This window comes from Taudactylus pleione, unplaced genomic scaffold (genome assembly GCF_031769625.1).
Source record: "Taudactylus pleione unplaced genomic scaffold, aTauple2 ptg000329l, whole genome shotgun sequence".
Lineage (NCBI taxonomy): Eukaryota > Metazoa > Chordata > Amphibia > Anura > Myobatrachidae > Taudactylus > Taudactylus pleione.
In genome coordinates this window covers 4,979,712-5,051,800 of record NW_028284730.1, presented here as the reverse complement: position 1 = coordinate 5,051,800, position 72,089 = coordinate 4,979,712, and the positions used below count along the sequence as shown (strand labels likewise).

The window sequence follows — 72,089 nt, the reverse complement described above, 5'->3', positions numbered from 1 at the left end:
AGGTAATAAAAATAAAAATGCAGGGCCTTCCACACGCGGAATATATTCACTAACGAGGGGTGGGGGGGGTGGGTGAGGTGATGAAAATGCAGGGCCTATGCACAGACTACATTCAATAAGGGGGGGAAGAGGTAAAACAAAAAAAGGAATGGCGCACAGACTGCATTCAATAACGGAGGGGGGGCGGGGGGGCCCTGCCTATTCTTTCAGTCCCGGGCCCCACAATTTCTGATGGCAGCCCTGGCTGTGGGTGGTAACCCACAGCAATGCGAGCGGCCAGGAGGCCGCTCCATAAAAAAAAAAAACGCCAAGTCAGAGCGAACGCTCTGTCAGAGCGTCCGGCTCTGAATCAGGACCTTGGTGTGTTAGAGAGAGCAGATAAATTCACATCACTCTGTGGCCTTCATTCAGAGGCGGCCGTACGGTCTACGACCACATGGCCGCCTCGATGTTTGTCAAGTGCGCATGCGCACGAGGGAGCCGGCTCCTTCGTGTGCATGCATGAGACCCGCTACGACCAACAGCGCCGGTCGTAGCGGGTCTCTTTCCAAAGGGGGCGAGCTGTCGATGTTGATTGACAGCTCGCCCCGTTTGGAAGGCGGGCCGGGGGGGTGGCAGCCCAAATGGAGGCGTTCCCATGGGAACGCCTACGTTTGGGGGAGGCCCCACTGACATCACTAGTGATGTCAGTGGAGAGCTTCTGGCTCTGACAGAGCCAGAAGCTCTCCGGGGCTTACGACAAGTGAAACCCTACTCTAGGGTCTCATCGTAAGCCCCGATGGTCGCGATGGTCTCTGACCATCGCGACCATCACCCTAGCGGTCGTTAGAGCTGTGGGTGTAAACCCACAGCCTAACGACCGAAACAGAGGCGGGCGGTCAGGATGCAAGGGGCCGCCCAGTTTCTGAGCGACCGCTTGCATCCTCCGACCGCCTCTGAATGAGGCCCTGTGTCCTGGACTCCTCTCTGTTAAACACCTGAACCCACCACTTCTCCAGGAAATCCTCCAGAACATGGACGTAACTACCATAGGTGCAGGGGGTGCAGCAGCAATGGGGCCCAGAGATAAGGGGGGTGGGCCGGCATCTTCCTTGTCAATATTACATATGTTATATACACTTTCAAGCATTGGGTGGCACATAGGGGTCCTTAAAAACTTTTGCTATGGGGCCTTTAAATACCCAGTTAAGCCCCTGCTACAGATAGTTAATAATTTTTTTTTATGGCAGGTCCACAGTTCTATTATTATTATATATGCGCTTTCTTCCATTTCTAACTATTTTTATTTACATGCCAAAATTTAGGACGCCAAGATAGCAGTATCATCCTTCAAAAACTTTCCCTAACATCTATATTTGAAGTTTGGAGCTTTGCCTCCTATGGCAGAGATGTGTTTTTGGTCTCACTGTCACAGTGCACCGGACACTATTAGTATACCTGGTCCAGCAGCACTGGAACTTCCATCAGCGGCGGGCAGCGGGCGGAGAGTCCACGACTCCCGCTGCCGTCACGTCAGCTCTGGGTGCCCCTCACAAGTGCAGGCGGCCGCGCATCTCCTAGAAGTGTGCGCACCGACCTGCAGGAAATTTAAAGGGACAGGCATGCCAAACGTGAAGTCACGTTTGGCGCGAGATTTGGACTTCTCCCTATAAGAGGGAGTCTCTGGCACCAGGCAGGTGCCAGAGTATAGGCTCCATACCATACTCCAGCGTTCCAGAACTTACCTGTTATCCTGATCTTGACCTTGGCTTGTTTGTGACTCCGATTTCGTCTGACCCCTTGTACTGCTCCTGATATCTGGTTCTGACCTCGGCTACTCTCTGTGACACTGCTGTCGTGATGTCTGCTCCCTGGTACCGATTCGTCTGTTTGGTATTGACCCTGCCTGTTGACTACATTATTCTTCTGCGCTACATCCAGTACTCACCAGCACCTGTATAGGGGAAACTAACCTGAGGGCCACGACCTGTGTCGGGCACAGCCAAGTCCATTCCTTCTTGCGAGGGTCCCTGGTGAATACCGCCGGCACATTAGACTCTGCGCCTCAGGCATAGGTCTAGCCAATTCCCTAAATACCTCCCGTGTTGGCTTTGTCCCTCTGGCTTGCTTTGCCAATGTTGGCTTACAGGTAGACTAATGTTCCTCCACGTTATTATTCTCAAAGGAGGATTGGTCAATTCTCTCCAACTAACTGGCAGCTGTTGTCTTTCCCATATTAAACCTCAAAAACTCCTGTGGGCATCCACTCTCAATGGGGTAAACCCAACCATGACTGGTTAAATTAAACAAACGTGAGCATGGCGAACCTCACACTCCATTCTACAGTAGGTACTGAGAACTTTAGGATGAATTCTAACCAATTCAGGATAATTTATACCAAATTGGCCTATGGTCATGGTGTCTGTTGATCTCCGACCAAGCTAACTGATCAAAATGTGATTTTTATGGCTCATCTGGTTGGCCAATGAGCACACTCTACATAAATATCATTCTGGTTATATAGGACTGGAAATGTGCAATTTGGCTCACCATCTGTTTGGCCAATCAGTGATCAGGAAAGTTAACTGGGCCTGACCCTATGTAACCAAACTTTTAAAGAAAATTTTGTCAAGACTGATAAAATTTTATCATGAAGCCAACAAAGGGTAATTCATATACAGTATATTCATATTCCCTGGAAATGATTTGATTACACTGCAAGGAGGAAGTCTTCATTAACATTATAAGGGACTTACTAAGCATTGTTTTAGTACTGGTGCCATTTAGGCAGCCATTATGCTACTCTTATTTTCTATAGTAGACGTGACGGGATGAAGTGATGGAGGTTGGGGTAGATGAAGGTGGGTAATATGGGGTATAGATATGGTCTAGCAAGTATGTGGCTGAGTGGGACACCTGGTATACATATGGTCTGGCAAGTATGTGGATGAGTGGGTCACTCACACACATATTCAACCAAGGTTGCTAAATGGTAGTAAATATATTGGTACTAAAATGATGCAAAGTCTTCACTGGTCGGTAAGAAACTAATAAGGGTTGTTAAACATTTGACATCGTCCTTCATTACACACTACATCCAACTGGTCAATTCACATGGTCTTGGAACCAAACAGGTTTGTGAACACCTTCCATACAATCACTGAACCACTTCCTCCTCTAGTACCTATTATTATTTTGCACCAGTGTGGGTGATGGCAAAGGTTGGAGGAACGGAGATGTGCTTCTGATGCACAGAGGTTTATCTAGGGGTCCGATCGCCCCTGGCAAAGTAAGGGACTGGTGCTCTCCCCATTGGCAGTTAGTAAACCTTGGTGGCTGTACGGGCTGCAAACGCCCCTCCACCCCTCCCCTCCCCTTCATCGTCTTCTGGCGCTGTTTCTTCTGACTGAGAGATCAGCCGCTGCACAGACTTTTGGCAGACAGAACAGACTGCGGGTGGCACTGCCAGACGGCGATGGTGCCCCCCCCACCAGCCAGCACCCCTGGCGAGTGCCATCCTTAGCCAATAGGAAGATACGCCCCTGCTGATGCACTCATTAACCACAATAAGTCATGTCTCATAAGCTTGTAGATTCTCGAAAGATAAGAGATATTGTGACACTGGTTGCTAACGCCTGTAAATATTATATAAGACATGTGTGCTGCATATAGTAGCTTTACATTGAATCGATGGCTGACCCCACATCAGTGGCGTAACTAGGGTATTTGGAGCCCAGGGCAAATTTGAAAAGGGAGCCCCCCCCACCCCCCAACATCCCGAGATGTGCGCGCGCCGAAAAAAATGGGCGTGGTCACTTAAAAATGGGGCGTGTCAACATGACACACCCCTTTGTTTTCACGCTGAACATTCCTATCCATATGCACCTTAACCCCAGTAGTACCCCTTATACAGTACCCCCAGTATGCAGTTGTGGTCCCTCTTATGCAGGCCCATAGTAGTGCCCCTTATACAGTATCCCCAGTAGTGGTCCCCCTTATACAGCCCCCAATTAGTTCCCCTTACTCAGTACCCCCAGTAGTGGCCCCCCCAAATGCAGTGCCCCACGTAGTGTTCCCCCTTATGCAGTGCCCCCAGTAGCAGTCCCCACAATGCAGTGCGCCCAGTAGCGGTATCCCCTTATGCAGTGCCCTTTATATGGTGCCCCCAGTAGTAGTCCCCCCCCTCTGCAGTGCCCTTTATATAGTGCCCCCAGCAGTAGTCCCCCCCATGCAGTTTTCCCAGTAGTGGTCCCCTTATGCAGGCACCCTGTAGTGATCCCCCCTATCCAGTGCCCCCTGTAGTGGCCCTTCTTATTATTGCCCCCAGTAGTGGTCCCCCGAGTGCAGTGCCTCTAGTAGTAGGCCCCTTTTATAATGCCCCCAGTGGTAGTTCCCCCCCAAGTAGTAGTCCCCAGTAGAGTAGGTCCTCCCAATGGCGCCCCCAGTAGTAGCCACCCCCCTCCCCCGTTGTGCAGATAATTTAAAAAAAATATATATATATATAAAAATATACTTACCTGAATCTCTGCTCCTGGTCCTGCTCGCGACGCCGCTCCCGCCCGGGCTGGCGCGCTCAGCATTATGGGACAGACGTCATGACGTCAGTCCCATTACCCACTGCAGGAGCCGGACGGAAGTCCGGCTCTTGCAGTGGTTGCTGCAGCAGTCAATGAGAGTCTATCTGACTCTCATTGGCTGCTGTTTAACACACGCATCGCTGCCAGCGCTGGCGGCGATGCGTGTGTTATGCACAGCTTGAGCCCGCCTCCTGGCGCTATTGGGCAAGCGCTCAGGGGGAGGGAACGGGCTCAGGCGTGCAGCACAGGACCGGCGTTGGAAGCCTAGCGCCGGTCCTGTGTAAATGTGTAGCGCTGACCGCACTCATTGCGGTCGGTGCTACACTGGCTAACTAGGGCAGGCGGGCCGGTACCGTGGTCGGCGGCGCACCCCCGCGCCGCCGGTCCAACGGCGCCCGGGGCACGCACCCCGCTCGCCCTGCCCTAGTTATGCCACTGCCCCACATGTCCGGTAATGATCATAGGGCCCGATTTAGACCCACTCGCCAGGAAGCGTTTGCACACAGCCAGACCATTTTTATGCATTCTGCAAATGCATATGCATCGCAGTGCGCGTGCACGAACCAGTCCGAGTGATCGGGAAGCGTTAATTTGCCGTGCATAGATAGCGAGACTGATTGAGTGACAGGAGAAGCCGTTTGTGGGTGGTGACAGGGGGAGTGGAGGTGCGAATGCAGGCGTGCCTGAGCGTCTCAATGCCGTTTCAGAGGCGGGCATAATTAAGAGGCAGCGTCATTGTACACGTCACCTGGTTGTATTTCACATTGAAGCACTCACAGTGCTTGCGGTAGGATATGGTCAGTCTCAAGCGCTGCGATCGCATCCGATGGTACCCAATGTATCGATGGTTGCATACACTTCCTGGAGATGATGTGCGCAATTGGGCGTCTTAAGACAGGCTGGTGGGCATCTGCATACACAGAGCAATCGCACGCCAAGACATAGTGGGCGTGCTTATGCCTTGGCGTGCGATCGCTTACCTTGTCGAAATTTGCATATGCATCTAGCGTGCAAACACATCTAGTGAGCGGGTCTGAATCGAGCCCATAGTGCACAGTGAGCCTGATTCAGCATGGATCGCGATTGCAGCTCCGATCACACACTCAGGTCTGTTGCAAAAATATGCTAATGACTGCAATCGCTATTATATAGACGCCCAAAGCCAGCACAGAGATGCCCACTACCGCTTTCGCACATCCATAATACCTTACAGTCCTGCGTATACATCGGCAACATAGAGTAACATTGGCACCTCCTGCACAATTACAGCAGGTCTGACCTTACTCAGAAATTGCTAACCTCGTCGCACGCAGTGAGTACTCATGCTGCGTATGCCGTCGCAGTGGGTAATTTATGCACGCCCAAGTAACGGCATTCAAATGGACAGGCACGCTTGTGTTTCTCCAACCACTCCTCGTCACCACCCCCAAACGCTGACCTGACGTCACTCACTCTGCGACGGCTTTGTATCTGCGTGGGTGATTGCAGTGCGGTGCAGGCGCAGTACGCAACAATTGGCCGTCTGCGTACGCTATCGCAATAGCAGTCCATGCTGAATCAGGCCCAGTGATTGCATGGTACTATTTGGTGTAAAGCAAGTCCCATGGTACTCAGGGCCTGATTCAGCAAGGAACGCACAGGAGAGAACGCACACGCTTGGCCAATGTTTCCGAACTGCGCATGCTTATGCATTGCACTGCACATGCGCGAACTAGCCAGTGTGATCGGGTAAGTGTACGCAGACTACACGCAACGTGTATGCAGACCCCTCCCGATATTGACAGGAAGTGCTGTTTGTGGGTGGTGGCGGGGGGTGGTCGGGAGAACGCAGGTGTGCCTGTGCGTTGGGACGCCGTCTTACGGTCGCCAATAATTAAGCGATTGTGGCGACGAACGCAGTGATGAGACTCCGTGCACACAGGAAGTTGCCAATATCCTGCGCGAGGTCTGGTCAACCACTATTATGCAAATGTGGTCGATGGTTCTCGATGTTACCGATGTTTACGCTATCTTGCGTACTCAGCAGGCTTTCAGTAAAGGGTGATGGGCGGTTTAATATAGGGCTGGGTGTCTGCATCCTGTTGTGCGGTCTCCGTGCTTATGCATTGATTAGCATATTCTCGCAGCGGCTGGGTGCGTGCGTCTGCTAGCGTGCGTTCCTTGCTGAATCAGGCCCTCAGTACTGGAGATTAAATATAGACGTATTATATATTTTTTTAATTGAAAACTTTTAGTACTCTTTAAAGTTTGTATTCAGCCTCAGCCTATAAATAAAAGAGTACGAGCTCACTACACACACTGTAGGCAGCCATGCTGTGTGTTCAACAAACATTTAAGTGAATGAAGTCTATAAATTCACTAGGAACTAGTGTAGTTGGCAGGTGCACTTAGTGACCTGGTCAATGCAAATATGGGAAAGTGATTTCTTTCATGCCTCATAAACTTTCACCAAAGATATCTACACTGTATATAATTATGTACTATTAGATAAGGGAATTGACTATTAACTTTAAAAGTGGGCAGTGTATCCTTTCTAAATGATATTTTTCAGATAGACGTTCCCTAGTCCATTGGTACATACAGTATGACATTGAATGTTACTGAATAGTCCTATATCGGATATACAGTGTGCATGTGGTCATTGGGTTTGATTCAGAGTTGGATGGAAATTGTGCGCATGTAGTCATACATTGCATGTATAGAAGGGTTGTACGCATCTTGCCTGCAGCTGCCCCCCATCAATTTACATGCTTTCCTACTCGTTATCATTATCAGGGCACGCTTGCACCCAGCGGCGTAACAGGGCATCAGTGCGCCTGGTGCCGGCCGTGCGCACAGACCACATGATGTCTCACAGTGGGGGCTAGACTGCCAGCACCGGGAAGTGCAGCATTGCCCGCAGCGACCTGAGGACGCTCCGAGCGGCTGTAAAGTCTGCAGGACGGCTCCTGGAGCTTCCAAATAACGCTCTGGACGACACTGCAACACCAATACTGACTGCAGGATGCTAGCCAGAATCAAGGGCTGCCCACAGGGCCCAACGATCTGTGCGATGGTACCGCTCACACATCCCTACTTACAGGCACTGCTTGCATCCACTTATTCTTGGGCAAACTGATACACCTGTAGACAGGCATGGTACACTGGGCCTGATTCAGAGCCGCTCGTAAGCGGCCGCTTGTTCGCTCCGAGCGATGTTCGCACATCTGCGCATGCGTATGGGTCGTAATGCGCATGCGCCAACCAGTCAGTGTGGTCGGAAATCGAGCGCTCGCAAAATAGTGAGTGCCTGCTAATTTGAGTGACAGGATGAGGCGTTTGTGGGTGGTAACAGGGGAAGGTGCTTGAAAACGGGGAGTGGAGATCCGAACGCAGGCGTGCCAAACGGTCAAAACAGGCGTTTTAAGGGTGTGCATAATTAACAAAGCAGCGCCATCGACCACGTCACTTGGTTGTTTCTTAGCCTGAACTGTTCGCATGATTGCGGTAGGAAAATCCTACCACAAGCACTGCGAGCAGTTCAGACGCCTTTCGATGTACTCGATTAATCAAATAAATAGCGGAGATGACGTAGGATGCGAGCTGCCAGGGGGTGTCTTTACAAAATAGCGAGCGCATGTTTCGTTCGCTGGCTCAGACATAGAGGCGTCAACAGACCGCAAAGAGCGAGGGCTCAATTTAAATAACCGGCCCCTTTTTTGAACGAGCGAGCGCAAATAGCATCCGGCTCTGAATCAGGCCCACAATGTGCTGACAGCCCCTCACTGAACTTTGGCTATGTGAGGATGCCCCATTACTACCCAATTATTCCTCTACAGTCGTAAGTGTAGATGTGATTGAACTGTGTAAGGCACTGCAATGCCCATACCTACGTACGCTTGGTTTCAGAGTATGTGCAGTGTGAAAACCAGGGCCAGTTCTTCGCTGCGGACCAGATTGGTCGAACTGGGGCACAACCCAGTCCTCTTGACCGTCCTGATTTCAGTGGGACAGTGCGTTTTTTGGGGGCACTGTCTTGCTGTTCCACCCATGGGCCGAAGCATCCCACGAGTGGTCGGGAGGTTGGGGACACGCACCGGCGCACCTCTGCCTCGCTAAGCAGAGCACGGCGGTGCCGGTCGTCCATTCAGTGCAGGGATAGAACATGTGGACAGCCCAGCTACCCCAGCATAACGTAAAACGGGAAGCGTGCCATACGAGCATGCCCCCAAATAATGCCATATAAGGGCATTGCCTATGTAATTTAGACCCTGCCCCTTTTCTGGCATGCGTGGCGAAGTTGATGCTGGCACAGGGCGCTGCTCCACCTGGAGTTGGCCATGGTGAAAACATGCAAGATACACTTAGCAAACATATTTATGTTTAACTCAGGCACATTGTGTCTATGATAAGTAGTGACACTACCATCACTCACCATCCCAGTGATACATGGAAGCTTTATACCCTACAATGGCGCAATACGCCATCCCAGTCCATATGCATCGCCTCTCTAGTTCTGCAGTTTAAGTAACGGACATGTTAAAAATGAAACTCAACCCCAAATATTTTGGAATGAAAAATAATGAAACATATTAAATCTGTGTAAGTTATACGTGTTACAAAGAGGACATGGGCAGATTCAATTAGCCTGGAGGTTCCACCTGAACTAAGGGGCCTGATTCAGAGTTGTACGCTATGCCATTGCCGCTGCTGCAGCGCAGGTGTACGCAGTGGCTATGCGGAAATATACAGATGTCACAGCCGCTGCGAGATGTATTGAGACGCCCACCTGTGGCTTTGCAAATCCGGGCATCTGCGTAAAATGTTATAGCATCTGCGTACACAGACACAGCATTGGTCGCAGATCATCGATTGTTACAGTCCTGAGTGAGTTTATGGTCCCGCAGAATGGCCATGGTTAATGGGCACGCCTGAGCCATATTCCGTGCGTATGGGGTCGCAGTCGTAGAGTATGACAGTCCCCAAAACGGTCGCAACATGCCTGCCTTCTTTGCCGCCACTCCGCGTTATCTTCCCAAATGCTCCCTGACTGTCAATCACACTACGAGTAAATAGTCGCTGCAAGCAATTACGGCAATGTACCCTGACACATGCGCTGTGCGATTAGGACGCATGTGCTGATTAATGCTCAACTGGGAAAACATCAAGCCCTATGCACGCTATTACTATGCGGGTTATCCGGGCAGTGAAACCTTGCTGGAGGTGCACGCAAATAATAAGCCATAGTCAGTCGCCATGCGCGCAGCAGCACACCGTCAGAACCTCGCACTTTATTGTATCTGCCCCATAGTGTTTCTGTGGATTCTCTCTAAATACGGACCAACTGCTTTGTATATAAACTTTGGCAGGGAGGCGGTGTATGCGTGAATAACTTACACTCAGGGGTCCTGCACATTCTCCCAATTATGTTAACCCATTAAAGATTGCACAGATGTGTGCGCCATTACAATTCTTCGAGAGTGGACTGATGGGGGGGAGGGAGGGGGGCTCCTAAACCAATGATTAATTGTCTGAACTCAGAGGTCTCCTGTTTTTTTTCTTTCCCTTCCAGGGATTTTTAAGAAAGAAACATTGTTTTCTGTCACTTTCCTTCCAGCCTTGGATAAGACACTGACAGATCTGGGTGGCCCCTCCCATGTAGCTTGGCTTTAAGGATGTAGAGTAAGGGGTGAGAATGGGAGGAGGTGATAGAAAGTGGGGTAGACTAGAGAGAGACCCCCTCCTGAGTTCTTAGTATGGGAAGTCATGTGGCCAGAACTCTGCAGCAGATTTGCAGCAGTGTTAGCTTATTCCTAGGTACCACTGTCACGTAAATTTACTAGAGACAAGAACAATATGCAGTATCTGCAACTGAAGGGTGAAACTGAGGTCCATAAAAATTTTGGAGCCTATTCATTATTGCGTTTTAGACTTCATTATTATTATAAATGTTTTAATTGCTGCTTATTGCAGCAATAAGACTTTGGAGCTCATTCAGACCCATTCGCAAGCGGCCGCTTGCTCGTACGCGTCCAATGTTAAGCGACCGCGCATGCGCACGCTTTGTTCTGCGCGTGTGCGAACTACTCGGAGCGATCGCAATCCACTCGCTCAGCAAAGACAGCCCAGTGTAATGAGTGACAGGAGAGGCCCTTTGTGAGTGGTAACAGGGGCAGGACACTAATAACGGGGGAGTGGAGGAGCGAACGCAGGCGTGCCAGGGTGTTTCAACTCCGTTTCATGGGCGTGCATAATTAACAGCCATCGTCATAGTACACGTCACCTGCCTGTTGTTTACACAGAAGTCCTCGCAGTGCTTGCGGTAAGGTAAGGCAACCACAAGCGCTGCGATCCCTTCGATGGTCCTCGATGTACCAATGTTTTAATACACTTCCTGGAGATGACGTGCGCTAGTGGGCGTCTCTACATACGCTAATGGGCGTCTATAGACACAAAGTGGTCGCTCGCCAAGTAAAAGTGGGTGTGCTTATGCCTTTCCGAGTGAGCGCCTGCCATGCCGTCACTTAGCCGAATTTGCATACGCTGGGGGAGAGCGATCGGCTTTGAATGAGCTCCTTCATTCATAGCCGGAATGAATCCGTGTACCCCACAAATATTCTTTGATAAACAGGCCCCTTTACATGATCCTCTTGACATGATAACACTATACACAGGAGAACAACCATAAAATGAGCAGGTTTGCGAGCCACTTAAATACAATCACCAAACCCATATCTCAAGCCTTTATTATCACATGATTTAGGATAAATGGTCTATAGATTGTAAGTTTGCAAAGCATTATCTCTTATCCTTCTGTCTGTTTGTCAATAACCAGCCTTATTTTATTACTGTGTTTGTACCCCATTGTAAAGCGCTGTAGAATATGCTAGCTCTATATAAATGAGTGGCAATTATCATAACAATATAATGATTGCATCATTTGTTGCTCGGTCCTTAGAACATTTTTCTGCTCTACACAATATTTTAAAGAAGACACCACTGGTTTATTTTATACAGGCCCACGAATTAACCAGTCTGCAGTAACAAGATAATATGGAATGTCTGCGGACAGCGCCTCTCTCCTACGACATTTACGAAGCACAAAACATCTGTTGCGCAGTATCCGATGGGGTTCTGCCATGCGGCAAAGAGCATAAGTTTATGGAGCAAGATCACTGAGTAGATGGAGGTGGCGAAGTTTGCACAGCACGATGAGGAGGATCTGGACATAGTAAGGACGCACTTTGTAAAGCACATCTCAGACGCACAGCTGGGCCTAGCTTTGAGGTGCATGCTGGAATTAGATTTACTTTTGTGGAGCAATATTATCAAAATGAGATAAAGCATTTTCATAGCGCAAGTTTTATACCAGTTCATAACTATACTTTTTAATGGGACCCATTATGTGCCTCCTTGTTGCAATTCGGTGGAATTGTGCCCTGTACATCTCTCTATAGAGCACCCTGAGTTTCTCTCTCCGTCTACCTGTAATTTGTCCATGCTTCCTTCAGCGGGTGTTATCACTGAAGGCGTAAGATGAGAACATCTCATGATTTTATAGACAATCTATACTACATACTGTATATATCAGTACAGTCCAACAATCAACAGTGTTTTTAGTTCTTAAACATCCTGAGCTTCATACATACAGTACATTCACACGTAAACAAAAATAAGACAAAAATCTGTACACGACTTCTCCTTACTCTTTTAGTAATCATGATATATACATATAAATCAGACCTCCAACGCACTGTGGGCCTGATTCAGAGCCGCTCGTAAGCGGCAGCTCGTACGCTCCGAGCGATGTTCGCACATCTGCGCATGCGTATGGGTCATAATGCGCATGCGCCAACCAGTCAGTGTGGTTGGAAATCGAGCGCTCACAAAATAGCGAGGGCCTGCTAATTTGAGTGACAGGATGAGGCGTTTGTGGGTGGTAACAGGGGAAGGTGCTTGAAAACGGGGAGTGGAGATCCGAACGCAGGCGTGCCAAACGGTCAAAACGGGCGTTTTAAGGGTGTGCATAATTAACAAAGCAGCGTCATCGACCACGTCACTTGGTTGTCTCTTAGCCTGAACTGTTCGCATGATTGCGGTAGGAAAATCCTACCACAAGCACTGCGAGCAGTTCAGACGCCTTTCGATGTACTCGATTAATCTAATAAATAGCAGAGATGACGTAGGATGCGAGCGGCCAGGGGGCGTCTTTACAAAATAGCGAGCGCATGTTTCGTTCGCTCGCTCACACATAGAAGCGTCAACAGACCGCAAAGAGCGAGCGCTCAATTTAAATAGCCGGCCCCTTTTTCTGAACGAGCGAGCGCAAATAGGGTCCGGCTCTGAATCAGGCCCTGTGTACATAATGGGACTGATTCATAGTCGCAAGTGACTTGGCCGCGCATTGCATGCTCAAAAATGAATGCAGATCTCCGCCTGTTTTCACAGTTGTACGAAGCCTCATCGCCCCTATGCATCTGCTTGTCAAAGTAGCCATCATCACTGTTAGCATACAATTACACCAGCCTTGATATCCTTTGAATAGCCCGCAATTCAGTTTAAACGCCAACGACATACCCCCAGGTCACTTATCCTGCTTGTGAAAGCCCTGATGCCACGCAGTTAGTTACACTCACTCAGCCGACAGTGGAGATGTGCCTGAGATGCCTACAACTCTGAATACGCCGTGGTTGCGCCTAGATGCGTACACTCGGTTACGAAGCATGCGCCGTGCGAAAAATAGCCAGATCCCTAAAACGTAGTTGCATGCAACTCTGACTCACAATGAATCAGACATATTTTGGTGCTTCATTGAATTTACAACGTATTTTTTCTTGTTGGCTGGGACTTGGGGAAAAAGAGTGACTTGCCCAACAATGGGAATTCTTATTTATTATTACCAGTTATTTATATAGCGCACACATATTCCGCAGCGCTTTACAGAGCATATTTGGCCAATTGGTGCCTCCATAAATTCACTGCAAGTCCCAGATTCTCAAGTCGGGAATCATGGGAGCTATGAGGTCACTGTTATCCAGTACTGTCAACACTTGAGCAACTCATTCACACATAACCTAGATAATGAAATCAATGTGACAAAGCCCAGCACCAATGCAAAGCAAAAGACTCCACACAAAAAATCACTTCAGGTTTTTCATGGGAAGTTTGTTGCCCTGAACAAATTAGATGTTGTACAGTGGTGACTGAAGAGGAACTTGGGGGTCATCAAACTACAGTGCTCCTGACCTGTCAGGCTAGCAATTTGAACTCTGCGGATAAATCTGATTTGCAAAACAAGTAGTCTGCCTAGTAAGGGGTAAATTTACTAAGATGGGAGTTCTATTAAGAAGTGATGTTGCCCATAGCAACCAATCAGATTCTACTTCTCATATCTAGCACCTTCTAGAAGATAATATCTGGAATCTGATTGGTTGCTATGGGCAACATCACTTCTTAATAGAACTGCCATCTTAGTAAATTTACCCCTAAGAATCTGTGGATGATTTGAGGACGATCTTACCGGCTAACACATTTCTTAGGTACCTGGAGACTTACAGAAATAATAAAGAACTGTACATTATACAATTATTTAAGTGTAGAAAATAAATGTTTGGAATATAGTAAATGTTAATACACAAATACAGCACTCAGCACTGGGTCATGTAGACAGAATGTGCAAGTTAGAAGTTTGCTTAAATCAGCTATCATGCTGCTAAAGGGTATGCAGTGGCAACAAGGGAGTTAATTGGTGCAAACCCCCCCCACTCAAGAAGCAGAAGAGTTAATCTTGGCCTCATTCCCTCAATTGTCCATTGAGCAGTTCTTTTTTAAATAAGTGTCAGTTTGCATGCAGAGACTCCTCCCATGTATTCTGGCTGGGGATCCTGCTCTTGCAAGTCCGCATTAGAGTTTACCCAGAGAAAGGAGCAGGATCTCAAACAGATCCTACAGGCGGGGGTATGTTCTCCCCCTCCCCTCACCTAAAAGGAAAAAAAAAAGGCAAGAAGACCCTGATAAGAAGACTGGAGCTGGCTGGGGGGAAGCTGTTCCTCTCTCATATTGGACATCTCTCACTTCTGGAGCTGTGATTTCGTGTTTTTTTTGTTATTGCAACTTTCAAGGAACTTCGCAGTCTCCCTGGATTGTAAAGGGGGGTGTCAGAGAACAGGGGGAGGGGACCTTGTTTGCATCTTTTTTAGGGTGCTACTTGTTGCATTGGCTGGGTAGGGGCTTTTTGTTTTTGGATTTATTGCACCAGTTTTCTGATTTTAGGAGCCCTCTGCTGCCTGCACAGGGCTGCAAGGCTGAGCAGATTGTAACATACAAAGAGACATTCTGTTACTGAGAGAAAACCTCTCATTCCTTAGGAGGCTGCAGGAAGTTTGCTCTGAGAAGGAGGTGGTGGTGGGGGGAGGCTGGCTGTGTATTGTAGTGGGGAGGAGGAAGGCTGTGGAGTGTAATGGGGGGAGACCCAGCTTGTGCAGTGGGGTGGGGGGGCTGAGACCCTGGCTATGCGGTGTGTTTAGGGGGGGTGCATGGAAGGGGGGTGTTAGTGATTTTGGTATTTACAGGCTGTATGGTGAAATAATAAGTTGTTTAGCTGAAAGTTGGGAACATTCCTTTTGGGTTTAGGAAGTTTCTCTCCTCTGGCCTCTCACTATGCCGCACAGGGCTGCTCTGTAGTGTCCAGGGCTGCTCGGATTTTTTCCTTTTTGCAGAGTTTTATTTTAATTTTGGAGTTTTTTTCTTTTTATATTTTTTTTTTATCATTATATATTTTTCCTCCCTGGTGGTCTGGTCTGCCAGCGGTGGGGGGAAACACCATGCCTCAATTAAACAGCGGCGGGGGGGATGAGCTGGGGGCTAACGATGAGCTGATCCGGTTTAAGGATGAAGGGGAGCAGGAGGAGAAGAGTCCCGGAGAGGGCTCCGCAGAAGGGGACCTAGCAGACGTCAAATCCTCGCTGGTCAACGAGTCGGAGAATCACAGCAGCGACTCGGACTCCGAGGTATGGACTGCCCTTACATGCTGTTCCCCCTTATTACCCCCGTTCCCCTTATACTGCCCCTTAGTGGTGAGACTCCAACGGTTTCTCTCCAAATACCCCCTACCACCCCCTAATACTGCCTCCTAGTGGCCAGACTCCTAATGCTTTTCCCCAAATACCCCATCATCTCACTTCTACCTAGGCCCATGTCCCATATGTACTGCACCCCATGCACTGTGTATTACATAGTCCCGACTTTTCTTATTTCACAACCTTGTCCTCCACTTGTATATGACCCAGCTATCCATTCCCCCCTATCCAGGCGGAGAGGCGCCCCCCTCCAAGAGAGCGCTTTGAGAAACCCCGGGATTACCTGTCAGAAGGTGAGTTACCCCAAATCTCAGATTTTGGGTTTTGTTCAGTGTTTTTTTTGTTTTGTAATAGATCTTAAAATATAAATGTTGGTGCTTATAATAATGTTTTGTTTGATTAAGGAATAATTTGGGTCATTATGTCCAAAAAAATAATAATAATTGATCTTCATTTTTACTTTTAAATGATCTGATGAATAAAACTTTACCCCATTTTATTTAGGAGCCACCATGGGGGTTGTTGGAATGAGCTGTTCTGGAGAACCCTATATAATACTTTTTTTATAAGATCCTGAAATTCTCTGATTTATTAGCTCACTAAGTACACAACTGACTGCAAGCTTCTGGAACAGTATAGTTTAATAGTGCCATATATCTGTACTGATTGCTGGAATTGCAAAGCATACATTTAATTGTTGGTTTAAACTCAAATATCAGGAACATGTTCATAATAAAATATTTTTGAAGAAAAGCTGGCTGACTTTATATGATCGTATATCAAGTACAGACTTGTAAATAAGTGTAAACTTGTGGCACAGTCTTATCAATCTGAATAACTGCCTAAATTAAACTTTGTGCAAGGACATTGGTGATCATAGCTCTTCAACAATCTCCACAAAAAGTATTTGATCAAGATCTGCAATTATATTATGAATAGTCACTTATATAGTTAAAGTGTTCACCGTGCATTTTGACACTGACTGATGGCAAAATGTGATATCAATTCATGTTTTTGTGTACATCACTTGTAGTCATTAAATATTGTGCACTGAAAACAATATAAAGTTGCAAACGGCTATAGAGCCTTTGCCTTGTACCAGATACAGAAAAGGTTGGCATTCCCTTGCTGTCTCACTGCACGTTATTTGTGAAATCCACTGATTTATTCCATACTTTCTTTCATTATACAGTCACAAGAATATGTTTTCAGCTTGCATAAATCAACGTGGGATTATTTTGTCATATACCTGCATTTCTGTTGTCCAACCTAAATTGTACATGATGTATCCTTTACACTCTGTGAGGCTTGTGTTAGTGCTTCTGTTCCGTGGGAGCCATGTTGCTAATGTTGAACTTAATATGGGGCATGCGCTCTGTTTAGCCAACAGCCGAAGGAGCGAGAGAAGGCGCTTCCATGCCTAGAGAAAAACAGGCCCTGAAAATTGGGGGGGGGGGGGGGGGTTTGAAGGGACGGCAGAAGCTCATGTATAAAATCCTATATGTGTATATGTATGTATGTATATATACAGGTTGAGTCTCCCATATCCAAACTGCTGGGACCAAGGGTATTTTGGAAATCGGAATATGCCATATTTTGGAATATTTGCATGCCATATTGAAATGTCTTGGGAATAGGGCCCGACTCTAAACACAGAATGCATTTATGGTTCATATACACCTTATACACACAGCCTGAAGGTAATTTTATACAATATTTTCAATAATTTTGTGGCTCAAACTAAGTTTGTGTACATATATGAAATTTTATTTGTTTCACATACGCAAAGCCTATAAGTAATTTTATACTTTATTTTTAATTTGTCACGTAAAAAAAGTTTGTGTACATTGAACAATCAAAGGTTTCACTATCTTGGGCAAGTGAAAAATATTCTTTATTTTGGAATATTTGGTTTTGGGAGACTGTGTGTGTGTGTATATATATATATATATATATATATATATATATATATATATATATATATATATATATATATATATATATATATATATATATATATATATATATAAAAATTTTGTTTTCACAACGCTCTACATTCCATCTGGAAAGTATAGTTTGTTCAATTAGCATGCTGCAGTATATTTTATATTCTTGTATAGGAAGGTCAATTTTACTTTTGCTACCTTTTTAATGCAACTTAAATTGTGCATATGTGTGTTATGTAGCACAATGTGAATCAGTGCTTCTACATGTTTATGTGGGGGGGGGGGGGAGTAACATTTTGTTCATTATTGATTAACAGATCATTTGGGCAGTTTCTCTGTATTGAAATGCCAAAATATCTGTCACAGAATTGTGTGTGTATAGATACTCTAATTAGTCTGGGCGATTTCAATTCAACGTGAATTGAATAGTAGCTGTTACAGATGAGATGCCAATCTGTAACAGATACTGTAATAAGGTTGCACATGTTTTATACCAGAGGCCAATTGGTGTAATGTGTTTACCAGGCTATATACTCATATTGTTCCTCTTCCCAACAGCATTTAGGAGGCAACACCAAGACGCAGCTTTCTTCAAAGGACCTCCCTATGCAGGATACCCATTCCTGATGATTCCAGACCTTGGAGGCCATTACTTGCCCAATGGTGCCCTCTCGCCTAGTGCCCGCACAGTAAGAACTATCCAAACATAACACATTGCCGTTTTCATCTGCGTCATAATATAACTATTAGTAAACTGGCAGGATATTATGTCAGATTTATTATAAGAATAACTTGTGGGAACAGGTGCAGAATTGGTGGGGGTGTGGGGTCTGAGGTCTATTTACTAAGTCTTGGATGGCGACAAGGTCAACTGAGAAAAAGTACCAACCAACCGGCTCCTAGCTGTCATTTTTCAAACACTGACTGTGACATGGCAGTTAGGAGCTGATAGGCTGGTACTTTATCCCCGTTCACTTTATCTCCATCCAAGTCTTAGTAAATAGACCCCTGTGTCTTTCACTTTGGGTAAACATGACTGTCATATCTGGGCTACACTTAGATATACAATCTAACCCTACATACATTGGCACCATTTTAGTCTGCATCTAGGTGCAAAATTGGACCTGAGCCACGACAACGAACCAGCAATTAGATTATTATTTAATGAAGGTTAGACAATGAGAGGACATGTCTGGTTTCCTGAAAACTATTAGCCTAAATTTGTCGTTGGCAACTTGGCCATATAGTGGCATCTCTGCAAGGTTTTGGGAGAGGTGATGTGTTTTTGGTGATAATTTTGGATAAGATGAATTACTTGAATCTGCTGGTACTTCTGTATGTGAGATATTGTATAAAAGACCTTCTGATTAGGTCTCCTGTTAGATACTCTTGTATGCTTTGTGTATTTGTGACCTAATTGTATTTTTCAAGTAACTCCATCCCCACTCGTGGGGAGAAAACACTTTATAGCCTTGTTTTGAGAGCTAAACTATTCTGTTCTTATAATTTGATTTATAAACTAATGCTGGTCACACACATGGCGATCTGCACACTATCAGCCGACGTGTACGCTTTCCCTTGAAACTCTCCCCGGCAGCTCTGCACACGATCTGCACACAATTTGGTGTCCAATCTTCATACGATGTCAGTGCATCGTGTCCTAGATTGTCAGATCTGCCCTACCGCACTGCAGACCTGACTATGCAATGTGCGACCAGCGGGGATGCGCATCGTGAGTGGGGACTCACGATTTACTCAGGATTTGGCCATATTTTACACGATCTGTCGTTCCAATGTGTCGGAATCGGCCAGATTGGGTACAATATCGCTGTGTGTGGCCAGCTTAAGGGTGTTTTAAGGTCTTGACTCTACGCACCATATTGGAGTATTAACTATGTAGTTGTGTTGGATCTCACCCTCCCCATGTATCTCATAAGTGTATCTGAGTGGATTTTTGCTCTGTCAAACCTCTTGCGTGACCGGTTTGCAATTCTATACCATTGGCACCTTTCACACGGCTAATCTGGATGTGGAACACACAAGGCTGGTATGCATGTGGTTTGGAATTTGATTTTAAATCGGAGTATCTTGGTTGCTCTCTGAAAATGGCCCATATTCCAGATAAATTTAGAGGTAGGAGCTGTAGTTTCTAGGTAAATTGTACTCTTTATGATTGAGCTATCCCCCTTCCTCTCACCTGATCGGCACTCTTCACCACAAATTATTGTGCGCTCTAATTATTTCTGTTTATCTAAATTACATTGTTGTTTACTTAGTGTTCTCTAGTAACTGTGGTGCAAGTAAACTAATGTTAATGACCTTTTTTTATGTGCATTTATCTTTTTGTTCCATTTGAAGACTAGGTTACAGCCATTGCCTACACACAGTGGTGGCAGCCATTTTGTGAGCTGAAGCCATATTTAGTCTATGAATTTAGTAGCAGCTGGTGACTATGCTGAACCATATGAAAATTATTTCTGACCAGTGAAAGGCAGCCTGCATTGTATAGGTGACAGGCCCACTTTTTAAAGATTTCAAAATGAAATCTGTATGTATGTATTCCTAATTCAGGCAGGCTGTTGAGTCTCTGAATAAGGGAGTGTTTTACTTGGAGGTTGACTGGGTTCTGTGTGTGCCTACTATAAGCCGAGCAGTACGAGGTGTTCCTCTGTGCACAGACTATGCTTTGTTACTTTCGCCTTTCCTTCTTTATATATATTTTCTCATGCTGAATAGTGAGTTATAACTTCTGAAACCCTAGTATCCCAAGGTGAGGGAGGGGGGGGGGCATATGGATTTGTCTTACGGTTTATGTATTTTTCTATAACGAAAGAGTTAAGATGTTAAGCTTAGTATGCGAGGACACACGTGGTATATTAATATTTTGACCTTGTAAGTAGCAAAATTTTGGATATTTTTTTAACTATTTACATGTGTTCTTGACAAAATCATTCTTTTTGTTTGAGAGTTGCTCCATGACTTTTGCAATGGGGATTAATATGTAGAATGGCGGTCTGGGAACAATATTTTGAGTCTGTCATCACTGATTAAGAGGCCTGTTTGTGACTGTGCGTGCCCTCTGCTGAAGCCACCCTGGGAGCAAGAGGGTAGAAAAATGTCCACCAGTGGTCAGGGTGATGATTACTATTAATCTCTGGTGCTGTACGCGTACGAACATCACTGGCCAAATAAACACTTCCATCCGGAGAGTGAGAGAAACTCACAAATCCAAATGTTATCTGCTTGCACAATTCTGCATGTTCTTCCGTACGAGTTCTGAATGATTTACAAGGGGTTAAGGGACAATGGAGCTGTTGGTGGGATTATCAATCCCCTCTGCTTTTGTCTGTCCCTTTCTTTATTATTTAAATGACCCCCTCAGCTATTCCTGAGTGCTGTTAATGAGGCAGCATTGTGTGCTATGTTTTGGGAGGTGATCAGGGCGAATTGTCTGGTTGCAAATTAAATTCCTCTACAGGACAGGAATGATGCACCCTCCTCCCAATGTGCATTGTAAATGGCCTCACCCTGAGGGACAGGAGGAGGGTTATAAGTCATCTAAACCTACCCCAAACAAGGCTGCAGCACATAACTGATGGCTAATTAAAATCCCATACCTGTCTCAATTAACTGAGAAGTCTTGGTCCCACCTCAGTGGGTGGCTGAGGACGCGGTCATCTTGCAGCCTCCGTTCCTGTTGTAAAGCACTTGACCATGCAGCAAGTTTCTGACACCTAATCTGATGCGTTGGTTGCTTTATAGATGTGCAGAGATGTAGATAAAACCCAATTATAGACTGGCATAGCCCACAGTTGTCTCTTAAGTAAGAGGTCTCTCTGGCATGTTGGATGTGGTGATTGTGGGAGAGTTTGCAGGCCCGTGGGAAGATTACGCCAAACTGCTGCTTCATCTTCATCCTATTGTAGTCTGTTATGCCCCTAAGAGACACGCGGCAATCCGTATTACAATGGGAAGAGTCCATTTGTACTGTTCAACATTGCTAACTAAATCCCAGAAATACAATGATGTGCATGTAACTATAGTCCATAATGACCAAACGGGCATTTTGTTTTATTGTAACTAATAAAGTCTGGTTGTAATAGGTTAAACTGTTTCTTGCCTAGGACATGATCTGTCAGACGTTTGGATGCTATTGTACAAGTGTTGGATTTTTTAACACAAGATGGTTCACATACAGGATTTTGTGTTGGAGTTGGTCCCTTGTCCTAGGGTTTGGAGCATTTGTGCATTTGATGTGTGGTTACTACACCTATACTCGTGCTGGGCTTAATACTCCTGCTAAGGCCTTGTTTAGTTACGAAGTAGAGAGCACTATCCCTTTGTACTGGTAAGATTACCCTACAGCATTTTAAATACTCTCAAAGCGTTTTTCTGCTCATGTGCGAAACTGCCATAATCGAAATGCTAAACTCTGGCGTCCTTTTTACACTCTCCCATTTCCCACACCACCTACCCTGACACCAGCTGTGCCCCTTCCCTGAATCGTGTTCCCTTTCTCCCTCTACATATGGTAACCTCTCACAAGCCGTGGTTTTGTTGTATAATCTTCTCCAATACGACTCTGCCAAATATGTTGGCACTATATACACGATGCCAGTATTTATCACTAGGCTGCCGAAATTGATTGAGTAGGTATTTGCTAAGATTTGAAAGCTAGGGAACATTTATTTTATATACCTGCTTACCGGATAACTAAAAAGGTTTGTAACCCATAGCAGCCAATCGGAAGCTTTCATTTTCTTAGCTGGCAGCATTGATTGTCCTTCAGTTACCTGTGGCACCGTTTTCATTATACGCAGATGGTAAAGGAAATTTTAGTCTGTGAGCAAAGGTCCTTGGCTATATTTCTATCACCTCTGCTGGAAGTCTAATCCATGTATATCGCACCTTTGTATGAGGGCAATGCTGTATCCTGTCCTTTTCTGCGTCTGTAGAGCCACATAATGCTGTATGTGTGTTCTGGGTCAACCTGCGTGTTTATCTGGCTCTTCCTTCCCTGAGACCAGTTTCCTTCCTGCTTTCCTTCCTACAACTCATTTTTCTGTGGGTCCGTATGACACCCCACGTATAAATAAAATGTACATTTTTAGCGTGGCCTGTAATGAGCTACATTGTCTTGTGGTGCATTTGTGTATGTGTCTCTGATCCTACTTACTGGGCTGGTTATGAGACCTGTCTGTAGAAATAATGTTTGTTTTTATTATGGGACTTGCATATATACTGTTAGCTCTTGAGGCCCACCCCTTTCATAAAGCCTGTATGTGGCGTCTCTTATCTGTGTTCCCTTCCTGCGTGCGTGGCCTGGGCACAGGTTTCTGTGTTGTTGCTGGTGCTGCGTTACAGAAATAACATCTACTAATTGGAAGATGGGGGGCGGGGTGAACAGAGACCTCCTGTTCTGAAATTAACAATAGGTGTTAAGTGAATGAAAGCAGGGGATTCCTAGGTATACAGGGTCTAGTTTTACACAAACAGTACCCTATTGTTACCTACAAATTTGAGGCGGGACGGAGAGGCTTTGCACCTGTTTTCTTTGTCGCAACCATGAATATGAACTATATTTACTGTTGCAGTTTTACTGATCCTAAAGAGTTTTCAATCCGAATCCTAAATTCTGGATACGAGCACTTTTATTTTACAATGTACATTTGCTCTTTAGGTTTTAGAGCCTCGTTTCCCAAACTCTGAGGGGAATACAATTGTTTGTGCACCCCATCGCCTGTCTAAGCTGACAGAGCGATAACCAATTTGTTCAGGTTTTATACCCATGTCGTGCCCAAATAGACCTGTTTAGCGCTCCCAAACAGTAGAAATCATGCATTCAGAATTATTGAATAGCTCCGACATGTGTGCAAAAACTATGAAGCCCCTCCCCTCCCTGTGTGCAGTCCATGTTTTTATGATATCTATGCTTGAGCACAGGTGACTTAATTGGTACCTAATGTTTTTTTTTTTTTACATTTAACCATCTGTACTTACACATGGCTATCCTTTAAAACCTGGACTGTAAGGGAGGGGAGATGTTGGGGGTGGAGTTATGTTGGGGGTGGAGTATAATAAATAAATATATATATATATATATATATTATAAAAAAAAAAAAATCAGCTATAATTCTATCTTAGTCTCTTGTGAGCATTTTGGTTGCGTTAAGGGGATGCTACGTGTTATAAATTGTGTTGACCACACTATAGAGAGATGACTTGTCCCAGAATCCCCTGATCTCCTCCTCTCAAAGCTCTAGTGTGGCTTAGTGGTACATTACTCAGAGCAGGGCTTGATGCAGCACAGAGCATGGTCAGGGCAAGAGTGCCAAGAAAAGATGGCAAGCACCCTAAGCTTGTGTATAGTTAGTCCGTACCTAGAGATGACCTTAAACTAGGCAATCCCATTAAGCAAAATTCTGTACTCTTTATGTATATTTGTTGTATACAATGCTTTAGCCTACACTGAAAGGGTGTGCGGTGAGGGGAGGGTTTTTCTCTTATTGATGTATTCTCTTTTATCTGACTCTATACACAACCACATGAATGACTTTCTGCATATTATGGACTAGCACTAAAGGGGAAAATGATCATTCTATATAGAATCTCTCCAACCATCCACTGGGTGTAAGAAGCTGTACTGCGTATTGGAACTAGTCTAGGACAGGAACATGTTGGAAATGTGAGCTGCAAAAAAGCTTATGGGGGAGAGTTATCAAAACTTGGTGGGAGAGAAAGTACCAATCAGCTGCTGTCATTTACAGGCTTTGCTTGAAAAACGACATGGTTGCCATGAGTAACTTCTCCAATTTATCTCTTACAAGATTTGATCAATCTCCCCCTAATATTGCAATTCAAATGGAATCTGTATGTAATGCCTGCTGTCGGGATTGCCTCCTGTCAAAATACAGACAGCGGCATGGTTGGTATCCTGACAGGGGTCGAGTAGGTATACTTGCCCTTCTCACCCTAACCCTCCCTTCTTGTAGCCTAACCCTCCCCCCTTTGTACCCAACCCCCACCCCCACTTGGCTAAGGGCACACTGGACCTGCCTTGTTCAAACACTCATCCTTCTGGATATCTGCGTCGGGATTAAGATAGGTACCGAAATACCGACGCCAATACTAAGTCCTGTGTCGGACTTTCAGCGTCGGTGATCAGACTGGCGACATCACGTCCGCCAGTCTGACAACTACATCCCATTCAAATACAGTTTACTGGCTGTGTTGAAGGTGCAATTATATTGACGTGGTGTGCAATACTAGTGATTAAAACCAAACTGATGACTAGCACCCATGCTATAGTAGTAGATGATGATGATAATTAACATTAATAATGTTTTACCTCAAATTTCACCCTCATTGAAACTATTTTGTATCCTGGACAATGTTGTGTTTTTGTTTTTGTTACTAATGCAGACTGACTTGGGCAGCATATTTTACTTTGGTATGTAGCAAAATGCGTTTTTATTTTATGATCTGTGTTTAGAACAATATTTTCCCTGTACATTTAAGTAATGAACCTAGGTCAGGCTAGCTGAGCCTGATCTACTCCATCTGTTGGGAAACAACATGGCCAATGCATGCTGGGACTTCTAGTTTCACAACAGCTTGAGATACGCAGGCTGCCTGCTTCTGAGATGCATTTTATACTGTGTGCCGTTTGTTATACATAACTAAACCTGATTAAGATAACTTAGTACTGTCCAGAAAAAGCTTGCCAAATAACTTCTTCCATTGATTGCATCTGATATAGCACTTAAGTCGACCCCAGGGGCTTATTGGTGGACTGTCATTTGGACTGTTGTCAAACTCGCCTCGTGCAAAAGGCTCAACAAAATAAATGGATTTTTGTTTCATATTTACTTTACATTTGTATCAAATGACCGTCTTTTTTTTTTTTCCTTTGTTATAGTAAAACTGTGGCCACCATTTTTATACTGGAACTTAATATATCTCTATTCCCTCTGTGCCAGACATTGCCTATACTATTGGGTGAGGGACAGTTCCATGATTTATGTTTTTGGAATCTGAAGTTTCTTTGCCAAGTAAGTTGAGATGTTCACTGATTGAGTCCTGATGTAACACCAAGTCGACAGCGCAACGCCCATCCACTACTATTGGAGCTGTTTTCTGGACGGATGGTGGGGACAAGTCTCAACCGGCGTGGGGCCCTCAGGCAGAGTACAGAAGAAAAAAAAACATCCTAATCCGTTCCCAGAAGCACCTAGTTTTAACCACTGTAGACATGCCTGTACTACAGGAATAGGACATAATACTGACTAGTCAATTCATTATACAAAGCTCTTACCAAGAGGCACCACCAGCACTGCTGTTCAGGAAAATGTATCGTGTTAATAGCGACCTACCTCAAGAAATTAAATCCCTAAATTTCATTAAAGGCCATATCTGAAATTTGGGAAGAAAACAATCTCCTATATTTTCACTGCAATATTGCCAAGTTTCCGTAATGGGTTTAATTTCTGCACTTTTAAAGCTGGATTGCACACTGGAGCAATGTGTACCCATCATGTCGTATCTGCGGTACACATCCAGAACGATGTAATGAAGCAATGGACAAATCCCTCGTTCCATCCTTCGCTACCTTGCATGGTGCCGCTTGCGATATCGCTTGTTTAGGTTGCAGCATAGCTTACAGGAAGATATTGCTAATGACAGCGGGAGCATGCAGATTGGCTGTACACACTGATTGGTCCGGCCAGTATGTCGTTAAAATGCGGCTGGAACAGCATAACTGGCCGATATCGCTCCAGTGTGTACCCAGCTGAAAACTGAATGGAACAATTCTATTTAAAACACTGATATTTTAAGACTGGATCTTAAGGGGGCGATTCAATTTAACTGTCTAAATTGACCGGGAACTTTTTCAATGGTTTGCGCAACCTCAACGACCGCGTTCTTGCGTCCTAATGCACTATATTAGTCGCGTTAAGCAGCTTCTCCCATGCTAACTGCCGGATCCACTGCAGTTAAGGCGCTCCCAGTACTTGTGATAAGTCCCAAAGCCCTGCTTTACGTGGACTTCTTCCAGCACCTCAGGAGGGTGTGAGCAGAAATCTGCAATACGTGCAGCCTCAGGGATGGTCGCCCACAGCAACTGAATAGCTCCCAGTCGCTTTAGACGGGAGCGATAAACAATTGAATCGCCGTCTAAGAATCGAAATGTATTTGGCCAGCATGGTTGTGCAGTGGTTAGCTTTGCTGCTCCACTGCACAGGAGGTCATGGGATTGACTCCAACCAGTGACCTCTACCTGGTGTGAAGTTTAGAGAGTCTACCCATGATTGTGTGTATTTCCTCCGGAGAAAATGTTCAAAAATATACGGTTGGATTAATTGAGTTTTAGCAGAAATTAATCCTAGTGGTATATTTAGGTTTGATTTGAATAGATTTCTAACTGATCGACACCGCTGTTGTGTTTCTGTGGATAAATCGCACATTACTAACACTTAAAAGCTAGTAAATGTGTGCCAGAGAAGCACAACATCCATGTAGATCGATTTTCATAGATATTAAGTTGATTTAAAATCTGACCTTTAGTAAATATACCCCCTAGTGTGCACATGTGAAAGGGAATATAGATTGTTAGCGTCACTCGGGTAGGGACTGATGTGAAAGAAGCCACATTATGCAGCGCTTTATAGAGAATGTGTCCACTATATAAATAGCCGCAGTATCTCACTTAACCATGCCACTAATTGAAACATGTTATTGAGAGAAAGGATTATTAATCAATTGCATTTGTGTGTGTTTTATATATATAATTTTTTTTTTTAAATTAATATTATGGATGGGAACCGGCATCCCCACGCTAATTACTGGGTTTAGGTGAAGGTTTGGGGGGAGTGTTCGGGTTAGGCACCGGGGAGGGTTAGGATACTGACTGACAGCTGTCGGTATCATAACCCTGTCGGGATGCCGGCGTCTGGATTCTCACTGCCAGCATCCCGAGCACCAGCTTCCCGTACCCAACCTATATATACAGTTGCAACTAGGGCCGTAATTTAGATGTACCTAATCCTATTTAAAGTTGATTGTTTATGATCAATTGAGTTTATAGCCAGGGTTTTTTTCTTTATGCAAATCAGGAAATATAGAATAGACATTGAAATTGGGATCTGCTGGATACCATGGAAAGCTGACATGACCTCGTCTATATTGGTTACTTCTGCTTAGAACTGAATTAAATGTGTTCTTCATCATAGTGACTTGTTACATAATGTAATCTATGAAGGTCCCCTTCACTGATAAAAGGACATGGTCTTACATTATCACAACTATATGTAGAATATAACTTGTTACAGACCTATTCCACACGGAAGCTTTTTTCCAGTACACTTGTAATTTCGGTTCTCCTGTATACATGAATAGATGCTTTTTATGGAGGGTTTTACTTTTAAAGTAGTGTTCTAAATGAAACGTTGATCTATGGTAATGGCCCATGGTAATTCACACCAGTTTTCAGTGGAAACCTAGGGTGATTGCTGGACACAGAATGGGGCTTAGTATGCAGGTTTCCAACACTGCCTGTATGGGAGTCTCTACCACTTAATATGGATATTATTCCATCTCCTTTTCTGATAACTGCTTCTAATATAGTCGATAGATGATCATCACCGGCTACACACTGAAAATACCTGGAAAGTTCCAGGACTTGCCAAAACTTCCCATTTATTTATGTATAGCCAAGTGGATCACTCTTATGGGGTATATTTATGTAGGTGCAGGTTTTTAGAAGTGGAGATGATAGCAACCAATCAGATTCTACTTAACATCTAGCACCTTCCAGAAGATAATAGCTAGAATCTGACTTGTTGCTATGGGCAACATCTCCACTTCTAAAAACCCGCACTTTAATAAATATACCCCCTATGGTGCTAAGAACATATGTTTGAACTAAGCTGGTTCAATAAGATTTTGTATCTATTTGCCCTTGTGTATTTTTCTTTTTTTTTCTTTTGTCTTTCTTTTGGGAATTGAAATTATTCACGAGAAAGAAACCCTTTTAATTTCTCTAGTCCCTAGTTTTGTCATTCATAAGATGTCCCTTTGTTTTGGCAGTGAGTTATAGTGCCCTTCCTGCTAAGTCACCTGGGCAAGAAATGTACCAAATTCATTAGTCAGTAACTTAATTCAGTATTACTATTAAATATAGCAAATTTTTTATGTTCGCTCGATCTAAAGTTCATTATCCTGTTAGGCCGCACCAATATCGCAGCATCCGGGATCCGAAACTGAGAAATCCGACTATTATGAATGACGGAAAAATGCCGCAGGATGATTACACCCCATAAGTACCATCTTCACCCTGCACCTATATGTGCAGCCATAGCTGGGCACTGGTCCTGGTTCTCAGGCAAACTGACAGATCTTGTATAAATTGTATTGCTCCATGCAGCTATTGGATATTGATCCTGCCTAGCCTTAGAAGCTTGCAATCTGACGTGGCTAGTTATCAAGTGCAGATGGAGTGTGTTTTGTCCTTGCTGTCCCCCCCCACCCCCCAAACACACTGTTCCTCCCCTTCTTTGCTCTATCTCGGCTGTGCTCCTGGTTTGTGTTTTTTGCTGACTGAAAGGGGTCTGTGTTCTTGCACCCTCCGCCCTCTCCCTCCCTGACATGTGGAATTTCACAGTGCTGCTTAGACTAAAGTGAGTGTCACTTCTGCATCCTGTGCATGGCTGCTCAAAGTTCTGTTAGGCAACCATCTTTAATTACTCAGAGCTACTCAAGGCCCCATAGCTTCATTTTGCATTCTACCTGTGTATTGGTATACTGGGATCAAAGAAAGAGAGGTCAAGGACTTATTTATTTTTCTGCATACACATTTCACTTTTATTTTTGGTGTGTAAGATTCTGCTTTCAGTTGCCCTGCCTTGTCATTTCTCTGTGTGCCTCCAATACCTGCAATACAAGAATCCAGCCAAGGAAAGGTTAATGGGGCAATGGACGACAACGTAACCCCCTCTCTCTCCCTCCCCGGGCTGTGCACACAGCTTCTTGTCTCACAGGCTGAAAGGAGCTATTCATTCTCACAATGCACAGCGCAGACCATGAAACCAGCTGAGCAGGATTCAGAGTCTGCGGGAGAACTCCCCCCAACCCCTTCTACCATGACCCCTCCCTGACAGCCCCTCAAAAAACAGGCATAGAGTCGCCTTTACAGCGAGACTCCTGCCATGTGCCCTATTGCATAGGTGCTTTTGTATCTGAAGTTTTGTGTCCCAGTACATGCACACTCCCCACACCCACCCCCTGCTAAATGCTCTGAAATCACCAGACTGTATTTTCTGTATTACACCATCCATACTGTCCTCTATCTTGGAACAGTTCATTTAATTCTCCCTATACATACCTATCCTCCACGTTAAACAGATCTCTGTGCCCAGGTCGTTCCTGATTTTAGGGACATACCCTACATTAACTCCTGTTTAACTTTGGTATTGACTGAACTGGATCTTTTTATTTTTTTTTTTTCTCGGTCGCATTGAAGTCCTCAAATGTGTGAGTGTAATGGTGCATACACACGATCAGATTTTTTCTTCAGATATGGACGATAACGATTTAAAAATCGTTCAGTCGTTCATATCTGATGGAAAATCGTTCATATCTGACATGCCTGAACGATGGACGATCAACGATGCGCGTTCCCGTTTGTCAGATAACGATATCTGACATCTGATGGGTTTGCAGTCAGACTTGGACGATTCCATTCATTTTAATGCAGTCAAAAATCGTTCAATCGTTCAAAACTTTGGTCAAATCGTTCAAATCGTTTAATCGTTTAGTCGTTCATCTGACAAATCTGACAAGTCTGACAAATCTGACCGTGTGTACGCTCCATAACTTGTATTTATTTGCAAGTGAGGTTTATTTAGATTTATATTTTTGTTTAAAATAGGTTTATTTATTTAGTTTTTACGATTTTCTTTTTGTATACTTCGAGCCCCTGGATCTAAATCTCCCCCTTTTGCTTAAACTTAAGTCTTAATCTCTTGAGGCAGAGGCTGAAGCACAAGGGGTTAATCTCCCCCATATTGGTCACCGCTACACACTCAGACAGCTGCAAGGGCACATCTGGCTCATATTATTTTGGGGAATGAGCGTCTTGGAGGGGGGCTGTGAGCGTATGCGTGAGGTGGGGGCTGTACGTGTTGGGGGGGGTTTCTTTAATTATGATTCCCATGCAGTAAAATCCAGCTGCGCTCATAACTTTCTCTGTTTTCTTTAACCCTTTTTGAGTTTACCACCTTCTCCAAAAGGATAGCTGTTGTCATAATGTTAACGTTTGGTGTCAATTTATGATAAATGCTTACGGAACATCTCCATAGCTTCACCCTGGTTTTTTCTTTTCTTTTTTTATATAGCTTGTGCAAGCAGATTGTATATACCAGTCATTGGTGTAATCATTGTACCCCTCAATCAGTTCTACTTTTTGGTTTATTCATTTTAATGTAGTCTGGGTTAGGAATGGCGACAATCCTGCACATTCCTCCCTTTCCCAGACCGGTAAACGTCTCCGGTGTATTTATTTTTTTGTTTCCTGCAATTTATTTGCTAAGCAGAGAATATAAAAAAAAAATACCCAAATGGGCGTTCCCTAAACAGGTCGGTGTGTGTGTGTGTGTGTGTGTGTGGGGGGGGGGGGGGGGGGGTTTGTTTGTTTGTTTTTAATCTTTCTCAAAATGTAAATGTTTTGTACTAATTTGAGTAAGCGTAACTGTAATTATTTTTTTAGTTTAATATTGTGGACATTTGGAGAATTCATTGATTTGATCTAAAGAGTAAGTTCTTCAGTTCAGCACAGCTGTATAATTCACATGCCGGATTGGTACATGTCTCCATATGGCATCCAGTTGGCCCAGGAAGTATGCCTGTGAGCCCTGTGTAATTTCACACCAGTCAGGGGTGGGAGGTGGTGTGGAGGTTTCTGGGATAATTGACACCTCAGGGGCAGCTGTTAAACTGCTCTCCCTTCTATACACTCCTCATGTTTCTGCCCCATTCTGAACCCCGTCACAGAATGTCCGTAGTTGTATAGTCAGGTTCTACTATTATAAAGTTATAGCACTTTTTTTGTTTGTTTTTGTTTTTTCCCCCACTCTGAGCCCTTACACCAGCTGTACTCACTGTAGGGGTGACGAGGACAGTCTGATTTATTGAGTGACAAGAGGATGTGGTGCACATTTCATAGGGCAAACATATGTGCCAAGTGACCAGGATTGCTTTTCAGTGTTTTTAGTCTATTTTTGGAAAGTCTTTTTCATGAAGAACAGGATGAATCTCTGCTGAGGGTGATGCAGGGAGGACATTGGTGGGTGTGGAATTTGTGGCTTATATTTTACTACATTTGTGGGGACTTATGGTGCATACACACGGTCAGATTTTTCCTTCAGATATGAACGATAACTATTTAAAAATCATTCAGTCGTTCATATCTGAAGGAAAATCTGACATATCTGACATGCCTGAACGATGGACGATCTACAATGCGCGTTCCCGTTTGTCAGATAACGATATCTGACATCTGATGTGTTTGCAGTCAGACTTGGATGATTCCATTCATTTTAATGCAGTCAAAAATCGTTCAATCGTTCATCTGACAAATCTGACCGTGTGTATGCTCCATTACATGTTGTTTGGATTAAAATTTTGATGCATTGCTAGATTATTACAATACAAGACTTGTATTTAAGGAATTAGAGTAGTTGTGTGCGGACAATGGGTGACCACTGCCATCATAGAAGCTCAATGGATGCTTGGATGTCTTGTCATAGGAGGTGATTCCAATATGTGCAAGCTAGAATTGTCCTGAACTCCTTTGTATGGGAAAGACTAGAATAACGTTGGGACAAATAGATGGCAATGTGTTCAGGGGCTGTGATTTTGTTGAACCAGCAAACTTCTGGGATTATGGTAGACGGGGACAGAAATCCTATTGGTCTGGCGAGGGGGATTGTAGGTACTTGGGGATATTTTGAGGGAATTGTGAAGTGGCATGAACAGCTACGGGGCATTTCTGTATGGGTGGGGGGGTGTTCAGATTTCAGCATTGAGGGAACAGCGGATGTGCCCCTACCCCTCCTTCTCAATAGACCCTACTAATAACTTCTAGTGGAAGTTGCCTGCAATGTTTTGTGGAAGCCATTAACTCCTGCAGAGCCAGGGTTATAGGCTAATATTCCCTAGCAGAGATGTTGTAAATGCCAAGGTCAAATCACTATTGTAAAAAGTGCACACAAAGAATGAAGTGATTTACATATACGTGCTACCCATTAGGGGAAAGTAAGGATTGAGTCAGGGAATAGTGTGTGTGTGTGTGTGTGTGTGTGTGTGTGTATATATATGTATATGTATGTGTGTATATATATATATATATATATATATATATGCTCTGAGTAGCACATCTGGCCTGGGTGCCTCCAATATACGTAGTCAATAGGCAGATACAAATACAAAATGTCATCAGGACACAGGTAGTGTTATTGGCTTACCTTATATATTCTATATTTACACTGTACCTTTTTGTCCTGATGAAATTTTGGATTAAATGAAACGGTGACTGTATGGAGGTACCTGTTGGGTGTGAACACACCATGTTGTTAAAGTGATACGAAGTCCTATGAGTGCCACTACTTTTGGGTATGTATGTATGTATGTATGTATTCCAGTAAAACCTGTTTTTCACCCATTTGTACTTTTGTGAAGTATCCCGTTGCATAGGTTTTCACTAAATTAATCTGTACAAATAAGGGGATGCAGTCAGGAAGCCGACTGTTGAAATGCTGATCGCCGGCTTCCCGACTGTGCAATCCCGGCAGGGGTCTAATAATGGGCGTCAAAATGCCGACTCTTATTATCCCTATGCCTGGAGCCTGGCATACCGAACGAAGGTAAGCCGAGCTCGGACAGCTGTGGGGGAGGGTTAGGTCAGGGGCTCCTGGGGGGGACTAAGGGTTAGGCTTGGAGAAGGTGGGGGGGTTAGGCAATTCTCCACAGTGGGATGTTAGCTTCTTATAGGTTGATAGATATCGAACAGCCCACTGTGGAGACATGCCTAACCCTAAGTCGTCCCCCCAGGAGCCCCTGACCAAACCCTCCCCCTGCCCCCTCTCCTGCTGGCCGCGCCTGGCTTACCTTCGTTCGGTATGCCGGGCTCCAGGCGTAGGGATAATAAGAGTCTCAGCATTTTCACGCCCATCATTAGACGCCTGCCGGGATTGCACAGTCAGGAAGCCGGTGGTCAGCATTTCAACTGTCTGCTCCCTGACTGCATCCCCCCCCTTATTTGTGCAGATTAATTTAGTGAAAACCTATGCAACGGACCCTTCACAAAAGTGCAAGTGTGTGTGTGTGTGTGTGTGATGCAATATAATAAATAAAAATATATATATATATTATTTGTATTTATTATAGTATTCACGCTAGGTGATGTCAGTAGAGAGAACATTAAAACACCCTATTGCGGTGGGTGTGTATATATATATATATATATATATATATATATATATATATATATATATATATATATATATATATATATATATATATATAATATTTTTTTTTTTTTTTTTTATTTATTGGTAGTGAAAAACCTCTTGTTCTCTAAAATGTAGGTGCCTATCAGAGTGCATTTTAAAAAGCAAAATAGAATGCCTCTTGAGGCAAAGCATTCCTCGCCCTCCCTTGTATGCACTCTCCATCTCTTCCTTTTTACTAATGGCTCCCATTGTGTCTCGTTGAAGAAGGGTCTGCTTCTCTTATGAATAGGCCTTGTTTCCATGGGAACCCAAGCCAAAGACCTGACTGACCTATAACCCCTTGATTGCAATAAACCCCCCTTGTTTGATTGGGCTGGGAATATCATTTAACATGGAGTGCATCAAAATTCTAGACCTTTTTGCTTTTTTTTTGTACATGAACATTTCCGCATCCTGTGGGACCTAAGAGTACTTTTATTTGGAAAGTTTATTTCCGTAATTCCTAATAGCATACAAATTTACATAAAGTAAAGTCATTCATTAAACATTTTTCTAGAAGATGGTAGGTTAAATGCTCTTTTTTTTTTTTTTTTTTTTTTCCCCAATTTCTCTCAAGCCATGTTGCCTCCTCATGTCAGGGCCCCCATGAGCTCAGCCTGTTGTACATTCCTACTTGTAACTGGATTTGCAGCTGTTTTAGTAAGAGAAAAAAAATGGTCTGGAAAAAGAACTTGCATGAGAAATCTTAAACAGCTTGTCCTGCTGTCAGGAGAGGAGGGGGGTACAAAGTGTAGCAGGGAGAGAGGGGTGATGTGACTGGGGACTAGTGAGGCAGAGGACGAGGAAGACCATAATGACGGCACCATTTGCAACGATTGAGCCTGTTACAAAATGCCCAATACTTTCACATTGATACTAGCACTGTTACTGCAGGACGACGTTAGATTTCCAGCCTTGCTTTGGGCTTATTGTCTCTTTTGTGCTCTTCATTTTCTAGTTTGTTTTCCTTAATTCTGTTTCCTTTCTGTTACTTTCCTCTCCCTCCCCTGATCTGTGCAGCTGTGTTCTGTCCTCTTCCAAGTAGGAATGCTGCTGCGGATATTTCATCTCTCAGGCATGTTTTATATCCAGCACAAAAAGGAGGATCCCCATTGAAACATGAATTGTAAGAAAGATAGTATCTGTGTATATACACATAATTCACTTTTAAAGCCATCTGTTGGTGAAGAAATTGCTTCACACAGTTCAGTATAACCATACACACAGGCGATGTTGAGGTATTGCAGTCCAGTCTTTGTGGTCCGCTGTGTATCCAGTGCATGTTGTAACTGAGGTGCTTGTGTACCCAGTACCGTATCTGTGGCTTTTGGGTGCTTAATTTGAGAACAGTGGGCCATTTTAGGACATTGGTGTATTATATCACTCAAATTATACATTGTGAGCACTTTTTTTGTTTTTTTTGCTAGGTTAGTTAAACTCTCAGAACACAAGGGATAAGTCACTAAAGGGATGAACAGTAACCTACATGGGGGTCTGGAAACCATGGCAACTATTAATTTGTATAGCTGCATCTCTGTGATGCCTAATGTAGTACCGCCACAATGTACCATCCTGGAGGCTTCTCTTTGGGCCCTGGTAAAATCCCCACTCATCTACCAGGATTTTCTCGCATTCACCAGCAGCCTAATCCTGCTGGCAAAAAGTTAGTGTAAAATACGCATACACAGCTGACGTCCATTCCTACAAATAGTTGTTTAATCCTTATGGGGACCCAGAGAAGGCTCTCTTCAATTGCAGAGCATTTCTGTAATGCCATCCTGCGATGGTGCCAGTTAGCTGGTTACCTTTATACTGGTGATAGATTGAAATACACCTAATATGTAGTTACTCGGCTGGCTCACCAGATTTAGAACAGTCTCCGTATTATGTATTTGTTTTATGTAGCGCAAGCATATTTTTGTGCTTTACAATCAATAGTCACAATGAGCAGATGCAGAGCCTGTTGCATGTACAGTACTAGCGCATCCACTTATGTTTTGGGGACCCAAACATTTTTGTCTGCTCTTTACAAAATAGAGCCCTTCTCTGCACATGATCATGTGGTTGTATGAGCCGTAGACTCTGAACATTTACACAACCTTCACTCCAGGTATTATTATTTCTGAATGGAAAAGTTTCATCTAATCAGATTAATAGTTTCATTTATTTTTTTATATTTGTTTTAAATCTGTACATGTGGTAGCACTCTCTCTTTAAAGGGGTAATGAGCTCTGCTCTGTATTTAGCAAACCACGAACTGTAGATGCCATTAACTTTACAGACCCAGTTGCTGGCAATGGGGCGCCAGCAAAAGCTTTCAAAGCTCTGCCGAGTCACCGTTGGGTGTAAGTGTAGTGCTGGGTACACACTGGCCGACATATTGACCTTTCACAGCCGATGTATTGTGTACAGATGATTAGTCGGTGAATGACGACGTTCAGACGGCATGGGATTGAGATACCGGCGTCTCAAGAGCTGTCTGTTCAAATCCTGACTGTGACGGGCTGACAGGTGAAGATCCCGACGTCCGGTGGAAAGTCTAAATGCATGACAGAACACTGCATATTGTGGTTCCATCTAGTGGGGCTTCAGCAAATCCTGGAAGACCTTGCTGGGTCCTCACGCTGTCAATGGGGACCATACTGCTAATGCTATCTATAGCTGGCATAAGCGGTGCAGTCACAAATGGTGGTAAGCTAAGCATACCACTGCGCTGTCTAGATACAAAACAGATGCCTTAACCCATTTAGCTAGTGATAAAGGTTGTAATTCGTTCTTAAAGGGAGCCCTTAGTCCGTGCAGGACGGACATTTGAGTGTACAATGTAGTCGTGTGTGTGTGTGTGTGTGTGTGTCTGAGTGTCTGTGTGTGTCTTTTTTGTGATGGTTTTTTTATTTATTTATGTATAAAGCCCAAAGATTTCAGTATTTAAGACCATAGTGTAGCAGCGTTCAGTAAACCTCATGTACTCTTAAACATTCCATTACATTGAAAAATAAGTGGTATATATATGTATGTGTATATATGTATGTATGTTATATTATAGCTATATTATAGTTTGCCCTCACTGTGAGTCTGGGTGACTGACCCAGTGATTACCTGTCTTTAGACCTGTCCTCCCCTCCTTTTTATTTTTCCAGGACTCTGCTGTGAATGCAGGTGGACTGGTTAGTTGGGCAGTGTCTATGCAGCTCTCCCTTGATTCAGGATACAAGGCTGCTTTGCTCCAAGAGTTTTTATAGAACAAGCTACCACAGTCAAAAATTATTATTTTTAATCTAGCCATTTGTATGTAGTCTTTTTTTGAATAAATCACAAGACCAATGCGGAAGCTCGGATATGACCCTGTGCACCAATGCCTGGGTTTATGAGACCGCTATAGCCATTGCACAAACTCCAATCCTGCCAGTGTGAATGCCCCCATACATCAGAGATTGATTGCAACAATCGTGCAATTTGCAATCGATAGTGTATAAAAATCTTTCCCTTTTTCAATCAATTGTGGCAATTCTGCAATGGAAAAAAATTGAAAAAGGGAAAGTTTGTGTATAAAAATCGATTGATTGTAGCAATCATGCAATCTCTGATGTATGGGGGGCCTTGACTCTTAAGATCATACATTTATTTTTACCAATCATAATTGAGAGAGATTGGTGGGAAACAGTGCAGAGATTTTGAAAGTAATAAAGCAAGGATATCCTATCCCATCCTTTAAAAAAAAAACCACACACAAAAAGTTTTAGACCTGGGCGGAGATGTACTATGCCTTGGGTAGAGAGAGAGGTAAAGTACCAACCAATCAGCTCCTAACTCACTTTACAGCATATTTTCCTGGGACCTGTGGGAGGCTCACGATTTTTAGGTAGCCCCTCGGAAGAGAGGGCACTTCTCCTGCATCCTGCCCACTTCCTAGTGAAGTGCAGAGAATCTTACCGTGGTTCTACAATCTGCTGGTAGGGGCTTATTGATGCAAATCTATACTAATTTTGCCATTTGGCTCCGCCCCCTATTCAAATACCTGCATTTTGTCGTGAGGGCCTAAGAATGCGATAGTCCGCCCCATCACTGCCCACTTCTCCCGGGAAGCAGACTTCAGTGTTGGTAAATATGCTTTACAGGCAGTGTTTGAAAAATGACAGAAGCTGGTTTGCTGCTTTTATCTCTCTCCAAGGCTTAGTACATCTGCCCCCTGGACATCACATGCTTGAAACTGGCCATTTTACCTGGTCCAGTATACTAATTCGGGCACAGATGGTGTAATGGTTAGCATTATTGCCTCACAGCACTGAAAGCCGTGGTGGGAATCGAACCCACGACCTAACTGTGTGGAGTTGGTATATTCTCCCTGTGCATGCGTGGGTTTCCTTTCGGGTAACTCCACTTTCCTCCCACATTCCAAAAATATACTGGTAGGTTAATTGGCTCCCTACAAAATTAATGTGTGTGCGTGTTAGGGAATATATGGGTCTATTTACTAAGCAGTGTTAGGAGCTGATTGGCTGGTACCTTATCACTATGTCCTAACTGTCATCTCACATTCTGTGTTTGAAAAATGACAGTTGGGAGCTGATTGGCTGGTACCTTATCACTTTTCACTCTCTCCTAACACTGCTTAGTAAATAGACCCCATAGATTGTAAACTCCACTGGGGCAGGGACTGATGTGAATGGCCAAATATTCTCTGTAAAGCGCTGCGGAATATGAGTGCGCTATATAAATAACTGGTAATAAAGAAATAATAATTGGCCAAATGAAATATGGTGTGCTGGCACTGACCGGCATGACCGCTTAGGGAATGGTGATTTGGCTTCCTTGTTTGTTTCGAGGAAGCTTAATTTGCCTTATGAACATTTTTAACATTGCTCTAATAGAAAGGCATAGTCTAGCATTAACATTGCTCTAATAGAAAGGCATAGTCTAGCATTAACATTGCTCTAATAGAAAGGCATAGTGTAGCATTAACATTTAAAATCGAATTTGACACAGATGGATATTTTACTATTAGTCTTTGTATGTCTTGTACCACGCCCTGTATTTGTTCCCTGGCTCTCCTAATGATTGTGTCATTGTTCTGCCTGGCACTCTAGTCTGATGGTTACTGTCACAATCATTGGTCTTGGTGACCCTCCTTTTGGACCTTCTGTAACCTGCTGTATAGAGCAGCTTGTATAATGATGGCTAAAATGTCAGCACGGTACTCTTCACTGTAACACTTGCATGCATTTATTGATGTCTTTTTGCAGTTCAGAAACCTTAAGTTGATATTAAATGCTTTACTAAGTGTAACCTCTCTGCTGTACCTTCTATTAAAGTATTTGCTAATGACTACCTGTATTAGCCATGCCTCCTGGGGAGGTTCTTCATTTACTGTACTGTGCACGCACACTAATGGAGACTCTGCCTCCGTACTGCAAGCACATTACTAATGTGTGTGTGTGTGTGTGTGTAGGATGCACCATCTGAATTTAGTCACTTGACTCTCTCGAAAATTTAATGTTTAGGGCAGGGGTGAGCAATAAGCGGACCCCCCAGCTGTTGCAGAACTACACATACCAGCATGCCTTGCAACACTTTTGCTAAAACAGTAACTGGGAATGCTGGGATGTGTAGTTCAACAGCTGGAGGGCAGCTTTTTGCGCACCTCTGGTTTAGAGGCTACAGGGCGTTTAAAGTATTAAGATCGATGGTTAAATCTGGACAACATTTGCAGGTGGGCGTCTCTATTTACTTGCACTAGCTAGCATATTTTACACCCGGTTTTATCCTGCCATCTTATATTAGGAGACCGTTGCATGTCCTGTGATCCTTTATTGCCAGAAAGTTATCGCACAAAGTTTTATGTGCGCTGAACTTTCTGCCCATTGTGTGGCTCATGTAGGCCTCCAACTGCAACTGTAGCAGACGTGAAAAGTAAATATTCAGCCCATTTGCTCTTGATAGTCTGGGATATTAAATCAGGCTGCATTAAAGCTGTCTTGTCCCTTTTAAATTGAGCATCCATTTGTGTGGGGTTGGGGGGAGGTGTGTGCACTAATCTATGTGTAAGGTGTAATCCCTTTGGAATGAGCTTTTGTTTGCTCACCTTGTGTTCTCGGCAAGCTGGAAGAGGGGGTGTGAGGAAACTGATGTAGGGGACACCGCTAGATATTTTTACTTATTCTCAGTGGCCCTATCCCACCCTCACCTTTCTGTTCCTGGGAATGTAGGGCTGAGGTACTATGAGCAATGACCCCTGACGTTTGAGACCATGTGACCTCATAAGCGTTCATTTCACAATTGAGGCATGTTGATTCAGATACCAAACCCATCCTGCTCTGCAGCTAAGCCATATCCCAGACTTGTGCATGTGTTATTAATGAAGACTGGCATTAGTTGGCTGCTATGGTGTGTAATGTGGAGTACCGAGGCCCTTCAGGCAGCACAACAGTAACCAGTATGTAGAGGTGCAGGAAGTGGGGTGTAAGTTGTGTGCAGTGACTTTAGCTGATATGCTGGAGTCCCTGGTGTGATTGCAAGTATTAGCTGTTTGTGACACTGAACAAGTCGCTTTTCTCCCAGGCTGATCATGCACCAAAAATAGATTGTAAACTTGCCTGGATGAATAGTGAGAACCATATAAACAAGTGGCTAGTTCCACCAATTTAGCTTTGTGGTACTGAGCCATTATTACACATTTCCAGCATTTATTTATATCTTCCATACAGCATGCGGCGTCTCCCAGTGCGCTAACTGCAGCCTGCAGACTTTCTGCAGGGCCTGTGGGCAGTAAGGGTTAATGCTGCCCTCCCCTTTTTCGAGCCGCGAGGAGGACTCTAGGGTTCCCTGTTTGTAATTTTTATTTCTTTGCCAGATTTGGGGACTCCCGCTCTCTACCCGGTTCTCTTTCATCCAGCATACTCTAAGCCGCATCAAAGGCTGTGCTGGAGGAAACATCACCCTGCGCGGGGTCAGGGGGAGGCTGTCTGCAATCCCAAACACAGCTCCGCCACCTTGCATTTGGCTGCTTCCAGAAACACGCTGCTTTTTATAGCTCTGGGGGAAGAAATAGATGGGAACTTTTCTTAGAGCTGTGTCAGGCCCCAAATGAAAGTTGAGCTGTACGTCCTAGGTATTGGGTTCCAACGCTGCGGGTTTTTGCAGATCGAATACTGACTGCTACACACCACTATTCATGCTGGTCCCTGCCATATGTACAAGGGGGAGACAATTTTTTTATATATATATATATATTTTAGATCTCCCTCCCGGCCAATACTTGGCCCACTTTGGGTTTTTTCAGTCTTGTTGGTGAATGTTATGGACTCTGAATAGTTTTAGTGCCCTGACCATGATGGAGTACTTTCCTTTCTAAAGTCTAACCAAGGATGGCCCTCCAGAGACTACACACATTACAACTTTTTAGAAAGTTTTTTTTTTTTATAAACTTTTGTAGCATATAACTGCTTTGTTTAACTGCGTCCCCTCCCTGAGTCCTGTAAACCCTCTCCTTTTTTCCAGAGCTATAGGTCTAGGCCCAGCCAAAGTAAACATCCCCAGGGCAGGAGTGACTGGGAGACTGTGCCACTGATTGTGGGGGGGTGGGGAGGCGGGGGAGTGCAGAGGGAGCAAAGGATAGAGGGGGGGAGGGTGGGAGGGGAAGCATTCCTGCAGGCTATAGCAAAGAAAACAATTCCGCATTAAGAAATCCGTCTGTGTATAGCTGTCTGTTTTATGCAGAGGGCATTGTTTGCATGTATGGGTGTGTGTGAATACCCACTGGGGTACAGTGACTAGCTACATGTAAAAACTTTTGGGATAGGTTTTTTGTTTGTTTGTTTGTTTTTTTATAATAATGTGTTTCAATTTTTCTTTTCAGTCTGTTTTTATAACCTTTTTACAGATTTATTTATTTTTTTTGCCTCAGAGATATTTGTAAGGTTTCTGTACACTGGAAAGTCTCTTGTCCCCTGAACAAATTGGCTACTGTTGTTGCAATGCTGAAATGTGTGGTTTTTTTTGTTTTTAAACGCAAGCTCTTGTGGCTAGTTCCTGTTGTCTTTATTCCCTGCTCTTGCTGTCGTTGTACATTGTTTCTTTATCTATAGAATAGATCCAACACAGTCCCAGAGCTTTTTCCTGTGGACATAAATATTTCTGCTATGGACTATGTATTTGGGCAATCGCACTGTATGCTGGCACACCGTTCTGAATGCCCATGAAGCCAGATTGATGTGAGTGTGTGATAATATTAGGATGCGGGTTTGTGACACCCATGTGAACGGGAGTAACCTCTGTCCATAAATTCACCTCCATTTAGGTCTTAGATGAGGCAAACCCATTCTAGGAGCCTATTCCCACTTGTCCTGTTAATTTGAGTTCACCAAAAGTTTAAATGCTAGAATAATAAGTATTAGGATTTAAAGACCTAGGGCGAAGGAATGTGCTGGGAAATCCTGGGATACATAGGAGAAGATGGGCTGCAGGAAGGGGCCCTCTGTGGTGGCATGTGGCCTGTTAGATGCCCTTTAGTCAGGTGTTTCCTCATATTACCAAATCCTCCATGATAACTCCACAGCGCTCTGCTCTTATCACAGGAACTATTCCATTTAGCGTTTCTAGCTTCTTCCGAACCCTTCTGCAGATATCTGCTGCTTATCTATGGAGTAGAGGGTTTAAAATTGGAAAGCTGCACTGAGTGGCTGGGGTGGGGGGCTGGTTTGGGCGACAATGCCATTAGTCTGCTTCAGTTCTGGATATTGTCAGCAGGAACAATAAGGACATTTCCTGTTGGATTCCAGTCACTCTACAGGCTGCCCCCCACTCCTAAACTCAAGTCTCTGGGGAACAGGCCTGGCACCAGGCACCTCTGTTCTGTGCCCTGTCTGCTCTCTGCTGCTCTGGCCATGGAGAGCATGAACTGGTTAATGGTTTTGCAAGGCTCTAGCTGCTTGTGCTGGAAGGAGCCTGTTGTGTAGCAGCTGATGTAAGGAGGGAGAAGGTCTTCTGTCTCTGGACTGCCAACTCACAGCTGGACCTTGTCTTACTCTGTGTTGGTTTTACTGCCCTAGTTTTCCTTCTCCCATGTAAACATTCCCTGGATCCTCCAGGATTTATAATTGCCCATGCAGGCAATTTCCTACTACCCCTCCCCCCCTCACCCTGCACAAAATCCCTAAATCCTCCCCAGCACTGGAGCATCTGGGGGAGGAGAACAGGTCAGATTTCTCCATATACTGAGACTTTTACGGTCGGCTAATTTGACCTGTATTGCAGCGGAGGCGCGCACTCGCTCACATATAGTAGTATGGTTTTGGCAGCCCCCCAGTGTCATTTTGGTAAAGGTTTCATAGATTGATTGCTTTCAGGACAGGTGTAAAGAGCCGAGCAGAAGATGGAAAGATGTCTGCACACTAGGAGGCCGATTTTGTTGGACCCTACTTGCACCAGCCCCATGCTAGGTGCAGAAGCTCTGTCAGAGTGTGGCCTCCAGTGTAAGCTATTGAGCGTCTGAGTTCGCAATCACTGCGACAGTCCTGCAACACTCCCATAACGTACCCATTTTTTATTTTGAGATTTAGACTTGTGCGTAGTTACTAATTTACCTGAACACAATTGTTTTTATCGTGCCCGATCTCCCATCTAAAGTGATGGGAGATCGGGGGCGATATTCAATTGTTTCAGGCGCCCATACTTTTTCGCACATGTCACACCTCAAGTGGCTGCGTAAATCTGCTAAAGTCCTGGTCAGCGCGCCCAACAACAATCAAATTGCTCTGTCTGGTGCCCATTGGTGGGAGAAAACCATTGAATTTCCCCCCTGGAATCCTTTTGGAGAAGTGCTGTATACATTGTTTTATATTTTGAATAATATATCGGTCATCCGTAAAATGTTAAAGAAGCACATTGCTGGCAGTGCTAAAAGCCGAGTCGTTATACCATTATGGTGACTTGACCATGGTGCGTTATAGGAATCTATGGCTAATTGCTTTGAACTCTGCCAATATTTACAAGTGTATTAAACAGAAGTGCCATGGATAAAAGTGTTTTACTGAACATTTAAAAAAAAAAAAAAAAAAAAGAAGGGTTTCTAGCATACGTATTACTCTTTATCCCTGAGTGGTTACTCCTTTTTGTTTCTTTGATTTTTTTTATTTATTTTTTTTAATTGCCAAGTGAATGAGTTACCCAATTACTAGTGGCTCTTGCTGTCACACTAGTCTGACGTAAGCAGTGGCTCTATGTCCAGTATATCTGCACTTGGTTCTGCTGGCCTATTGCCTTGCTGTAATAGCAACATCTATGAATAATGGTGCCCATCATTAGGTAGTCTTCCAGTGAGGGTAAGGAGTCTGTTGTGCAGCAGCTGTAATAAGGAGGATATCTGCATTCTTATTTATACTGCATTACTTGGTTTGGTTGTGTTCTAACTAACTAGTGTCTGTTTTTTTTTTTCTTCAGTATCTGCAGATGAAATGGCCTCTCATCGATGCTCCCAGTACTGCTGGCTTGAAGGATGCCAGGTCACCGTCACCTGCCCACTTGGTGAGTGCCACCTGGCGTAGCTGCTCACACGCCTTGTCTCTGGCATAGTCGCGTGTTTTGGCTTTGCAGGAGATAGATGGAGATATATATGGGAACACCTTGCCTGTTCCTTTAATATAATTCTTTCTATACAAATGCTCCCTTTATGTTGGTAAATATGAACTATAGACACGTTAGATAAAAATACATATGTTTAATTGTGGCATATAGTTTTCTTGTCCAGGGTCACTTAAATTGTACGTTTTGTGCATTAGGTATGTACAGACTTTTTGAGCTTGACGTAGTTGCTGGGAGAGTGTTTATCTCCATGGCTGGGTGGGTACTCTATCATAGATCCATGGTGGCTTTCCTAGTGTTCATTCTAGCACCCTGCATCGGTCACAACCCGTGCAGTTCCTCTTTCCTGCCTGGGGTCTCTATCTGAGGGTGCTAGAAGCACCAGCGCACAGACCAGTGTGTGCTAGAAACTCCAGACCAGAGAGGGACACTCCAGGCAGGAAAGCAGATCTGCACAGGTTGTGACAGGTGCAGGGTGCTAGAATGAACACTATTTCCACCTTGCACATATCCCCATTGATGATAAGTTACTAGTAATGAATCCTCTATACTCTATTGTACAGTAACATGTATAAAGAGAGCTTTGGTCCTGGCATGTGCCTTCTCAAAATGCTAAGGGGGTCTCTGTTGCTAAGGGGCATATTTTATCCATTATCGGATCTTAGACCCGATAATTGTGATTTCTTATTGCAGCTATTCGCGGCAATAAGAAATTAAATACCGCCCGAATGTATCAATATGCACCCACAGGGACAGGGGCTCCGAAAGGCACCAGTCCCTGCTATGTGTCGGGAGTGAAGTGACTGCATCAGCGTTCTCTTCACTCTATCGGGACGCATGCGCTGCCTACTAACCATGTGTGGCGGTAATTTTTGCAAAATGTTGCCCGTAGGCTATAGGTTAACGCCATCTGGAGATGGCGTTACCTTTCTGAGCCAAAAGCATTCCGGAGCTTGGTAAATCTCAGCCCTTATGGGGGCTGCAACTGCTGCCAGAAATGGGACTGCAGTAGATATTGGTACATTCAGGGTATAATTAAGATTTCAGGCTATGTCCCAAAAACAGCCGTATGTGATATAGGCCCCTAAGATAAATGGTAGGCCTATTTCCTTAACTTGCTCAAACTTAATGCACTGAACCTTCTATTTCTGACAGCAGCCCCCCTTTTCCACCTAAGCACTTCTGGAATTTTATATACCCCTCCTTTTCGTACTTTGGTAATATCCAAAGGCATTGCCTACCATGATACCTTTACCTAACACCCCCGCCCCCCCCCCCTCTCAACAATCTGGATTAGGGATTTGAGCTGTATCTGACTGCTACCTTTACAAATTTCACTCTGCCCTTCTCTGTACTCATACCACTACCTTTGTCCGCCTTAGCCATACTCACCCAGTAATTGGCGTAGACACATTGTGGCATCATTATCTAGAAGGCACTTGCTTGCATGTCTGCTATCTGCACAGTGCCTCCTTAGGCTGGAGTCTGCCTACTGAATTCTTATCCACGTTGCAACCAAAACGCTTCTCTATCCTATTCTCTCTCCTTGTTATCTGCAGCATCTTCGCAGCAGGCAATTTCCCTAGTCTATCTATCCCCACTTCAATCCATCCTAAATGCTGCAGCAAGACTGAACTTCCTTTCTGCTGTATCCACATCCTCCACCTTCCGGTGTAAATCTCTATACTGGCTCCCTGTATCCTCCAGAATAAAACTCGAATGACTTATTTTTCTCTCACAAAAGCCCAGGACACCTCCCCTCTCATATATCTGAAATCCTCTGCCTCACAGCCTCTGAGATCTGCCTGTGTCCTGCGCCTCACCTCCTTCCTGATAATCCCTGCACTCCTGCCTACAAGACTCTTGTATGGAATTCCCTACCATGTCTCATCGCTGTTCCCCATACTCTCTAAGGCAGGTGTTCAACAGGCGGCCCTCTAGCTGCTGTGGAAATAAACATCCCAGCATGGCCCACAGTTTTGCTATTAGAGCATGCAAAAACTGTGGCAGGGCCATGCTGAGATGTGTAGTTCTACAGCAGCTGGATGGCCGCATGGTGTATACCCCTGCTCACTGTAAAGCCACTTCTTTACTCAAGCTTACACACTGGCGTGTGCCCTTCCTGCCGCCCCGAGCTTACACACTGGCGTGTGCCCTTCCTACCGCCCCGAGCTTACACACTGCGTGTGCCCTTCCTCCCCACCCACTTATCTGTATGCTGTCAAAAAGCTGGATCCTCCTATTTTTTTTTTCCATGTTTACTTTGTAGGTTTCAGTTCTGTACATACTGTTTTCCCCTGTGGCACCGTAGAGCATTGTGGCGCCGTAGTAATTAAAGACCACAGATCTTCTCTCCTGGTTACATTTGTCTGGTGCCTTAAACCACAATCTCTTCTTGACTTTATTTGATTGTCCAACTCTGCATTTTAACAATTCTCCATGAAGGTTGTGAGTGGCTAGCCCTTTACCCTATATGAGAAAAGCATTAATAATAGTATTTCCCATGTTAAGCAAAGATCCTTCCATGGTTATCATTCTAGCCAAGTTTCTGGTTACTTGGCATCATCAAATTGGCCAGGCATAATAGCTGCCATATGGTCAGGACTGCCACTTAATGGAAAGGTACTGGAAGGCCTATACTACATAATTTGGTGGTGATATACTATTTCTAGTCCAACAATCCACCAGTATTTATATTTCCAAAAAATGTTTTTTTTTTGTTTTTTTTCCATAAGCTGAATTAATATTCATTCACCACCTTTTTGTTTAGCAATATTGGGCATCCCCGTTCTATCAGTATATCCAACTGGTATCGGTGGATATAAATAGTGGTCGGTGAAACAACTGGGCTTTAAAGGTCCCTCAGATGCTCCTCTTACTATATAGTGGTCTCTGTAGTTACCCCTCCCAACTAATTGTATCTAATGAGAGCATAAAATTTTGGATAAACTATAACCCCCCCTGGGAATCACTGACCTCTTCTAGGATACATATTCATTTGTGGGATCATTATATAGCCAGATTATCTTTATAGGGTTCCTTATTGTATTTTCCATACTTCAATCTCCATTTTCTATCCAATATGTAAGCATATTCCCCAAATCCATCCTACTGTCTGCTTATGCGGAATGTGGAAATATGTTTAAAACTACATTGGAAATAAAAAACTCTTTTATTTTGTATAGAATGTTCCATGTACTCAAAACCTATATGAATTATTCAGATTATTGAGGTGCATCTTGTATGTAGCTGTATACACTGGCAGAACACATTCGTGCTTAGTCTTGCTGCACAGTGTGCACACAAGCATGCATTCGGAGGTTTACACGCTCACTCATGCTTTGCATATGTGTGTGCAAAATGTTTCTTGACACACGTGAGGCCTCCTTTGTTCCTCCTTTGTACCTGTGCTAGCACCTGAATTCCTGTCTATTCTTTAGGCGTTAAGTCTTTCAGCAACAAGAGCTGAGCTGCTACTTAGTGCAGGAGGGGGGGGGGGGGGGTGGAAGTTTTAAACTCTTCACAATCCTTCATTGGAAAGAACAAGTTAAGGGTGAGGCTCTGCCTACCCTGTGCCTGCCTCCCAAATACTAATGTGCACTTAAAGCGAGACTTCTGGGGGGAGAAATTGTGCAAATAAGTAGGGATTATAGTTATTTGCGAGGGACATGTTTTTATTCCCTCTGCTTGTTTTCACCTGTAACCATGGACATCTGTCAGTCTGCTGTTTAAGGGGAAAGTATCATTAAACTGTAAATATTTTCCACCTACTCACATCCATTTGGGAGAGGGGGATATAAATTGCAGCTCCAGCAGTGATCCCGGTTTCCTGGTAGTTCTGCTTCATCCTCTAACTTACATTTCATCACTTTACCTGATAAGTGATCTTAGCGTTGTATAAACATTAGGACATGGTTTTTTGTGTTGTGTAATCGGAAAATATTTACACAAAGTGCGATTGCGAGTTACAAACTAGAAGATATTGATGGTCTGTAATGGTCTTTGGCAATATATTGATACTAGGACACTTAAGGTGCGTATCCACTTGCAGGTAGCGGAACGACCTTACGATTACAACATTGTAATCGTACAGTCGTTCCTCTTCCCCTGCAGTGCTTATACTGAACGATATGTCGTTCAGTGTAGGCACTCTCCCTCATCCCCTGAACATGGTCAATCTGTCGTTATAGGCAGATTGACCAGCATGTTCAGGCAATGATGGATGTCAAAAAACGACCAGTAGGAGCACACATTGCTGGTCGTTTTTGGAATTTTCATGCCCGATTTGTGCACGGTTAATATAGTTATCGTTCAATCGCTCATTTTAATCAGCAAGTGGATACTCGCCTTAAGTGCTATATAGCATCAATAGTATGCCTGTTCTTAAAGGGGAGAGGTCAGTCGACGTTCACTGCAAGCTGACATAACATACAGTTGCTTTCTAAAATCTCTTGGGAGCGTAGTAGTATAATGTTAGCATTGGCCTTTCTGCATGATGACACTGATGGTTTATTTTTTCCTCCCTACTCAGTCCAACAAAGTTCCAGTGGTTCAGCACCCTCATCACATGCACCCCCTAACGCCCCTCATCACCTACAGCAATGACCGATTCTCACCAGTGACTCCTCCAGGACACTTGTCGCCCGATATAGACCCAAAGACTGGTAAGGCTGGCATGTCTTTGTATATAATTGGTATTTGGGTTTTGCAGGTTCCATATCACTCACTAGGCCATTACTTTCACAGGAATCCCCCGCCCTCCTCATCCGTCTGAACTCTCTCCGTATTACCCGCTCTCTCCCGGAGCTGTAGGACAGATTCCTCACCCGCTGGGCTGGCTAGTTCCACAGTAAGTTTTTATCTCCTCTTGTAATGTCTCCTGATCTGTATAATCTTGTCTTGTGGATTGTTTCATAATTGCTGTCTCTTAGGCAGGGCCAGCCCATGTATTCCATTCCTCCTGGTGGCTTCAGACACCCGTATCCTGCACTGGCGATGAATGCCTCAATGTCCAGGTAACTTGGATATTCATCCTGTCTCATTACTTCTATTCAGCTTTGGCTAAGGGTCTCTTCCTCCTACCGGTCTCTGGTTCTATTCTCCGTTCTGCTGTACACAGAATTTCTCTAATAACTTTTCTGTTTTAATCTAGTTTGGTTTCCAGCCGCTTCTCTCCACACATGGTGCCCCCTCCTCACCACAGCTTGCACACCTCAGGGATCCCTCACCCTGCCATTGTTTCACCTGTTGTAAAGCAGGAACCGTCTTGTGGAAATCTCAGCCCCAACCTCCACTCGTAAGTGTCCTCCATCTTAAATGCTCAGTGAGTGCAAGCGGTCTGTCTTTCTCTGTGGAGAAAAGTATATAAACATGCTGCTCGGCTAGAAGGTCAAAATGACTTTGTAAGGACAAACTATGTTTAAATTCCACAATTTGTGACTGCCACCATTCTCTTATGTATTACGGATAAACCTAAACTAGTCTAATGTAAATCTGTTTGGTCTAGCCCAGTGGTTCTCAAACTCTGTCCTCAGGACCCCACACGGGTAATGTTTTCCAGGTCACTCAGCAGGTGCACAGGTGTATTCATTACTCACTGACACATTTTAAAAGATCCGCAGGTGGAGCTAATTATTTCACTTGTGATTCTGTGAGGAGACCTGGAAAACATGTACTGTTTGGGGTCCTGAGGACCGAGTTTGAGAACCTGTGGTCTCAAATGACTAGTCATTTTTCCACCAATTCTTAAACACCGGAGCACCTGCACAAACCATGTTGCACTGCAAGGGATGGAAATACATTTATATTGCATGTGGGGTAAATACTGGCTGTTGCATGTAGCCCACAAATACTGGGAGCTATATTATTTTTACATTACAAATTTTAGATGTCAGTTTGGGCACACCCCTTCCAAATCTCTGTGCCCATGTTACATCTGCCCCACCTGCAGTGCAGCACGATCTGACCAAAGTGCAAAGTTACTTGTTTCTTTCTTGTTCTGCTCCCAACTCAGAATTAGGCCCTTAGTGTGGTCTTGCGTTAGGCGTGACGTCCGTAGATTGCGCATACCCCCAGTGGCTATATATTAACACTCCTGTCCTCCGGTAGGAAGTCCTCGGTGCTGGTAAAGAAGGAAGAGGAGAAGAAGCCACATGTTAAAAAGCCGCTGAATGCCTTCATGCTGTACATGAAAGAGATGAGAGCCAAGGTCGTAGCAGAGTGCACGCTAAAGGAGAGTGCGGCCATTAACCAGATCCTTGGGCGCCGGGTGTGTAACTTATCATTTTGTGGATTATTATTTTATTATTATTATTAATATATTTCCACCATTGGTAGATGTTTTTGTAAAATAATAGTTTGAGCAGCAGATGTCTGACTGTCCTGTCCCCACAGTGGCACTCCTTATCACGGGAAGAACAGGCGAAGTACTATGAGCTAGCCAGGAAAGAGCGGCAGCTTCACTCCCAGCTGTATCCCACATGGTCTGCCCGGGACAACTATGTAAGTGTGCCCTATGCGTGCTGAAGGCTGAGCCAATTCAAATCTGTTCATTAGGAACTCGTGACTTTGCCCTAATGATATAGAATTATGTAACAAGTTATTGGGAATTGATTGGTTGTACCTTCATGGGTATCGGTTCACACCCCGAATTGTCTCCTTTATCTAGGAGACTGATGTACTTAACATGGGGAGGAATGGGTTTAAATCCCAGCACTCCTTGTAACTTTGGATAATGTATTGTGTCTCACAAGTATTAAAAGTTAGATTATAGTGTGAACTGCTGCAGGATTGGCAGCCCTGTGAGGGATACGTTGTATAAAATAATGTTAAGTAATAAATTCGGTACCTACATTAATTGACTCAGAAATTGTGTCGTCAACAGGGAAAGAGAAAGAAGCGAAAGAGAGAGAAACAGTCGCAGGAAGCAGAAGGTAAATACATTGTTTCGGATAAATGTAACCTCTAAAAGCTCTCTAAGCCTAACATCCCAGGCCAGACCTGCAGGTGGAGCCATTTCTGAGGCAATACTGCATAATAACCATAATATACAGGGTTATTATGAGAGTATTATCCTGTGTATAAAAGCAGTGGAATGGATTTGAGCAGATCACATTCCGTCACCTATTGAAACTAATGGCCAATTAAGCTTGATGGTTACATCCTAACTTTGATGTAAAACTGGTCTATGTTCCTGGAGAAGCTAGGATGGGGATGTAGAATTATTATCCATTAGACCTATCGTTAGGTAGGTTGAATTACTTTTAGGAGAAACCTGTAGGATTCTCTGAACAGATCGAATATCGAATTTCTTCATCACCAAATTATAACTAAGTAGTAGAACGTTGGCAGATATCCCCTCAAGCCAGGGAAGAGTAAACTCCTTTGCGTTGCCCTCTGCAGCAAATCACTTTAGCTACGTGAGAGCAGCTTATCGTTTGAACATCCTTTCTCATCTCCTCAATGCAAGTGGCTGCCGCTGGGTCATGGCAGTGCATTGCATGATCTACTAGGGGCCTGCCAGAGGCATTGGATGAGGAATTATTATTTAAGGTGCTTACACAAACAATGATTTTTTGAACGATTATCGATAACGATATCCAATTTTTTTAAAAAAAAATCGTTCACTTTCTGAGTTAAAACGATGAACGATTATTGTTCATGCGCGTTCACGTTTGTAGTTCAGTCAGACTGACCAAGTCAACTATTTTCAGTAAGGGAAAATGCAAAAATCGTTTGTAGTTACATTTAGTAAATGAACGATTTTAGTAAACTATTTGCGTTCAATTTTTCAGGGGAAAAATGAACGAAAATTGTTTACTAAAATATTTAATTTACTAAATCGTGTGTGTGTGGCTTTACAGTTTATTTACACACACTACAAAGTAAAAATTACAAATTCCATATGGTTTGTTGAACAAAAAAGTAATTTGAAATTGTTTCTCCAGTTTAGTCGAAGACTAAACTATGTGTGTGTACCCAGCGATGTGACTGACGACCCCCCTGCCAATGGGCCGACATATCAGGCGGCCGGTACACATTAGACTATGCGGTGCCCGACCGCCCAATATGTCTGCCCCTGCTTCATGGGGTCGTCTGTCACATTGTGCTGCATTTAGGGCTGACATGACCATGCGGCTGACTTCTCCAGAGGAGCTGGCGACATAGTGGGAACGCACTAGACCTATTTCTTGGCCTGATCTGTTGAAGTATCGTCTGTGTGCCCAGCTTTAGATTCTTCGATGTGTACTTTTCTGCCGATGAACCACCGTTCTGCACTGTTGCTGATTTGTCATTTTTCTCTTGCAGTCTCCAAGCCCAAGAAGGTGTGCGTGCAGCATCTTCCGGCTGAGAAGTCATGTGACAGTCCAGCCTCCTCCCATGGCAGCATGTTGGACTCACCAGCCACGCCCTCTGCCGCTCTCGCTTCTCCTGCAGCACCTGCTGCCACCCACTCTGAACAGGCTCAGCCGCTGTCCCTCACCACCAAGCCTGAAGCAAGAGCACAGCTGTCTCTCAGCCACTCTGCCGCCTTCCTGGCCTCCAGATCCCCTCCGTCCTCCAGTATTTCTGGGCACCTGTCATCCCCTATTGGATCCCCTCTGCTCTCTCGACCCATCCCTCTCACATCCTCCATATTGTCTCCGCCAGGGATCTTCTCTTCCAGCCTGCAAGCTTTACCTCTGATGCAGGTGCAGCCCCTGTCCTTGGTGACCAAAACCAGTGACTGATGTGTGAGAACTATATGGCCCGGGAAGCCAGAAACCACACACCGCTACAAGGAGGAGCCAGCTGCAGCTCTGCAGATATTCTGCACTAGTTATATACATATATATATACTGCTTTGCAGACATGGATGTGTTTCTGCACTGATTGGTGTGTATATATAGGATGGTGGGCAAATGGGGAGGGGGGCATTTTATCCTGCCCTATTACATGCATATTGCTCGGCGGACATGGACTCCACTGTCTACTGGTGCAGATGTTTCATTGCATTGGTTAGTATGACATGCATCACTTGAGGACTTATATGTTGAGGTGAACCAGGAGCAATGTGGTCTGTTAATGGAAGGTCCTGCGTATTACAGCTTGACCCTCAAGCAGACGGACTAAGTATGGTACCTCCCTTCCAGCAGCCAGCCGCTCAATGCATTTGGCAATAAACGCCAGACCCGCACGGATTATTGGTCAATATTTGACCTAGCAATTTTACTCTTGGCTCTGCGGATCATGTCGTTTAACCATCCTTTTACTTGTTTTTTTTCTTGTGTTTATATATAAATATATATATATATTATTTTTTTTTTTTTTTTTTATAATAAAATGAGAATGGGATTAATAGGAAAAATCCATGTATATTGTACATAATGTGCCCAGGTAGGGGAAATAGGGTATGCATGTTTCCTTTTATGGATTTCCTTTTTGTATGTTCTAAGGGAAAAAAAAATTGGGGCGGAACAAAGTCTTGATGGTCTCTTTTTAGTTGCTGGTCTTTATATAATTTTTTTTTTTCTTTATTACATACCGATCTGGCATTCCCTGGGTTATCGCCTGTTTTTTTTTGTTTTGTTTTTTTTCTTCCATTTTTATTTCTGAATTATTTTTTTTTTTTTTTCCCCCTCTTGCCCCTTCTGCTTTTTTTTTCTTCCATTCCAGTGTTTGTTTGTTTTTTGTTTTTTCTATGGAAAAGAAAATTGAGAAAATGTGACTTTTTGTAACAAAATAGAAAATATATTGTGTTTTAAAATATATGGGTTTGTTCTTGTGTTTTTGGTACGGTGTGCAGACTAAAGTCTTACTCGGTTGGAAATGTAGGGTCGGCCCCAAAACAGCTACATTACAAAGACCTGTGTTGGAGACCATTGAAACCAAATAAAGGACATGAGACCGTTTTGTTGAACTCATATTTGCGTTATCTAACTTTTTTTTTTTTTTAAACACTGTAATGCACTGCTAAACATAATGCACATACTCCTCTCTATAAAAGGGCTGCTATTAACATTCTCAAACAGATGTGTTAGCTGGACTTCTTCGGACCTTGGCACTTCTTGATACGTATACTTTTCCTCACAATTAAATAGTGCTAAAAATATTAACATTTACAAAGAAACTACCCTGTTCCCACTGACTGCAACAGTTGCAATTTATGTTGTAAACCCCATGGTAATGTCTGTGTAAAGTGCAAACGGCACAAGTCCCATAATTTCAATATTTCGGAGTATTGTGTGTGTGTGTGTGTGTGTGCGTGTCTCTACACCTCTAAAACTCAAGCAATCTAAAGAGAGGGCCCCTTCCCATCAAATGTAAAACCTTTCTTTTTCTAATCTGACAATCGCCCTTCCTTGAGACTGTTACCTGCAGTTACACATCTGAGTTTGTGATGGGCACAGGTTCCTTCACTCTCCCATCGTGGGCACAAGGAGCGATGGGTTCATGGCAGTTTTTGTTATTTAGATAATGGGGTGGATGGAGGGGGGCTCAGGTGAGATTAAAATGAGAGGATGTCTGAGTAGAGAGCCTACCCTACAAGACCTAGCATTGGATGGCTTTCATTATGTTTTAAATCCTAGTTTACCTTTGATTCACGGTTTCTATCCAACACATCTTTCTGAACCACTTACAGATCCCACTCTGCTGTATTGGCCTGGCTGTAACACTACTGTACTGTTATTGCCTCTTCCTTGTGTCCCAGTCTACATGTGCTGGGAACTACGTTGTGGTCTCAACACCGATTCATCCTTTTAATAAGGCGACTTGTGTACAGAAGAGCAGGGAATGTCTACAACTTTTTCTCTGTGGTTGGGGGGGCTGAAGGACAAACAATGTGGGTGTGGTCCTCTACAGTAAATCATGCAATTATTTAAAAGAAACTATAATCCAACATCAGCTAGCACCAACTGACCTGGGGTTCAGAATTGAGCTCTATTCTATTCATTTATCTAATGTCCAAATTACAATTCAGCTAAGTTTCTAATGCCCAGATAAAAGAATATTCTTGATTGTAATAACCACTCTAGAAAATGTAGATAATACTAGTACCCACTATCCAGTCTCTATAATGCAGACCCTCCCAAATCTCAGGCTTCACTGTGAAGACCTCATATCTGTAGCGGGAATGCGGTCCTTGGCCCCTCTGGGTGGAGATGAGTGTTTTAGTATGGCTAGTGCTATCCATTAATTAGAATGATAGGAGCCAGAATGTGACTGCCTTTGTATCATGCTGAAGCAGTCATGTTCTGTTGATACTTGCTCAACACTGTCTGCTGGAGTCATCCTGACACTTAGGGACGAATTCAATTAGGCGAAAAGTGCGTTGATTTTGGACGCAATGTTTTTTGCCATGCGCATCCCTGCTGATCTCCCTATTCAATTCAAAACAAGCGAAAACGCGGATAGGTGAACATAGTGATGAAACTAGCGAAAAGGACGGCATATTTTGGGGAAATCAGCTTGTACCCAAAAAAAGCCTCACTGACCCTGGGAATCAATATAGAAGAGTATTAACAGCCTAATCATTTGTGATCTTAAAATGAGTCAAAGGGCTGTTATATGCATGTTTGCATAAGTGTGAAAAAATGATTTAAAGCAATGTTTTTTTGTGAATAATAAGTACTGCAGTTAAATTTGGGGTACGTGTAAATGGGTACTAGTATATTTTGGTGTCGCAAGTGAATATTTAAAAAATCTCAAACACCTGCTGCAGCCTCCTGCACTCTTAAAAATAACCTGGCACAACCTTATCGCCCCCTAAAATACCAGGCCCCCTACGTGTGGTGAAGGTATTGGTACAGACCTGAGCTTGATAAGTATATTTCTGTGAAGGAGGTGAATGTCTGTGTCAGAGGGGAAAGCTGCGTTGTTCTGTATTGGCTCAGGGGAGAGCAGGTAATAGCTACAACTTGGTTTATCCCATTGGTTCTATGGGGAAGGGGAATCCAAAGGGCAGTGGAAATTTTATGTGGTTGACTATATCTGATTCCATGTTGAGTTAGAATCTAGTGCTGATAGGGGAATACCATAACTCCCCTTATGCTATGCTATACAATTTGTACTTGGAAAGCTAGTCACCCATTCTACTGAGGTTTATGGAGGATACACATTCTAACACAAGGCCGTAGGCCCACCTGTCCAGATACCTACATGAAAATGTATTCAAGAGCCCTAGTTGGCATGTTAATGGGAAGATCTTGAGACAGACACACCTTGTAGCTCCTTGTGAGATATATTCCAAGATATTTGAGCTTATGTGTCTGCCATGAAATAAAGTTTGACTCTTTTCTTTTCACGTGATGATGAGCTCGTTTCTGATAGTCCCGGGGAAGCCGTAGCCATCAGCCAGTCCAGAAGATGTTTATCTTGGCTCACATGCAACGTCCTATTTAAAGGTCCTTTTGGTTTCCATGGAGAAGGATGCCTTGGAGGTATCTCACCTCCTGGAGGTTGTGAATGGTGGAATTGTATCTTCCAGGAGAAGAATGTTGCCAACCCCTAAATCCTGTATATTCAGCCTACCTGCAGGGGATGGTTCCACCAAGCCTTGAGCTGGGAATGCTGCCAAACAGATGTCAATTACTTTATTTCAGGGGATATGATTAAGTGGTCATGTTCTCCCAAACCTTCACCCTTTTAGTGTCTTTTCCCCCATTTTCAGGGCTCCGAATGGACTCATGTCCAGTTCATGGTAGCTGACCACTGTCTTGTAGTGGTCCATACCTGCTAATCAGTGGGATAAGTGGAGATCAATACAAGTCAATGGATTATGGGGAAAGTATCACTGGCATTTTCCCTGATGAAAGTGGGGCCCCTGGCAAGCTTAACTCTTTTTAACCGTATCCCTTACTAGTACAAGTATTACTATATCTCTGTCCTTATGGTGACCCTGCAAATTTAGCTTTGTGCAAAATGGTTGTGAGATTAGTCTGTAACTACTTGTAGTAAAGTGCTGGGTGGCTGTCCTTTTCTGGAGCTACAGAATTATTTAACTCCTGAATTTCCTGGGCAACTTCCTCATAGTATATGTCCTTATTTAGTCTTTCTTGAGTATCTGAGCTTATTGTGATTTGGCAGGAGGCAAGTTATTGTCCAATTTTATAAGTCAGGAAATTGAAAAGAAAGAGTGATAGAGTTGTATAAAATTCTTGAAAACCGTTCACAATGTTATTAAGATCATATGTTACTTCTCCAATTGGGAGGATTTTATTGTGAGTACGTATACATTTGGCAGATAGTAGAGAATCCTCCCTGTCCGTGAGAGTATAAAATGTTTGAAGCCATTAGCAGGGTTTTGACTGCATTGGCCGAAAATATTTTTCGTTGAGTTGACCTCTGAACAGGAGTCTGTTGTAGATAAGGCGGCAGGGAAACCTTGGGTGTTTGATAGTAAGTTAGTTTTGTTTCCATCCCTGCCATAGGTTTGGCGTTTTTGGGCAGAAGCTAATTTTATGAAAATCCCTCCTTTTATAGTAACCCCACATATTATTGGGACAGGTTCCTATTGAGGGCAAAGTACTCACTGAGCAATCTTTCTATTTCCATTATTATATCTATTCTTGTAGAATGTGAAAGAACTTTCCACATCATTAACGTGTTCATGCCAACTAAGCAATTCATTATTATTATTTATAGGGTGCCACAAGGTGTCCACAGCACCGTACAATAGAAACAGAATAAAAGCAAAAATTTAAAGGGTGACCAAAATACAAATAAGTGAACAATGGTTGGGGTAGAAGGGAGCATAGGATGACTTAATAGTGCCTGGAGCCAGCTATAATATGTCGCCAAGGGGTCAAACCGTATTTATGAGCCTGTACCCACAAGTGGGCAGACACGGGAGGGAAGAATGAAGATGGGAGCAGATTTGCCCTGTTACCAGGGATAGTGCACTGAGGCGAGAACAAGGGAAGAGGGCCCTGCCCCTGAGCGCTTATTGTGTAAGATGAAGGGGGTGTGAACTGGGAAGGTGAGTTGGTGAACAGTCGGGGGTACTGAGTTGAGAGTTATGATTGCTGATAGCCTTTAGACCTTCTAACAAGCCCGTCTGAGTGAGCTACGGAGCAGTGCGGTAGCGCAGGAGAGATTAGAGTGGAGGTGGGGCAGTGGTCAGTGCAGGAGGGAGTGTGGACAAGAAGAAGTTCAGAAGTGCAGCAGGGAGCGGAGCAATTGAGGGGTAATGCAGCAGAGGAAGGATGCAGAATGCATGCAATTTCTATGTAAAAACATTTTGAATTGGACCTTTGGCAATACTTGGGGGGTTCTTTCTAACAGAGCTAAAGCAACTTGTGCAGCTAATAATATTTGACCTAAGACATCTATGACATTTAGGAAACATTTCTGGGTACAAGTATAAGAAGGTAACCTCTGGAGTAGGAAGGAGGTCACTATTTAAATAAATTCTTATTCGCCAGTACAAAAACCTCAAACCAAAAAGACTGAATCAAGGGACATTACCAAAATACATGGGAAACCGTGGCCTGTGTTACAATTGTTCTAGTGAAGTTGAGTCCAAAGATTTTGAAGTTAAATTAAAGCCAATCGAAAATTTAGGAGCAAGTGTTGCATGAACAGAGCCATTTAGGGGTCGATACAATTAGCTTGCCTGTGCTAGCAAGTATGGGTAGATGCCACACTTGTGAGACCTGCTGATATTTGTTTTTGCAGTCCCATAGAGCTTCATAAAGGGGTGGATTGGGCCACCGGGGACCATGGGACAGTTCCCCCCCCCCCCCCCTGAGGCTGTCCCAATTAATATAGGCTGCCACACTTCTGGGATTTGCGTTTCAATGTGGAATGCAAACCGGAAGCTTACATCTTCTCTGACTTGTCGTTAGCAAGGAGATGGATCAACTGAGCCTCTATTTATTGTTGTCAATAGCTGGGTTATTGCTGGGAGTAGACCTTTGATGTATAGGGAGACATGAAAAAAGCATCAATAGCTGGCGAATACTCCCACTGTTACCAGTAATAGTGGCTTTTACCCTTTAATAAATCTTCATCTTAGTGCATGTATCTTCAGCATAGTTACCAGCTTTCTAGCTGCCCCCTCCAGGTTGGCACAGCGGGGGCTGGTGCATGAGAAGGGGGGAAGACGTGGTGCTACATAGGAGGCTGCACAGGACGTGGCCAGGCCTCCGCTACACAATGCATAGATTACCAACATTGTACAGCATGGAGGCACAGTTACGATAACGCAAATCAGCACAAACCAAGATCGTCTACTTCACCTGGTAAGTAGGCGGCTTGGGGTGGGTGCAGGCTGACTCCAGGATACTTTTATGGGCGGCTGGATGCGCCACCCGATTTTCGCGAGCCTCCTGGCTGGAACTTATCCCCACACAGTAAATGTTGAAATGATGTGTGTGCAGGTGTTGATATTGCAGAGTTATATAGGCACACACCAGCAGATGACTGAAACTATGAACAGCCCAGTTACTTCACCAGTGGTGTTGGTTTGTTGGAGTATATTAGGTACAGCCATACTCACTGTTACATGCACACTAGTAATGGAGCGGTGCTTGAGCGAAGTGGGGTTATGGTATATACAGCACAACTGCCACTGAGTGTGTACTGAAAATGGGTAGCGGTGCAAGGATGCTGGAAGAGTGTTAAGCTGGGTACACACGTAAAGATTTTCTGTCCAACCATCCAACTAGTTGATTGGTTAGAATGAAAATCTGGTAAGGTATGGGAGTAAATGACAATCAGCAATTTGCTCCCAAACGCCGGAAAATGGACAAAAACTGTTGTTTGAATAAATTGTTTAGATCAAACATTTAACAAACTTGTCTGACGACCATTTTCATCTGTATTCTGGCATTTAGGAGCAAATTGCTGATCATCATTTTATACCCATACGTTCCCAGATTTTCATTCTAACCAATCAACTAGTTGGATGGTTGGACAGGAAATCTTTACGGTACATGCAGGTATAAACCAGGTCTCTCATGTAGGAGACTTCTGTCTCCCACCATGTCACTCTTAAGCTGCATACACACACAACGATTTTATGAACAATTTTCTGTCAGATTATGTGTCAGATTTTTAAAGTGCTATGAATGATTTTTTGAACTACAAACGATTTTTGTAACTTCCCTTAATGAAAATCGTTCAGTTGGTCAGTCAGAATGAACTACAAACGGGAACGCGCATGAACAATAATCGTTCATCATTATAACTCAGAAGCTGAACGATTTTTTTTTAACGATAACAACGTCGTTCTAGTTAAATCGTTCAAAAAATTGTTACGTGTGTATGCACCTTAACACAGTAAATACAAGATGGCTCCTGTATATGCTCAGTACTGAGCTTGGCAGCCATCTAGGAATAGGGCATGAAGCTTCCCTGGGGAACAGTAAATCCCGACCCTAATTGAATATGCCCCTATATAGAAATATGTATTCTGAAAGACAATTGTGAAGAGGCATGAGGGAGATCCCGATGTTGTTCCTAGCAAGCTGTGATCCCAGGGTACTCTAATGATGCAGCTACATCATGGCTATGCAGGGGTGTAACTAGAACTTTGTGGGCCCCATAGCAAAATTTTTAAGCCCCCCCCCCCCCCCCCAACTCAGGTCTCAACCAGAGAGTGTGTGTATGTATGTGTATATATATATATTTATAAATTATCAGTTTCAAGGCAGCAGCACAGCTTTGAACTCACATCACTGCCTCTGTCTAAGACTCTACTCACTGGAGCAGTCGCTCTCTTGCTAACTGATGGACGTTGCTCCGCCGCTCGGAGAGGAGTGAGACTTGCAAGATGATGATGATATCATCTCACGGGAAAGCTAGCTGCAGACTGCGGGAATGCGGTGGGTGGAAGGACAGTGTCAGTGAGTGACACTACAGTCCGCTCCGACACGCACCCCAAAGCCGGAATTAAGCTGAGTCTAAGAGAGGCCCAAGACAACATGTAAAGCGACTTAAACTCATGGGTGCATCCAGATTGTGAGACTGCCACATGTGAGGAAGAGGTTAACCTCATGGGATTCAGAAGATTAGAGCTCTCTCTTCCTCATTTGGGACAGAGTTTGGCTCATGTAAGGCCTCTAGCATGGTCTCTTGCTGGCTAGCATACACTGAAGTACCAAAAGTCATGGGATAGCAGTATGTAAAGGTAATGGTAGGTTGTGTCACCATACTGTGACGTCTTGAAAATGCCCAAACATGCATCAGTTGTAATCTGACATCTCGTGAGTCAGTTTGAACACCGGCTAAGCTATTATGGCAAGGCAACGGGAATTAGAGTTTGAACTGGGGCATTATAGTGGGTGCCTGACAGGTGGGACATTCCATTTCCAAAGTTGTACGGACATTCAACATTTCTTGATCTACGGTGTCGTGTGTACCAGGAATACCTCATAGAAGACATTACTGTGGACAGCACAGTGCCCAACTGCGGGTGCTTAATGATCGTGTTGTTTCAGACTGATGGTAGGGATCGGGTGTGGTGCAGACCTCATGATGCCAATGACCCCAGTTGTTAACAATGCACCGTGCAGACTGGTGGTGGTTCCATAATGGTGTGGGGTGTGTTCACGTGGAATGGGTTGGGTCAGCTGGTTTGCCTGAACACGTCATTGACCAGTATCCGCTATGTTGCATTGCTTGATGACCATTTGCAGCCCTTCATGGACTTCATGAACCCTCACAACAATGGAAAAAATCCAGCAGGATAATACCGGTCATTGGTCCCAGGTTGTCCAGAATTGATTTGAGGAACATTCTGGAGAGGTCCAACGAAGGATGTGTCCGACATGAACCCAATTGAGCATTTATGGGATGTGGTTTAGAGGTCCATTTGCACCCAAGATCCTGCACCTACAAATATCAGGGAGCTGTGGGAAGCTATCCAGGCGTCATGGGTCATCATCTCTCCAGAGGTCTTCTGTCCACTTGTGGAATCTATACCACAATGAATTGCTGCACTTCGCCGGGCTAGACGGGGTCATACACGATACTAGGCATCTATGCCATGACTTTTGGGACAACAGTGTATATATACTGCACACACGCATGCAGGGGGGGGGGTTTCTGAGTACCTAGAAACCCCCCCTGCTAGCTGCTCCATCGCCGCGCAGCTGAATTTTTTTTTTTTTTTTAGTAAAGAGAGTCTCCTCACTCTCCTGTCGAAGCTCAGGCAACTGTGCCTGCTGTTATACTGTGCTGGCTGTAGGGGGAGCTGCATCGGCAGTACGCAGCCCTCCCAGGCAGTTCACATGAGAGCACCAGCATTGTGAGAGGCTGAGAGTTGCTGCCGGCATTCTCTCCTGGAGCCGCACCGCAGGTCTGTGTATCGGCAGGGTGGGAGGTGTTCTTTAATAAAAGATGCTAGAGCTGTATTTATTTGTGTTTTGAAGTGAGAGGTTTTGTGTGTGTGTGTGTGTGTGTAGTCTGTGTGTGTATGTCAATGTTTGTGTCAGTGTGTGTCTGTGTGTGTGTCTGCGTAGACTGTGTGTGTGTCTGTGTAGTCTGTGTGTATGTCAATGTTTGGGTCAGTGTGTGTCTGTGTGTGTGTTTGCGTAGATTGTGTGTGTGTCAATGTTTGTGTCAGTGTGTGTGTTTGTGTAGTCTATCTGTGTGTCTGTGTAAGTGTGTGTCTGTGTAGTCTTTGTCGGTGTGTGTGTGTCTGTGCCAGCGAGCGGAGGACTTGGTGTCGCCTTTTTATTTCTTGGAGGGGCTGAAAAGCTCCACATGGGATTTTCTCTATAATTGAACTAAACCAAACTTTATTCAATTCATCCTGAGTGCTGGACTATGGGACTATGCAACAGTATATATATATATTTTTTTTTTTTTTTTCAGTCAGATACAGCACTCCTCGGGTACCCAATAATCCAAGCTCGTTAATCCATCCATTACTGTGAAACATTTCAGATGCATTAAGGCATTGACGACATATGTAATACGTGCATCGGAAATTTTGCACAGTAATGTATTAGCAATCTTGGATTATTGAGTACCCAAGGAGTGGTACCTGTATGTGTTTCAATTTTTTTTTTGGTCATTGGTTTGGAAACCCCCCTTTCAAAATCCTGCGTTTGCCACTGTACTGGAACTTGCACATACTCCTCCACACTTATCCTGTGTGCTGTACTTTGTTGTGTTTTTCTGTGCCATGTTCTCACAATATAGATCCTGCTGGACTTGAATAAAGATTTCTGCCTGGTAACTTGAAGTTAACCCATTACTAGGAAGTGGATAAAGGGACAATTAGGTTTGGTCCTCGCTTCACTCAAAAGATCCTCTAGCTGTGGAGAAGAGGGGAAGGAAGTTGTCTCTGTCCTGCTGTCATGGATATTTATTGTCTAGTACCGCTATATTATATTTACCGCTTCCACTCCGTCATTTCTGTTGGATTCTTTATCAGGGAATGAGGAACCCACATGTCCCAGCCTTTCATTTTTTCCTCCCAGGAAAGCAATGTGTGGTTCTTCCTAGGTCTGGAGAACCATCGAAAAGTGACACTTCTGTGATTTAGACATGGAGTTGTATTCCTACATTCTCTCCAAGAAACAGACCCAGCCATGGCCTTTAGACCTTCCTCCATATTTGGCTGGTCTACACATGAAGTGTTTCTTTTCCATTTAAGGTTCTTTGGGATCCATAAGTACAGTCCTACAGGAACAATTCATACTACACTGTGGGGGATCTAGTATCCCAAGGACGCATTGACACAACCTTTTCATCTGCAATAAATTCAGCAATGACCTTGGGCCTGATTCTGAGTTGGTGATAAAGCAAGAAAAAGCAGGTAACTGGGCACCTGCATAACCCATGCTGCACTGCAAGGGGTACAAATGCATGAACATTTTTTTGCATGCGTGGCAAATACTGGCTGCTCTATCATGTAGCCCACAAATGGTATATTTTTACACTGCATTTATATTTCAGTTTGCACATACCCCTCCCAAATCTAAAACTCTCTGCACATATTATATCTGCCCCACCTGCAGTGTGGCATGGTTTTACCAAGGTGGGGCAATTACTTGTTCTTTCTTGCTTTATTCCCACCTCAGCAGCAGGCTCCTGCTTGACTCACTGAAATATGAAGTGATCTTTGTTGGCTATCCAAATGCAATGGTTGATTTAAACCAGCCTATCCCTGCCAGTGCCTCCGCCCCACACAGAGCAATCAGGCTTCGCCCTGGAAGTATTCCTGTTCCTAGACTTAGGGGTCTATTTACCAGAGCTGTAACTAGACTTTTTGGTGCCCTGTGCCAGGAAGCGCATTGGCGCCCCCCTCATTTTTCAAAGGGACATAATGCACCCAAAAAAGGGCCATGGCTTCATGGGGAAGGGCCAGGGAAGAGATAGGAGAGGCCAGGAGATGCTGGGGATGAACTAAGAGGAAGCTACAAGCAAGATGATAATAAACAGAAATTTTACAGGCCCAAACAGCTCCACCTGACCTGTGGTGCCCTGTGCGATGGCACCGGCCGCACTACCCTAGCTATGGCCCTGTTATTTACTAAGCCTTGGAGAGATATAAAGTGGATGGATATAAAGTACCAACCAATCAGCTCCTGCCACTGTTTGAAAAATGACAGTTAGGAGCCAATTGGTTTGTACGTTATCTCTCTACACTTTATCTCTCTCCAAGGCTTAGTACATAGGCGCTGATTGAGAGATGTGCACTAACCTGATGGTTAGCGCACATCTCCAATTGTGCCTCCTCTCCACAGACGCATGACCCGTACTGCACAAGTGCAGTACAGGTCTGTGATCCCACACGCAGTCTGCAAGCAGACAGTCAGTGATTGACAGTCTGCTGCCATTTGTGGGCCGCTGTTGGGGGGGGAGGGAAGAGTCCAGGATCTCCGTCAGCTGACAGAGATTTCCTGGCCTCTTTTGTGCATCTGCATCGGTCGGCTTGAGTGACCCCATGATCACTCAGCCAGCCGAGGATCCCGCAGATGATGCAATGCTGCGTCCATGGACGCAGCTTGGATCAGTAGTGCATGCAGGAAGTGTGATGCCTCCTGCTGCATTTCTATAATAGTGCTATCGCAGCTGCTACCATGTTAGCAGCTGTGATAGCAACTCTGTCTGAGGCTGAATCAGCTCCATAGAACCCTTAGAAATAAATGAGGGCAGAAAAGGAGAGGACAGTTGCAATACAGAAGAATGTGGAGCTGGGAAATGCACACGTGAGGGGTGTATTTACTAAGGGTCGATTTTAATTTAATTATGATCCATTAAAAATCGTTGAACATTGATTAAAATTGTTCAATATCGATGTTGTATTTCTGGGGCTAAATCACACCATTACTAACAGACACATTTTGATTTCGTTTATTAAGTGTTAGTAAATGTGTGATTTATCCCCAGAAGCACAACATCGATACTGAACAATTTAATTTGATTTTCATTGTTTTTAAATTGATTAAAATCAACCTTTAGTAATTATACACCTAAGAGCAGGGGTAGCCAACCATGGTCCTCGAGAGCTACCAACCGTGCATGTTTTCCAGGTCTCCTCATAGAATCGCAAGTGAAATAATTAGCTCCACCTGTGGATCTTTTAAAATGTGCTAGGAAGTAATGAATACACCTGTGCACCAGCTAGGTGGTCTGGAAAACGTGAACTGTTAGTAGCTCTCGAGGACAGAGGTTGGCTACCCCTGCTTTAGAGCCTACAGCAGGGGTATTCAACATGCGGCACTCCAGCTGTTGTGAAACTACACATCCCAGCAACAGTATTAGCACCCCCTAATACAGAGGTTCCCAAACTCGCTCCTCAAAGCACCCTAACATTCTAGGTTTTAAGGATATCCATTCTTGACCACAGGTGACTTAATTAGTACCGCAGTCAATTGGCTATAACTACCTGTGCTCAACCATGGATATCTCTAAAACCTGAACTGTTGGGGAGCCTTGAGGACCGAGTTTGGGAACCAGTTCTCCACTCCACTACTTATACTTACCTTATTGCCGCGCCTCTAGTTCATGGTACAGTAACGCTCCTGTTGGCACATGGATCCTGATCACTACCTGAGGCACCAGTGACTGGGCCTAACCTGCCTGTCCCAACAATGGGAACAGGCAGATGGCAGAAGGAGGGACTGATTTTAAAATGGACTTGAACATATTCATGCCACTTTGTAGTTTGCACGTGTGCGAAGTGACTTCACTATGGGCAAACTGGTCAGCACCTGAGAGAACCGGCTAAGACTATGTTGAACTGGTTTAAAAATGGCTGCATCTGTTTCATGTTTTCAAATGGTTCTAACATTTAGGAAATCCAGTGAATTTGCAAATCTTAGAACTTATAAAATTAAACTGGTTTTAAAAACGATGGTTCTGAGAATCGTAATGAGGCTGGTTCCAGCATCTCTAGTGTGCAGAGAGAAGAGCAAAGGATCTAGGCCCAAGCCGTGTGTGCCAGGTGCGTATTACCCACAGGTAAACAAGCCACTTTTATTCTGTACAGTATTTTCTTACACCCTTTAGGCGGCGCTAGGCACTTGAAGCAAATGCCCTCCATAGTTAATATTTTCATAAGTCGCCAAGCATGCAGCACAACAGACACCTTAGGTCAACACTGTAAGATGGCCATCTTCGCAGAGCAATTACTATTTGCAATGTACCAAATTACATAGTACTACACAGAGATGCCTTTTTTTCAAACTATTATTGGTATTTATTTTATTATCCTGATAAATTTCAGGACTTCCCCATTGTCACCGGATTAACAATCGCAGTTTTGGATTTTCAGCTGAAGAGAATCCCAGGGGAGTCTTCCCCCTCTCCAGTGTGACGCCCCCCACCCCCAAATGATGAGCTGCTTAATTCGTGCTAATTGAAATGGCTAATGATGTCCCTGGTGTCTTTCCTTACAGAGTAGGCTGGGGTTAATTGGGCTTATTCATTTATACACATCACAGAATCATAGGAGCAGCTGCTGCATGGGAGAGGGTAAGACCTAAATTTCTGCATTACAATGCAATTTTACAGGGAGCATATGCATGTTCTATATATATATATATATATATGCACATGTGCTCACGTACCACAGCAGAGTGGCTCAACGTCAAGTGCTCTGTCGCTCGCAGTATATAGAAATGGAGGCGTCCAGTTTTTGTACTGATCCATATTCAGAGTAGACTATTAAAATAGGAACTTGTGACATCACTGAGGCATGAGGCACTAAGAGACACTCTGCATTCACAAGAGTATGGGTGATGGCTCTCTCACTTCCATTAAACAAATTACTTGTACCCCAAAATGTAATATACAGTAAGATTATTATATCAACTGACTAGTCGCCCATACAACATAAACTGGTATCATTTAACTCAGGGCCGTTTCTAGAGAGGAGGGGGTCCGTGTGCAGTCTCCGACACGGGCCCCACTAGAGTGTGCCCAGAGTCTATAATGAATGCACAGATCACCGGGAAAATGGCCGCGGTGGCCATTTTCCCTGTACTGTGCAAACGATGGGAAAATGGCCACCGTGGCCATTTTCCAGTTGTTGTACAGCGCCGGTCCCCCCGCGCTGACGTGGGACTCCGGAGAGGTAAATAATATTATGGGTGCAGGGTGTGCCCATGTTATGTTAATATTATGGGTGCAGGGTGTGCCCATGTTCCCCGCACATCCTGCACCCATTATAGATACGCCCCTGATTTAACCCCTTTATGACTGAGGCTGTACCAGAAGATGATTGGCTCAGATGAATCCTCCTTCAAATGGACTAGTGCACGTGTGGCATCAGCCTAAAGAACGATACATACCCGAGTGCTTGCTTCCAGCAGTGCAGGGAGGCAGGGGCGCAGAGAGGACGGGGGCGTGTACAGATTAACCAGGTCCGGGCTAGTTGTAGGTGCCCGGTTCAGCTGCTGACTAGAAATAACCATCAACGATTCATAATCATTGATGGTTTATGGCCGATGTCGAATGCCTTTACCATCAATGGGGAAGAACCACATGGTTTCCCTCCATTGATGGCACAGCATAACCACAATGTGAAGCCCAGCCACTAGGTTCAGATTGGCCCACGGGCCAGTCAGTCAAAGACCAGGGATGACCATCGGTTGGTGAAAATATCCATGGTCATCTATTGCATAGTTGGTAACCATTGATGGCCAATTGCTATAGGCCATCCCTACGGCTGACAGAGACAAATGTCCCCCTTTGCAGTGTGCGGCGCCGAGTATATTATTTTTCTTTATTTATTTAAAGAGCGGGTGTGACCATGACTCCCTGGTTGGCCATGCCCCCCAGTACTTGGACCCCTTTCAGTTCACGGCGGTCCTGCCGGGAGGCTCTGTAATGTTATGATGTACGTTCTCCTTGGAGTGCAATTCCACTGCTATTCACTATGTAATGGTATTGTATGATCGTCTTCTCCCCATGTTGTAGCATTTATTTCCAGAATGGAAGGGTGTCTTCAAAGATGGCAATGTCTGGGGCCACAGTAACAATATACATTAGCTGGTACAGGACATTTATACTAACAAACCTATTTGTTACAATAAAACTGATTGATGCAAAGGCCACGATGTTGCTATATATTCTGTGGTATTAATAATAATAATAAAAAACAAATACCTGGAAATGTGTGAGGGATGAAGTATTTGTGTTCTGTGTTCTGACTACATACACAAAATAAAGGCATAAGAAATTAGCAAACATTGGGCCTGATTCAGACCCGGACGCTAAGCCGCGATCACTCGCTGCCAAAAGGGGCCGGGTATGCAAATCCAGCCATCGCACTGTCTGGCTTAAGGACGCCCTCTATGTCTTAGAGGGTGACGGCAGTGAGCGTACGCAGGAGTATAAAGCCGCCCACCTTTCTCTCTTAGCACACGTCATCTCCAGGAAGTGTATGAATAATCGGTAACATCGAGACCCATCGGAGCTGCACGCAGCACTTGAGGTAGCCCCTACCCCACCGCAAGCACTGCGAACACTGCAGACTGAAATACAACCAAGTGACGTGTTCAATGACGCTACTTTGCTAATTATATACACCCATTAAACTCCGTTTTGGCGCTCAGACACGCCTGCGTTCTCACATTCACTCCCCCGTTCACAAGCACCTTCCCCTGTCACCACCCACAAACGGCGCAATCTGTCACTCAAAGTAGCGTCCAGTCTGTGTACTACGAGCGCACGATTCCCGGCCGCAGTGACTGGTTCGCGCATGTGTACTTTGACGCTTACGCATGCGCAGATGTGCGATAATCGCCCCTAGCGAGCGCTTGCAGCTTAGCAACCGGGTCTGAATCAGACCCCTTGGGCGGGATGCAGGAAGCATTACATTTTGGATGCGTTGTGTCTCGCCACTGATCTCATACTGCATTTTCGGGAGTTTGACCAAATTTTTAGCTTTGATGTATCCCGCCCATAATCCCTGCATGCCTTTAATATTGCAATCCAGATATTAGTAGTCACAAAATTCAAAATGTGCATTTATAATTATAGCTCACAGTGAAACATTCAGATGTTGTGGAACTAAGGTTTCAGCACGGTTGTGCCTAGATCCCCTTCAGCTAATGGACCCGGACGTGATGTCGAGTGAGGGCAGAATTGCGGTTCCATGCTCTGAAAGCGCTGTTATTTTCTCACAAATGTAATAGTATCTGGCCACCAACAGTAGAAACTTGTACCCTTGCGGTCACACTTCGCTCGCCACGCTTCAGGCATAGTGGGTCGCTTCACTTGCCATAGATTACTATTCCCGAAAGATGGCCACGTGGATGGTAAATGATTACGTCAGGGTCCTTTAACTGAAGGGGATCTAGCTGCAACCGTTTCGGCACAGCATGCCACATTAACTGGATTGCTAGATACCTACAGTATAATGACAGATTGCCCAGCGCCATGTCGTGCCACTGCCACCTTGTGGTCTACTAGTTGAAAACACTACACATTTTGGAGTACAATAAATTTATTACAGGCCCAAGTGCTGTTTTTTTTTTTTTTTACTGCCAATAAACACTTCAACATTATTTGTGTATTTCAGTATAAATACATTCTCACGTATCTATATTTTGCCCATTTCAACCAACTTATAAGGCATCAATGTCAGTGAAGTGCTGTGTTGGTGTTTTTAGACCAGTTTTTTTTACCCCAAAACATCTTCTTGGTTAGCCTGTGTGTTCTCCATAGGTAGTACTCAAAAAGGTGCCAATGATGCACAACATACCCAGACATATATAAATACAGGTATAATGACCAGTGGCGGATTGTACCTAGGGGTTCCAGGGCTGCATCCCACATAGTAAAAGCCATCACCTCAGTGAGCCAGTTGTAGTCCATGACTGCACTGGCTATGCTTTAACTGGCAGTGGCTTCCCATTGGAAGGCACAGGACAGGCAGTCCCAGGGGGAGATGTTTCACCCCATGAACTGCCAGTCCGGGCTGCAATTAGCAGATTGCCGCTTCATTGCTCCGCTCATTCGCAGTGTCTGACATCAGTCTGCGGTGAGCAGAGCCTTCAGTACAGCGGTGGTGGTCAACAGAAGAGGACGACACTTGAAGTTTCCGGCGTCCGCGGAAGAGGCCAGAAGATGGCTCCACTGGCAGGACAGGCCAAACGGCAGAAGAAAGAATATGAGATCCAGAGAGGGCTAAAGGTAGTGGGAAGCAAAGAGCTAAACCAGTTGTCCATTATTGGAGCAGGGTTAGGGGGTAGTATAGTGTGTGCGGGGAGCAGAGTTAGGGTAAGTGTAGTGTAGTGTGTGGAGGGAGTGGGAGTAGGGTCGTGTGGTGTGTGCAGAGAGCAGGAGTAGGGTTAGGGGCAGTGTAGTGTGTGTGCGGGGAGCGGGGCTTACCAGAAGCTATGTAAGGTGTGACCCATCCTTCTTGCTGGGTAATAATCATTATTGCTCAGCATGCAATCACTGGGAGATTGTGTAATGAGGATATCATTGCAAAGAGAATCTGTATTGGATTTTGTCTACTTTTGTTATTGGTAACGTAAGCAGCAAAAAGCGGTTTTGTTGTAAGGCGATGGCCTCCATTTCCCAAAATAGATACAGTATGTGTCACCTTCGTTGGGGGGGGAGGAAAGAGGCCAGGATCTCCCTCAGCTGACAGAGATTTCCAGGCCTCTTTCCCTCATCTGCGACGGCCGGCATGCGTGACCCCATGGTCACTCAGCCGGCCGGGACACACGCAGATTATCTGACGCAGCGTCCAAGGACGTAGCTGGGATCATAAATGCATGCAGGAGTCATGACGCCTCCTGCTGCGCTACCATACTAGCAAGGTCAAAATTGCAAAGCTGCTTATGTGCGGCTTTGCAGTTCCGTCCTATGCTAAATCAGGCCTTTGATTGAAGTTCAAAATGTCTCCTGATCTTTATCCCCACTTCTTGTTATCATGAACTGCAGTATCAGCTGAGAACACTGGTGCTGATTCAGACCCGCTCGCAAGTGCTATGCGCTTGCAAGCGGGTCGATGTT

At 44.3% G+C, this 72,089-nt stretch overlaps 1 protein-coding gene across 3 annotated transcripts; it reads left to right on the top strand.

Moving 5' to 3' along the window:
- The first annotated feature begins 15,072 nt into the window (after window positions 1-15,072).
- TCF7L1 (transcription factor 7 like 1) lies at window positions 15,073-54,571 on the top strand. 3 transcript variants are annotated; one of them, XM_088443352.1, is made up of 12 exons: window positions 15,073-15,544; window positions 15,846-15,906; window positions 18,118-18,248; window positions 44,541-44,624; window positions 49,213-49,345; window positions 49,428-49,530; window positions 49,613-49,696; window positions 49,834-49,977; window positions 50,790-50,949; window positions 51,075-51,182; window positions 51,565-51,613; window positions 52,989-54,571. In XM_088443352.1, the coding sequence occupies exons 1-12, from the start codon at window positions 15,359-15,361 to the stop codon at window positions 53,408-53,410; spliced, it is 1,665 nt and encodes a 554-aa protein (XP_088299478.1). In that variant the 5' UTR covers window positions 15,073-15,358; the 3' UTR covers window positions 53,411-54,571. The 3 variants fall into 3 exon arrangements, with proteins under 3 accessions (XP_088299478.1, XP_088299477.1, XP_088299479.1); XM_088443351.1 differs by having other exon boundaries at window positions 51,547-51,613; XM_088443353.1 differs by lacking the exon at window positions 49,834-49,977 and having other exon boundaries at window positions 51,547-51,613.
- The last annotated feature ends 17,518 nt before the right edge of the window (window positions 54,572-72,089 follow it).

Excerpts from the sequence above, each read along its gene's own strand:
- TCF7L1 (XM_088443351.1), top strand. The coding sequence starts at position 15,359 with ATGCCTCAATTAAACAGCGGCGGGGGGGATGAGCTGGGGGCTAACGAT. Across the intron at positions 49,531-49,612 it reads CTGGGCTGGCTAGTTCCACA|GCAGGGCCAGCCCATGTATT; the intron begins GTAAGTTTTTAT and ends GCTGTCTCTTAG. Across the intron at positions 51,183-51,546 it reads GGTCTGCCCGGGACAACTAT|AAATTGTGTCGTCAACAGGG; the intron begins GTAAGTGTGCCC and ends TAATTGACTCAG.